We start from the raw sequence: 68,959 nt of genomic DNA, 5'->3' as shown, positions 1-68,959 counted from the left end.
CCGGGACGGTACCACCTCCTCTCCCAGCCCCACCCACCTGGCCCTGCCTCCAACACCTCAGAACTGACCTCCCACGGCCCTACTGCGGAGCCACTCATTCACTTACAAATATGCAGTGGGAGGGAGCCTGATTAGGTCTGCCGTGATGGAAACAAACTATGGCCCTGCCCCGGGAAAGACAGACAGCAAACAAGGAAACAGTAAGTATATTGTATGACATCAAGCAGTAACAGGTACAGAAAACAAAAGAAATCAGGGGAGGGGTCCTTCTGCCACCTTCTCGGGGCCCTCAGCTAAGTCCAGTCCAGGCCCCTCCAGGGATGGCCGCCTGGCTTCAGGAGGGCCTGGCTTCGGAGTCTCAGGGTCTCCTCCCGCAGGATGGGCTCAGGGTTACGGGAGAGAACACTGCTGGGATCAGTGGGGCCCAGAATCCCCTGGGGCTGGCCCAGGGAGGGAGAAGTGGCCGTCCTCCTGGCTCCCGAGCCCAAGACCCAGATCTATCTCACAGGTGTTTTCTAACACAAAGGTAAGAGGCCTGGCTTGTGCCCACTCTCTGTGGGCCAGGAGTACAGGTAACAGATGGTCCCTCTGTGGCCTCGGGGTCTGCCATGGGACGCTCGTTGCCAGGGGCCCAGTGCCAGGAGGGCTGGAGAAGGAGGGGCCGACTGCTCTGAGCTGGGTGCTGAAGGAAATGCGGCAGGAAAGCGGGAGATCGGGGGCGCCTGGGTGGCTCAGTGGGTTAAGCGTCTGCCTTGGGCTCAGGTCATGTTCTTGGGGTCCTGGGATGGAGCCATGCATCAGCCTCCCTGCTCAGTGGGGAGCCTGCTTCTCCCTCCGCCCTGCCCTACTGCCCGTGCACTTGCGCACACACGCTCACGCACACTCTCTCTCTCTCTCAAATAAATAAACAAAATCTGAAAGAAAGAAAGAAAGATAGAAGGAAAGAAAGAAAGTAGGCGATCTGAAGTTTAGGGCTCTCTCCATATGTGCCAGCGCCGGGTCCTCCAGACCTCCCCATGCCTCAGTTTCCATGTCTACGAAGTGGAGATGGTCCCTCCCAAGGTGGTAGGAGGAGCAGACCGTGGTGGGGAGCCTGTCCTCCACGAGAATGAGCTGTTTTTTCAGTTGGTGATAATCTCGGTGGCAGAGGCAAAGTGGACCCTGGAAAAACGGGATGTGGTTAGCTGGAGCCGTGTCATGTCCTCCCGTAAGCTCCAGAGAAGCCATTTCCTGTGAGCTGCCGTGAATATGATCAGGAAGCAGCCCTGGGGGCGGGGGAACACTGGATGGGATTCCAGGCTGGGCTCCATCTCTTTCTTGCTGTGTGGCGTGGCCAGGTCACTCCCCATCTCTGGGCCTCTGCTTCCTCTTTGGGGTCTGGTCATGATGATAGCTCAGGGCCCCGAGAGCACCCCCTAGGAGGCCAGCCCGAGGGACCCAGTTGCTTTGAACCCCCACCCCCTGGGGGGAGTGATATAATCCTCTTAGGCAGCCCTGGCACCCATCCAGGCTCCTTCCTGTGCAGAGATGACCAACAAGATAAAGCGAGGCCAGCATGTGGGGACAAGGCTGCCAGGAGGCAGCAAGCAGCAAGCAGTGTGTCCAGGCCAACAGGAAGGAGGGGTGGGGGGTGGGGAAGGGCAAAGCACACGCAGGTGGATATGGACCCCCCACTGGGGACAGACCATCTGTGGACGGCAGCAGTGGGGGCCCCTGGGTGGTCTTTGGGGGATCCTGGTAATCCTCCAGGCTCCATCAGCCCCAAATAGGCCTGCTGGCTACAGAGGGCAGTTTAAGAAATATCCCTTCCTTGGGCACTGGGCTGGTCCAGTTGGTAGAGCACAGGACTCTTGATCTCGGGGTCATGTGTTCAAGGCCCACGTGATAGATACGTAGAACTTACATGTAAAAGAAAAAGAAAACATCCCTTCCTTAAGATCACCCTGCCCTGCACAAGCCCTTCCTTTGTAGAAATTTGGTCCCATGGTCCCTGGGGGTGGACTGCATGCCTCACTTTCTGGCAGTTTCTCCAAGAGGAGGGCCAGAAATGGGCTGGTGGGAGAAGGCGGAGAGCCCAGCGAGAGGGTGAGAGCTGGGGCTTGGGGGGCGCTCTGTTCTGGGCTGGAGGCTCCCACCACCCTGAGTTCTGTGGACCTGCAGAGCCTGTCCACACCTTGCCTCCATGAGGGTAACCCCAGTGGGTGACCTCAGCGGGGGAACAGGGGTTTGGTGGCCCTGGCAGAGGTCCGGCAGCACTTGCCCTGCGCCCCTCCAGTTAGCCTCTCAGCCTCGGCTGGTGGCCACGGCTCACTCAGTCTGTATCAGATTGTCCCAGAAGAGGAAGGACCAAGACCTCTGGGCCAACCCGTGTTCCGTTCTCCACACTCACTTCCTCTGCCTCCTCACCCCATTCCCTGCATGTCTCCCCGGTTTTTTTGGGTGGGGGGAGCAAGTCCCAGAGAGGCGACGTTCCTTACCCAAGCCACCAGTGGAAGCACGACTTGAACTTGAACCTGCCACATTGTGGTGATCCTAAGAGTTCAGAAACAAGAGTTCAGGACTTAAGTGTATCAGTTAACTGTTGCTGAGTAACAAACAACCCCCAAGCCCTGGACCTCAGAGCAAACACCAGCATGGATTAGCTCACGACTCCGTAGTTCGGGAAGAGCTGGCAGGGACCCCTTCTCTTCTGCGTGCATTACTGTGTGGGGCGTCCGACCTGCCTCTCTCTGGGGTCTGGGGCTGCAGCAGGGGAGCTCGGCAGCCAGGGGTGGGCAGGGCCTCTCTCCTCCATGGTTTCTGGGGCTTCTTCCACGTGGCCTTTCTCTAGTGGGGTCCTCCTCTTTCCTTATGTGCCTCTGGCTTCGAAGCTGGAGGAAATGGACAGAGTAAAGCCTTTGAAAGCCTAGGCCTGAATTCTGTCACTCCCAAGTCCTTCTTTTGGTCAGTGCACACCCCACACAGGCTACCCAGATGCCAGGGGAGGCAAGATCGCAGACTGCGTGGCCGAGTGACGGGGATGGGAGGAATTGTGGGCAGTTCTTCTTCCACGCGAGGATCCTGCCCTTAGAGTGGGCCACTGCTTGCTGTCAGACTTCTGTGTGATGGGCTTGGGAGAGTGGATGGTGACCCCGGGATTGCAGAGGAGGGCAGGCCCAGGGAGCTCCAGGGCCTGGCTGCGGGAGGCCGAGAAGGCGAGGCTGGCCCTGGCCAGGCCTAGGGGGCCAAAGGCCTCAGAGCCTCTCTTCAAACCTCTGGGTCTTACCCTCCCTGGCCCCATCTGCTCAGCTGCCCAGTTCCCCCAGGATAAGGTGGCTGAGCCCTGGGCGCCTGGGTGGCTCAGTGGGTTAAGCCGCTGCCTTCTGCTCAGGTCATGATCTCAGGGTCCTGGGATCGAGTCCCACATCGGGCTCTCTGCTCAGCAGGGAGCCTGCTTCCTCCTCTCTCTCTCTGCCTGCCTCTCTGCCTACTTGTGATCTCTCTCTGTCAAATAAATAAATAAAATCTTTAAAAAAAAAAAAAAAAAGGTGGCTGAGCCCTAGTGGGGAATGAGGCCGGGCTTGCTCGTCTTGTTGGTGACAACTGTGCACAGGCCCTTGCCTGGGCTTTGCGGAGATGCTGAGCTGGCTGGGAACAATTCCGTAGCCCCGGCCCTGCCCTGCCCGGGGCCCCAGGGAGGGCGAGAAACTTCCTCTCTGCAGCCACCCCAGCCTCACAAGTTCTGAAAAAACGTTGGCTCGAGATTGTGACATTCACTGGTCAGCGGGGAGGAGGCCATGCAGATCCTTTGCCCACCTCCGCCCCCAGACATCCTCAGAGACCTGGCAGCGGCCACCTAGCGCGGGCTCTGGAGGTGGGTCCCCACCCTGCCGCTCATTAGCTCTGTGAGCTTGGGAAATTTCATTCCGTCTCTGTGCCTCAGCGTGCTCATCTGAGACATGGGAAGAGAAAAAGGCGGGCACGGCCACTCTGCATGGGCCGTGCTCTAAGTGCTTTCATCCAGCTGCTTATACAAGCCTCCTGACAACCGGGGGGTCAGGGTGTGCGCCCCTCTCTTACTCACTCAACAGCTAAGGAGTTGAAGGCACAGAGAGGTCAAGGGACTTGCCCGGGGTCACAGAGTAAATCACCATTCCAGAGCCCATGCTCTACCCACCCCCTTGCCTGCTGCCAACCTCCTGATTCCTTTTCCTAATCATTACAGTGAAATGCACATCACACGAACTTGACCCTGCCCAGGTCTGTGGCACGCTGTGCCTTCGTGCTGTTGGGCTGCCTTTGCCACCCATCCGTCTCCAGAGCTCTTCGTCCTCCCCAAATGAAACTATACCCTTTATTTTTTTCTCTTATGATTTTGTCTATTTATTTATTTATTTTAGAGAGAGAAACAGAGCGAGGGCATGAGGGGAGGGGCAGAGGGAGAGGGAGAGAGAAGCAGACTCCCTGCTGAGCACGGAGCCCCATGTGGGACTTGATTGCACATCTCGAGATCATGACTTGAGCTGAAATCAAGAGTTGGACACTCAACAGACGGAGCCACCCAGGCGCTCCTGAAATGACACCCTATTTAAACCGTAATTCCTGGGGCGCCTGGGTGGCTCAGTGGGTTAAAGCCTCTGCCTTCAGCTCAGGTCATGATCTCAGGGTCCTAGCATCGGGCCCAGCATTGCATCGGGCTCTCTGCACGGCGGGGAGCCTGCTTCCCTTCCTCTCTCTCTGCCTGCCTCTCTGCCTACTTGTGATCTCTGTCTGTCAAATAAACAAACAAAAAAATTGTTTTAATGTTTAAAAAAAAATAAACCGTAATTCCCCATTCTCCGGCCATCGTCACTCTTCCTGTCTCTGTGAACTTGACTCCTCTGGGTACCTTGTGTAAGAGAAGTCACGCAGCATTCGTCCTTTTGTGACTGGCTCCCTGCGCTTTGTATCGTGTCTTCCAAGTTCGCCCGTATGGCCCCACGCGCCAGCATTTCCTCCCTCGTGAAGGCTGAGTAATATTCCGATGTACACAGACCGTTCATCCGTCACTGGACCCTTGCGCTGCTTCCCCTTTTGGCTATTGTGGATAAAGATGCTATGAACATGTGTGCATCAGTGTTTGTTAATACTGCTTTCGGTTTCGGGGTGTATGTACCCAGGAGTGGAATTGCTGAATCGTATGAGAAGTCTGTGTCTTACTTCTTGAGGAACTGCTGTACTGTTTCCCACAGCGGCTGCACTGTTGTATTTTCCCTCTGGCAAAGCACAAGGGATCCTGATTGCTTCTTGTACCCCAGGAGAACTTCAAGTCCCAGGGAGTGCCAGCAGCCTTGGTGGGTGTCTGGCAGGCCTGGAGGTGGCCCGATAGCTCCTGGGGGCGGGGCATGCAGGTCAGGGCAGGGGTGCTGGGAATCCTGGTGGGCTCCAAGACAGCCTGGCCCCCGGCATTCCCTCCCATGGACACTGAGTCCTGGCCTCGGTCCCTGGGCTCTGGCCTTCCCCACCCCCGCTCTGCCAGGACAGGCCACCCTGGGGCAGAAGGGATGAAAGGGGCCAGTGTGGGGCACATGTCTTCACTGGCAGGCTTAAGGCCAAGGGACAGTCAGACCCTTGGTCCCCATCCTGACCTGCTGCATGCCCTCTGCCATCCCCCACCCGACAACTCCCCCCTTCCCTGGCCTGGGTTCACTTCTCCCCTGCCAGGAGTGGCATGCCTTGTGGGGACAAGTTCAGAGAATTGGCTTTGTGACCCGAGAGAGGTGCCCATCTACTTTGAGGAATTCCCAAGGCCAAGCCCCTCATTGTACAAGTGACTCATTGAGCCAAGGGGTGTGGACTGTTCTAGAACCCTGACCCCTGACTCCCACCCCAGCTGTCTCAACAGCCTGCCCATGTCACCAACAGCCCCCCAGAAGGTATAAAGCCAGCAGGCTCCACAAAGTCTGGATCACTGAAGATCCGGAGCTGAGGCCGGGTGGCTCTGCCCTCCAGAGAAGGTACCAGAAGCAGGGTGTCTCTTCTGCACAGACCCCAGCCCTGGAAGGACGTCTTCACATCATGGAGCCCCCTACCTCTGTGGCCCCAGTCCCGGCTAGAGGCAGGGGTCAAACATCCTGAAGGATGGCCCAGTGCCTTGGGCCACGTGCACTGACATGGTTGAAGGCCATGGTTGTGGGGTGTTGGGCAAAGCAGGTAGCTGCTTATGGCCCCGGGCAGGCCCCAGCCGCACTCTCATCCATTTTCTCACTGGTGCAATGGACTAGGCTGGAACTCCCTGGCCTTCAAAGACCCCTTCCACCTAGAAGGTTCCTGAAGGAAGTCCGGGAGGGGGGGCTGTGAGCAACTGGTTTCGGAGCACCGACCATTTATGAGGCGCAGCTGCCGTGGTGTGTGGTAACAATGGAGCTCACTATGTCCTAAGCGCTGGGCGGTCTGAACTTACTCATTCCTGACAAGAATCCCACATGGTAGACACGCTTTGCATTGCCCTGGTACAAAAGGAGAAATGGAGGCGCGGAGAGATGAAAATGACCCAAAGCAGCAATGGTAGTGGAACTCAAGCCCCACCGTCTTCCTCCATGTTCCAAGCCATGGTCTTATGGACCCCAACATGGCTGAGCTTCCTGTAGGCCAGATTTTCTGGAGGACCTGAGTCTCTCCAAGCAGCAAGCAGCAGCGGCCCAAAGTCCAGCCACAAAGCCGCTTGCAGAACCTGGAAGACAGGCCATCAGGGGCCCAGGAGAAGCCTTCTTCTTCTGTGTCTGTGCTAGTCAGGCCGCCGCGAGGGGCAGACGGGGGCAAAATGGAGTGCGGCTGGTGTGGAAAGTTCTGGAACATCTGTCACAGGAGGAGCTGCTAAAGAACCTGGGAGAAGGGGTGGAGTGGCTCACCCTAAACTTCTGCAGGCCCCGGGGGTGCCGATGAAGAGACTGGTTTGCTCTGCCCCGTTCCAGGTAGTGGGAGGCAGATCTCTGGCAGCGGAAGGTGTCACACGACCTGGGGCAGCAGCGGTGGTGGAGGGAGTGCCCCACCGCAGGCGTGAGCACCTCTGGCTGGGCGCAGCAGGCGATGCCCTTGGGGCCCCACCCAGGTCACAGGTGTGAGGCTCAATCAGGACTTTCCGAGCAAGTCCAACAGCCCCAGGCCTTGACAGTCCCTGTGTTTGGTGGCTGAATGCTCTCCCCCAGCAGCCCTGCTCAGCCGCGCAGCCTGGCCCCTGACCGAGGCACCCAGCAGCACCCTGTTATTTGGATTCCAGGGCGAGAGAACCTGCTCACCCCCCAGAACCCCTAGTGTGGGCAAGGACTTGGCTGGGGCTGGAACCTCGCTGAAGGGCCCCCGGAGCCAACGCAGCAGGACAATGGACAGGCCGGGACTCAGCCTCGCTCCGCTCCTGTCCCACCTCCGTTGACGGCCTTCCAAGGCCCCTTCGCCAAGGCAGGTGCTGTGGGGTGCTGTGTGAAGTGGGGGTGCTGGGAAGCAGGACGGGGGTTCTGGGGGCGCCGTGCTTTGCCCTGCCCTCCCTGCCGTAGCTCTGTGGAATGTCCTGTGAGTCTGGGGGGAGTGCCCAGCGGAGCTCGTGGGTTTAGGGGCGTGTTCTGCGTGTGCACACGGTGTCTGTGGGTCTGTGTACCAGGCTCCACGTGCATGTGTGGGACACAAGGGGAGGGGGTCTCCCAGTGGGTGCTTGTGTGACCACTGGTGCAACCCAGCCCCCCAGCCTCTCTCCAGCAGGCCACCCTTGGGGGCTGGCCAGAGGCGGCAGTGGGTATCACTGCCAATCCCTCCCTTGGCACCTGTGGTGTCCTTGGAGCTTGTGGGGGTCCTGAGGCTGAATTACTCTCTCCACACACACAGCCCCCCCATCGGCCTGTCCGTCCTTCCTAGCTAGGACTAGTCCCTCTCCCATCCATCCGTAGTCTGCATGCCCTTTCCCTTCTGCTCTGTTTCCAAATCTGCCCCAACCTCTGGGGTCCGGCTGAGGCAGCCTCCACCTTCCCAGCCCCGAAGTGGACCGTGGCGGCCCCCTTGCTGTCTCTCTGGCTCCTCCGGTGGTCTGGATTCCCCTGGGGGCCAGGGGGAGAGTCTGGTTCCTCTCCACTCCACCAAGCCTGGAGCCCAGAGCTTGGCACACAGGAGGCTCCCAGGCAGTGAGTGGCTGTAGCCCGCCCCACCATGATCCTGCCTTCCCCGCTCTCTTTCTCTCTCTTTCTCTCTTGGGTTGGCTGTTGGGAGAGAGAAGACCGGGAGGACATCTGGCACCTGATGCCCCAGTGCCAGCTCTGGGGTCCAGGTCCTGGCTCTGCCTCTCAGCCATCAGGCGGGCTCTGTCTGCTTCCTCACATGGGGATCCAGCACGTGGGGCTGGTGGGGGCTGCCCAGGGAAGGAGGGGGGTTCGCTGACAGAGCAGGCTCCCGAATTTCTAGGAGTGGTTGTCAAGGCCCAGCTGGGTATGCGGCTCAGGGGACCTAGGCAGCTTGGCGGCCTGGGTCACAACGGATTTGCAACCACCCCCGCCCTACCAGGACTGGTTCAGTCTCAAGGTCCCTCCTGCCTGGAAGGCCGGTGCTGCTTCCTCAAGTTCCCGCCACCTCTCACGCCTCCCTCCCGTAGTAGGCACCACGCAGGAGGGCCAGGGAAGGAGGCTGTCTGAGGCTTACGCAACAGCATTTACAGGCCGCCTAGTCTGTGCTGGGCTGACCGCAGCGGGGGCAGGGCGGACAGGATCCTGTCCTGGTTGGGGTTATGCTGGGGAGACAAGCAAAAGAGGAAGAAGCAGAGGAAGTTACCTGTAGGCTAGATGGTCAAAAGGGCTATGGAGAAGGAGCAGACAAAGGGATCAGGGAGCTGCACCCTAAGAGGTGCTGAGGCGGCGGGGGTGGGGGGGTGGGGGGGGTGGCGGCGCTGCATTTGCATTGAGACTCCAAAAAGGAGGAGCCGCTTGGATACCTGAGGGGGAAGAGAGGTCGGGATGGAGGAAACAGCCAGCGCATGGCAGTGACGAGCACGGGGACAGTGTGGAAGCACGGGGCGAGGGAAGAACCAACCTAGACCAGACAGGGACTTGAGACCCCCTGAAGCACTCTGACCTCATTTGGGCTGAGATGGGAGCCACAGCAGGATCTGAGCCAAGGAGGGAGGTGATCGGACTTGGGCCTTCCGGAGTCACACCAGCGGCTCTGTGGGAAGGGTCAGAAACAGGAACAGCGTGGGGAAGCTACTGCAGAGACAGAGGTCAGAGCCGTGGAGGGCTGACCGGAGTCCCCACTGAGGGAGAAACACCAAGGAATTGTGGGGGAGGGCCTGGCAGTCCTTTACCCGGGTCCCGAACCCTTTGAGAATCCAGTAACAAGCACAGACCCTCTCCCAGAGACCCATGCATGGGTGTGTGCATGTGCGCGCGCACACACACGTTCACACAAGCAAGTGCACGGTCACATCCAAGTGTGCCTGGACTAAACCCATGTTTATATGTGTGCATGTGTACGCCCACGTGCTTATGCATGCACATGCCATGCGACAGGGAATGTCAGGAGATTCCTGATTCCCTGTCTAATCCGTCCCTTCTACTTAACACGTGTGGAAACTGAGGCTTGTAGAGAGACTTGTCCAAGGTTAGCCAGGCAGCGGGACCCGAACTGGACAAACCTGGAGCCATTGGCGACCCCTGCCTTAGAGTCCTCTGTCTCCCAGCACTGTGCAGGGTGTCAGGGCAAACCCCATCGCATTCTTGAGTCCGAGAGGCTGGGCCGGGAGGCTGGGATCCTGAGCACTTCCTGTCTGGTATCCTGGCCTCCCTGTGGGGCCTTTCTGGAAGCACTTTGGCACAGGATGAGACGGGGTTTGCCCTGGAGGCTGGGATGGGTGGAATGAGCACTTAGAGATGGGCTGGCAGGCTGGGAAGGGCACTGTGGGTAGAGTCCCGGAGCAGCAAAGGCCTTGACATGGGAACTCTCCCAATGAGGCATGAGGAAGCCCTCTGGGAACCAGAAGTCACAGTGGTCTCTGGGGGAAGGGCACACCTGGGTTGGGTCTTGAAGAGTGAATAGACGATTTGCCAGAAAGACTAAGATGTGCCGGGGTGTGGGGCTGAGAAAGGTGGTTGAAGCAGCGTTTCCGTTTCCGAGGGCCGCCTCTGCTGTGCTCCTGGGAAAGGCTCATTCCTGAAGGAAGGGAGGGAGTGCAGGTGGGGGAGGGCAGGACGAGGCTGCCTGGTCTGGAGACTTCATCTGGCAGGGGAGAGAGAAGGGAACCCCGTTTATCGACTAGCCCTGCTGGGGCCCGTCTGCGCTCAGGCCATCCTCGAGCCCATTCTGCAGATGAAGATGCCAAAGGCTTGGAGCCAGTTCACAACGCCTGCGGCACCGCCGTGCTCCCCGCCTGCCAGGAGGAGCCTTGGCAGGGCTGGAGCTTGGCCCTGGGCAGGGGTCAGGGACTCCTCACCTCCCGGGACCCAGGTCCAGGAGGGAGGTGACCCAGGGAGGGAGGAATGTGGCTCCCAAGAGCCAGGCAGCTGCTGCAGGAAGGGATAACAGACCTAGCAATTGTTCACAGAGCCAAATCGGCTCCAGGTGAACGAGGGCTGCCCCAGCTGTAAGGTGACACCGCCTTGGGTTGGCTAATCTTGTATCTAGGCTGGGCTGCTTTCAGCTTCCTAGTTTGCTTAGCTTCCTGGTCAGGCCCAAGAGGAGGGGGTGGGGAAGGAAGGCCACCTACCAAGCCCCCTCACTCCCGCCCTCCCCAACATCCTCTCTGATGCTTAGAGATAGGACAAGAAGTGCATCAGGAGGGAGAGATTGGAAAGGTCTAGATTTCGGTAGTACCCGTGTGATGTTGGGCGGTGATGATTCCCATTTTACAGAGTAGGAAACCGAGGCCTAGGGCCTTGAAATGACCGGGACACCCAGAGGAGCTGGGGTAGTCAGTCACACCAGTGTTCAGCTTCTCCACCAGCCGAGCACCACTGTGTCCCAGACCTTTAAATGCGGGAGAAAAAACCGAGGCTTGTCTCCCCTCCTGGCCAGCTCTCTCAGATGTGGGCTCCCCGTGTTGGGAGGGTGAAGAGGTGGGGCCTGGTACACCGGCTCTGCCTGCAGCCGCTGTGTCTGATTGCACAAGTCGCTAGTTATCTCTGTGGAGCTGGGAGGGCAGGCTGGCCACACACAGCCCCCACCACTCTCTGAGACTGCCAGAGTGCGTCGGGCAGGCCAGGCGGAGACTTTGGTATGGCCCCACCAAGGCTGACTCCCTTGTGACCTCACCAGAAGCCTGGAATCTAGAAAGGTCAGGAGAACAAAGACGGAGCCGTGGGGGGAGGATGGAGCACAGTGCGTCAGAAGGAACAATCATTACCTTTTTTTTTTTTTTTAAAGATTTTATTTATTTGACAGAGATGACAAGTAGGCAGAGAGGCAGGCAGAGAGAGAGGAGGAAGCAGGCTCCCTGCTGAGCAGAGAGCCCGATGTGGGGCTGGATCCCAGGACCCTGGGATCATGACCTGAGCCGAAGGTAGAGTCTTGAACCCACTGAGCCACCCAGGAGCCCCAGTCATTACCTTTTTTAATGGCAGGTAATATGCACACTGATGGCATAAATCATTTTTTTTTCCCAGCAAATATTTATTGGGTGTCTCCTCTAGACCCAGTTAAGGGTGCTCAGGCGACCGTGGCTGGGCAGTGACTGTGCCAGCTAAGACAGTGGCAGGCCCTGAGGCAGGACTCTTACGTACAAGGACCCATTTCAGGCGCTTGAGGAGGGAGGCTTCCTTATCCCCACTTCATAGATGTCTAAACTGAGAGGCGAGCCACTTGCATGAAGACCCAGACCCAAGCCAGATCTCTCCAGTTCCTGAACCCTGTCCCCCAGCCCCACCTCCCGAACAGTGGGACCCTCCCCATGGATCCTTACCTTGCAGGGTCTGGAGGATCAAGGACAGAAGAAAACATTGGTCTCCTACCTTATTTTAAAAAAATTAAAAGGGGGGGACAAGCTATAAATGTAATGGATTGGTTTTTAGGTCACAACAAAATGGCTTCACATCAGATGAACTGCTTCCCCCTCCTCCCCACACACAAAAAAAAATATCATGAAGGAAAGTGGGTGGCTAGGGCCGGGGCTGGGAGCTTCCTTCCCACTGGACGTCTTTCAATAATTTTCAAATTTGTGCTGTGTGCAGCTATTATCTGTCCACCTAAATCAATTAAAAAATTTCAAGGGATGAAAAGGCGTATTTGTGGCTCAGGTCTTGGTCTGGACCTTCCTGGCTCCCAGCTTTGGGAGCCAGAGCTTGTCACGGGAAGAAAGAGTACACACTTGGTGAGAGACGAATGCTATCGGCTGCTCCCTGTGAGCACCCCAGCGTGGAGAGTGAATGAGCGTGTCCCGCAAAGCCGGGTTGGAGTCCAGGCTCTGGAGCCTCCCAGTCTTGTTACCTAGAGCACTCTTGGATGGGAGCTGTGAATGTGGAAGAATATGATACTTCATTCCCAGTGTGGCGCTAATGGGCCAGCTTGGAGGTTTCCAAGATGCCCAGAGCAAGCCAGACCTGAAATAGTACCTCTCTCATGGGCCAAAGGATGCCCAGGTATCCTGCAGGAGAGGCCAGGGGAGGAAGAGCTGATTCTCCCGGGGAAGTCAGGGGCAAGGAAGATGTCTCTTGTCTCTGAGATGGCCCTTTCCAGAGGACAGGAGTCCCCAGGCAGAGGCACAGGGAGAGGCAGGAGAGACGGAGGTAAGCCTGTGTGAACTGTAGTGAGGGTTCCCCTGGGAACCTTTTCTATAGTGGTTAGAGAAGGGCAGAGAGTCAGCTGGAGGAGCAGGTAAGGAAGAGCATGCTGACATTCCGGGGTAGAATAGGTGGGATTTGCAGGGAATGACAGGATACCTGAAGCAAGTGAGTCATAAGGATGTTACAGAGGGTTCAGGGATGTGCTTAGAGTGATGCCAGCTGGGAATGATTTTTACATTTTCAGATGATTAGGTAAAAAAAACAAAACGAAAGAAGAATAAGGTTCCACACACAGGAAAATTATATAAAATTCACACTTTAGTGTCCATAAATAAAGTTTTATCGGAACACAGCCATGCTCATTCCTTCGCATATTGTCTGTGGCTGATTTTATGCTATAGTGACAGAACTGAGTAGTTTGAGACGTAAACCCTACAGGCAGCAAAGCCTAAAATACCGACTAGCTGGCCTTCCGCAAAATAATTTGCCTACTCTTGGCTTAGAGGGAGTCTCCATGGATAGGAGCGGTGCGGATGAGGCTGGAGAAGAGACAGAGCCAAGCCACCAGGGCCTCCTGCTCTGCGTAGTCACTGAGCTTAAGCTGAGGGCAAGTGGGAGCTACTGAGGAGGAGTCAGGGGGGAGAGTGTCCAGCGCAGATCAGCGTTGGAGAAGGGTCACTAACTGTTTTTCAAAGATAGATGAAGGTGGGCAGGGGACATCTGGAGGCAGAAGCCCAGCCAGAGGCAGCTCCACAAAGGCCTAGCAAAAGCCAGTGGGACACCTCCCCCTCCCCCGTTTGAGGGCCTTTGCGGGAACCTAGCCTTGAGGGGTCTTCTGCCCTTCCCATGCACCTTCGTCTATAGTTTAGAGCCGTGCTCCCTGTATACCCAGAGTCCCCCGCGCACGGGGCGGAAGCGACTGCCTCACCCAGGAGTCCCGGAGCGGAAGTAACTGCCAGAAGGGCGGGAAGCACGTGAAGGCCACCTCGGAGCCCGAAGCAGGACCATGAGGAGCCAGGGTATAAAGTGGTGGGCACTCGGAGAGCCGCTGGTGGCCCGATGGCAAGAGAGGAGGCTCAAGAGGTAGGCAGGGAATGGACCTTGCGGCCTTGAGTACCTGCTTAATTGTGTGGGGGAGGGGAGGCCTACACCCAGGAGCCCCAGGAGTTGAGTCACGGAGCTGGGCCTGGGAGAGCGCTCCGTGGTCTGGCATACACATACAGGGACCAGTCCAGGAGTGGGTCGGAAGGATACAGGCAGACAAACGCCCGTGGACCCCTGGCCACCCAGGCAGACACACAGCTCTGTGTAGACTCGGTCTAAGGCCTAACACTGTGCATGCACCACAACGGAAGACCAGGCCTCTGCACCCCATCCGAGATGGGTAGAGAAATAAGCAGAGCTCCCCGGAGTCACGCCCGCACACGGGCTCTAGAGGCCCCTCCGCACGGTCACAGATCTGTGCACACAATCACGGCCCAGGTCCACGCAGGCACGGCCACCGATCCACGCACACACCGTAACGCAGATGTGCACGCAGGCACTCCCGGGAACTGTAGGTCACCCAGTCCCATATGCACACTGCAAAACACAGACGCACACATCCGCGCACGCACAGAACCGGACACGCAGACCCGTGCGCACACGAGACAGACACGCTCTCTGACCCGCCCCGCCTCCCATCGCACACACAACCGCCCAGGACGCACCGGGCCGTGGGCCGGCGCACGCACGGTCACAGGCAGGGGCGCGCACACAGACACAGACACACAGACACACACACTTGGTCTAACGCGCGGGAGGCGCGGAGCGGCGGCGGCGGGAGACTGCGGCCCGAGGCGCCCCGGCCCAGCGCGGCGCGGCGCGGCGAGCGGAGCGCGGCCGGCGGCGGAGGGGAGGGGGCTCCGGTGGGGGCGGGGCGGGGGCCGGAGCCGCCGAGCTGGGCGGGAGCCGGCACCTCTGCGCGCCGCTCTCTGGCCTCGCCTCCGCACCCCCTACCCGCGCGCCTCCCGGGGGGCCCTCCCCCGCGCCGGTCCGCTCGCCGGTCCCCAGCGGCGGCCCCGGGGTGCAGCCAGGCGGCCGCGCCGAGCCCGCGGGACGGGGTGGAGGTGGGGGCGGGGGGCGGGGATCGGGGCCGGGCCGGGGCCGCGCCGCCCGCGATGCCGGGCGCCCGCCGCAGCCGCCGCCGGAGCCCGGGATGGGGCGAGAGGCTGCGGCGGACGCCAGCATCTCCCCGCCGGGGGCCCCGGGGGCCGCGGAGCCGCCGCCGCCGCTGCTGCCGCCGCTGCTGAGACCCAGCGGGCGATGGGTGAGTTGACCCTGGCGTCCCGGGGACCCGCGCCGCAGCCCCGCCATCCCCGCACTCCCGGCCCTCCGCCTCCATCTCCGCGCCGCCGCCTCCGCACTCGCGGCGCCCCCCCCCGTCACGGCTCCCACGGCCCCCTCCCTGAGTGTGACCCGGGGGCGGGAGCAACGGGCCGGGGGGTTGGGGGGGCCCCCGAGATAGGGGGCGGGATGCCGGGCAGGCTACTCGGCTCCTGCTCCGGCGCCCCCTCCCCCAACCCGGCTGCTCCGCGGAGCTTTCCCCGGCCCGGGAGGGCAAAGCCTCATCTCTCTGATCCCCTCCCCCGGCCTGGGCGGGGGGCGTCCCCGAGGCGCGGGACTCGAGCAGCGCTTTGTGCGCGGTGCCCCCACCCCCCAAACCTCCGGCGCCGCACAGGGCTGGGGGCAGGAGGCCTCAGCGCCCACCTCCCCCACCCCCCGACCCCTGGCTGCTGCGGCGGAGGCCCAGGCGCGGTCCCGGAGCAGGGCGGGTGCGGGGGCTGGGACTGGGGCTGCTCGTGGCGACCAGGCGGAGTGGGGAGAGCACCCCCGGTTCTTTTGTCGTGGCGGGGGGGCTCCCGCTCTTTGCACGGCACTGCCCAGGGCGGGGGAGGGAACCTGGCTGGGGGAGGGCGCTATAAATATCTGCAAATAGTGAGTTCTGGAACCGGGGGTGGGGAGGGGAGCGCGCTTGGGTGTAAGTGGGAATGGCGGTGCCTGAGCCAGGGTGCCATGAGAAGCAGGGAAGCAGAGATGGGTCTCGGCCAGCCCTGGTGGCCTGAGGTCAGGTGACTCTCCCAGCTCTGGAAGACTCCCTAGAAGGGATGTGGGCAGGAATACTACTCTAGAGAGACCCCTCCATGGCCCCCCAGCACTGGCACTGCCCCCATCCCGATGGTACTCCTCCTCGCTCCTGGGACCCCCATCCAGAGCTGCGGATGGGAAGTTGTGGGATCCCGGTGCCCCATCTCCCAGAGCAGTTACTAAATACCCAGGCAGGGGGGGTCTCTGAGGGCTAAGGAGAGAGGCACAGGGTCCTCTGAAAGTTTGAAAGAGGTGCTGTGAGCCCAAGGAGGAGAGAGAACTTGCTGGAAGAGTTGGCTTGCTCAGGAGAGGAGGGAAGGGCACTTGAGGTAGAGGGAATGGCAGAAGGAGGCTCTGAGCTGTGAGTGCCTGGTATCTGTGGAGAGTTGGAAGGGGCTGGAGGGGGCTTCGGGTCAAGCAGGGCCAGGAAGGAGACCCAGATGCGGGGTGAGACTTGGGGCCCTCCCAGGGAGCTGGCGCTAGCTCCTGAGGACGGTGGGGACCGGCTAGGGCTGGGAGTGCTGCCATCTATCTGGCTGGGCACCCCCTCCGGAGTCTGCCCAATGCTCCTGTTGTGGTCAGGGCTGCCTGACCCACATCTGGGATCCCTCTTACTGTGGTGGCTGTGCCACCACGAGCAAGTCTGCTTTCTGAGGCTCAGTTTCCATATCTGTCAAATGGGGAGAGTCTACCACACGGTCGCGGAGAGGTCTGGATGAGATGATGGGTTTAGGGTGCCCGGCACCTGAGAAATAGTCGGGAAATTTCTGTCTGCTGTGTCAGGATGATTACCTGGGACACTGATGTGGTGGCCCACTAGTGGGCCAGGCTCCCTTCCCTGGCTCACCTCGTCCCAAGTGGTCTGAAGCTCATGTGGGGCTGGAGGTGACGGGGAAAGCCAAGGGCTGGGGGAGTCACATGTCCCCGTCCTCACGTTATTCTGGGAGAAGAGAGGAGCAGTGGGCAGTGGTTGGAGCCGGGTGGTCTGCATTGACAGCCTGTTTATCCTCACGGGCACCTTAGCCAAGGCATCCAGCAGACCCTGCTGTGTTCCCCAAGGCCAAAGCCTCTTTGTTCTCTGTGCTGCAGTCCTTCTGCTAGCCAGCTCTAGCCCTGCACGGGGGACCAGGTCCCTTCTAGAAGGTTCTCCAGACATTAAGACCAGCAAACACAGTGATCTCCTGTGAGGGGCACTGTCGTGGTCAGCCAGGTGGAGACCTTAGCCCCAGGAGAATGGATTCTAGTTGAGCAGCAAATCTTCTTGGGCGTCCATGATCTTGCCTAGCCCCGTGCTGGCTGCTTAGGGACAGAGAGAGGGTGACAGTGGGAGGGTCAGGTGCAGCATTTAAAAGCATGGATTTCAGATCCAGTGGTCCAGGTTCAAATCCCAACTCTGTTGCTTCTTCCTGGGCAGCTGGGGACTAGTGAACTTGGCCTCTCTGGGCCTCAGTTTCCTTGCCTCTAAAATGGGAATGATGCGTAGTATTGCTATTTGAACTGCTTGGTTCTGTTTCTAGTGAGCATTCACGCCCCCTCTTTCAGAATAAATCTCCTGGTTCACCCCTGCCTCCTTGGAGACGACGCAGCCTGCCTCACTAGATCAGGGGTTTACATCGCTGTTGTCTTCCTTTGCTGTCTGTGAGTCTGTGTAGGCAGAGGCCTGCCTTTCCATGTCCATTGCTGGGGCCAGGGACAGTGGTGTGCTGGCAGCGAGTCTCTGGGAGAAGGTCCTTGATGAACACCGATGGCAGGTTTCTGTGGTGTCAGTCTTCCAGCAAGGCCACTTTGAAGCTGTACCAACAGCTTACTCATGTCACAGTGGGCCCTGGTACATGTCAGCTTCAGCACCCAGGCATTCAGTGGGTGCTTAATAAATGGCAGTTGAATGAGGAGACTATTGGTCAGGTAGACTTGGGGAGCTGCTGGGCCATAATTTAGCTGGGAGGAAGGGAGGGGAGGAGGTTGGATAGGATGAGGGCATATCAGAGGGCAGGAGCAGAGATCCCTCTGAGCCAAATAAGTTCAAATAAGTGAGATGCAGGGCAGCGGGAAGGAAGGCTGGTGCCCTTCCTGGGAGCCTCCACTCCTCTGACCCTGTCTCACTCCTTCTCTAGCCTTCCCTTGATCTTGGCCTGGTTTGGGCTGTCTGCACAGAATGACCCAGCTAGATCCCAAGTTTCAGCCTGGCCGAGCTCTGAGATGTGGTCCAGATGGGCCACAAATGTCCAGTTCTGTTCCCTTGCTTATGCTGTTTCCTCTGCCTGAATGTCTGTTCCCCCCCACCTCTTCCAGTGTCCTCTGAAACACTGTCACCCTTCAAAAGCCGCCTCCGTGGTGTCAGCCCTCCCCAGATCAGTCCCTTCTTCTCCTTCTGCCGTCACACCCAGCCTTACAGCCCCTCTCAGGCACGCTGCCTGCCCATCAGAACACTGACACCTCTCATTTATTGCATCTTCACTACAGCCCATGACGGAGGTACCGTGATCATCCCCTTGGCTGATGGGGAAACTGAGGCACAGGGTCTTGTTAGGGATGATCCATCCTCTCCGCCCGAGCTGAGCGTCTGTTGTGCAGGGAAACCCCTTGCTGCGGGCTGGCAGAGAACCACATCTGTCTTGTTCATGTGTGTGCTATTTCGTGTGGGGCTAGGCTGTGAATTCCGTGTCGTATAGGAACTCGAATGAATGAATGATTAAGTGAATTAGTGAGAGTCAGCTCCAGGGAGTGCCTCTGTTCTTCTCCCCATCTTTCCCCCTTTTCGTTCCCATTAGGGGAGACTAGCCCTCAGGAGGGTGGCCTCAGACCACAGAGGGATGGTCCCAGGGACCTCCTTATCCACTCCGTGTGGAAGGGGAAGTGAGGCCCCGGGTGGGGCCGGAAGTAGGTGCGGTGGAAGGCTTGCGGACCATCCTGCTGTGGTCTAGAACAGGGGCACATGGGGGCCCCATGGCCCTGCCGGGAATCCAGGAAGTGAACAGGGTCCCAAAATACTTTTTCTTACACCGCCTCAAGTGGAAAGTACCCTGTGGGCTCACTTGATTTTCATCTTTTCTGTACAAATAAAATGGGAACAATGGGAATCATTCACGGACCTCATCACTCCGTTGTTTTACGAATTTAGAACTTACTTGGCTCAAGACTGTGGTTCCCACTGAAGTAGGAATCCCCAGGGAGGGTCAGCGTGAGGGCCAGGACAGGAGGCCAGAGCCCTGCTGCCACCCGGGCCTCCTCCGAGTCTGCCTTCCATCTGCCCTCTCTGGGCAGGCTGGGAACTTCCCAGAAGGAGCAGCACAGATGGGGGTCTGAGCAAGGGAGGGCCGCCAGAGACAGGCTCCAGGATTCTGGTTGACAGAGACCTGTGATGGATGACTTCCCAGGCTGTTCCCACCCCACCTTGACCTCTGAGTCATGATCATTTGCTGCTATTTCTCGAGCACTTACTATGTGCTGGGCATGGGGCCAAGCCCTTTGCATGATCCCAGCGACGCCTCCTAACTTCCCTCGAAGTAGGTACTATTATTATCCCCATTTGGCAGTTTGAGGGTGCCTGGGGCCCGGGGCTCAGGGCCAGGCCAGGCCAGGGCAGGGCTGGGATCGTATCCAGGACCCCAGCCCCTGATGGGGCTCTGAGTCTAGGCCCCTAAGTCACTTCTCTGAGAATGGCTTCTGCAGTGACTTCTAGCCTAGACCCCCTTGCCCTCAACCTGGAGCCTGGGACCCTGCCCCTGCCCCCCCGACCTGTGTTCTCTACCTCTGCTCCCTTCCACCCTGACCCAACTCTGCACCCACCACACTGACCCCCACCACACCCTTTTTTCCAGACACCTGCTGCTGCTGTTTCCTTCTGGAAACGGGTCCCAGCTGGCCTGTGGACCCCACGTAGCTTGCTTAACACCCTCGACAAATCACTCCTGGCCCCACTCTGGCTACACCAGGCCTGGCACACAGCCTGGGTGGAATCATGGTGGGTGAGTGATGGTGGCCAGGGGAGGCGGAACAGGGAGGGCTGCCGATGGCTGGGCAGAGCTGGGCTTCCAGGCTGGGCTACACAGGCAGCTGTGTAGCTGGGGGCTGGCCCCTTGCCTGACATGGAAAAGGCATTTGATACATATTTCTTAAGTATTTGTTGAATGGTGATAGTGAGAGAGGCGGGTGCAGGCCCCTTCCGGAAGCTGCACAGATTGGTGGGTTTGGGAGAAAGACTGAGGGCGGGGGCGCCTTCCCAGCCATCTCCTTGGGCTGTGATCGTGAGTGGTTGGGGTTTGGGGCTCATTGACGGCTCGAACGGGAGCGAGATGCTGGTGCTTTCTTGCGTGATTTCATTGCCGTTATCACAGGAACCGTGGGCTGTGGGGCTCAAGTAATCCTCATTGCATTCTAGGGAAACTGAGGCCTAGACAAGGCGGGCAGCTTGCTGGGCTCACGGCCAGGAGGTGGTTCTGCCGTCCGGAGCCTTGCCCCTTGGCCGGAAGAAGCAGCAACTGTGCCGCTCTCTGTAGTGTCCAAACCACCCTTCATGTCACCCCAGTCGGTTCCAGCAGGGTCGGATGGAGGCTTAGCGCTGGGTTTTCAACTGTGCCCATATCAGGGAGTCAGAAGACCTGCCCCCGAGGGGCTTTCTGCATCTCTAAGGGGTAGTGGTGGGAAGAGAGCCCTCCTCTGGGCCAGAGGCAGAGAGAAACAAAGAGGCGAGCTGGGGGCTCTGGCACAGAGTAGGTGCTCAGGAGCCCTTTTGGTCAGAGGAGGCGGAGCCAAGCCTTTGGTCCCATCTGGTCCTTGGAACAGCCCCCAATGGGCTTCATTCTTTGAACCGAGACCCACAGAGCGTGGTTGACTGGCTCAAGGTCACACCTGCCACACCCAAGGTGAAGAGCAGAATGTTGAGGCTCCACCAGGGGTGGGAGGTCTGGGCGCTGGGCAGGCAGAGTCTGGCTGTGCAGGAGGAACTGGCCCCAAAGGGCCGGCGGGCAAACCCCTCACAGGGGTGTCGAGGGCAGCCACTGGGGCCCTGGCATGTCATCAGAAATGTTTGGAGCCACACCTGGGTATGGGCAGTGGCCTTGTACCTGCCGCTGGGGGGCAGGTAATGGAATCTGTAGTGCCTCCGCCTCCAGGCACTGGCCCACGCACAGAGACTGGAAGTCCAGGTGCTGGCTTTCATGGCCTTTGCAGACTCTTTCCCTCCGGAAGGGCCCTACCCCCCTCTCCTGGCAGGTGCTGGCTCATCCTTGAGAGACTAACCCCCTGCCACACCAGGAAGCCCTGCTTGACCCCCAACCTCAAGGCCGAGGCTGATCCTCCCTGCCAGGATTTCCCTCTGTCTGCTCCAGGGGATGCCGAGAACCCCGAGGGCTGGGCAGGTTTGCCAAGGGCCTGGTTCCAGTGTAGGGCCTTGTCGGAGACGCCGGTGGAGTAGACAGAAAGAAGGTGCAGCCCAGCTCAGGAGACTGTCAGTTCAGTCGAGAGAGGGGACCAGGCTGGGGAACCTTGAGGCCCTGTAGCCAGCCAAACACGCCAATTTCACAAAGGGAACATTGGAGGCCCTGAGGTGCTTGGAATGACCTGAGTACCACGCAAGAGCGGCTGAGAGTCGCTTTGTGGCTTGGAGGAGAGCCCGCAGCTGTACGGCCGCACCCCTCCCCCTCTCCTTTCCCAAGCTGGAGCGCCTCTCTACAGGTTCCAGGTCAGGTCTTGCAGGGGGACTGCTGGGAAGAAGCCCAGGAGAGCACAGTCCCCAGGGCTCAGGTCTGCACTTGGCCCTCCCATGTGGAGGGCAAAGCTTCTTAGAGGAAATGCTTGGTGTCTAAAAGCTGGCAGGAAATCCACATGGATGGTTCATTCCAGCAAAAAGATGTGCAGGAAAAAAAAGTCTGGGAGGGACACCTGGGTGGCTCAGTTGGTTGAGCAGCTGCCTTCGGCTCGGGTCATGATCCCAGCGTCCTGGGGTCGAGTCCCACATCGGGCTCCTTGCTCTGCAGGGAGCCTGCTTCTCCCTCTGACTCTGCCTGCCACTCTGCCTGTGCTCGCTCTTGCTCTCTCTCTCTCTCTGACAAATAAATAAATAAAATCTTTAAAAAAAAAAAAAGTCTGGGAGAACTTATGCCAAGGGGCTAGCGCAGGGGATGGTAGGACAGTGGCTCATAGGGTCCTGTTGCTTTCGCTGTGATTTTTCAATTCTCTAGGACATGTGCGACAGCTTTATCATCAGAAAGAAACGCAGCTATAATCTAAAGAAGAGCGGTCTAAGAAAAGGTGCCCTGAGAACAGCCCCAGTTCCCCATTTGTTTGATGGTGGGGTCACTACCCGTGGGTGGCTTCCAGGGGGACCAGTGGGAGCTGCCTGGTCCCAGGCCCATCCCCGGAACAGGTGCATCTGTGACTGACAGCTTGTGTTTCTCTCATCCTTGCAAATGGGGTCAGTGAGAGTCCTGGCGTGGGGCTGCTGGCATGTGGCACCCCGAAAATCCCGTTCAGACCTCTGACCTTCCTGCGTTGCCTCAGGGCCCTGGCCTTCCCACCTCCATCGGGAGAGCCTGCCCACCGCACCCCCCCAGGTGCTGCCATCCACCTCTCCCAGCCAGAGATGGCCCCGGGGCTGTTTGTGTCACCACAGTCCCAGGTGCCCAGTGGGGGTGTTGATAACCGTTGACCCGCGTCCTTACTGTCTCCTGCCCCGAAGCGCCTTTCCAGGGGTCCTCCTGCAACACGGTCAAGTTCTGCCTGGTGGAAATGGTATTTGTCCTCACAGCCAAGCCCCGATCCTGGGTGAGGATGCAGTCTCGGTCTCCCCCAGGCCCCCCTGCCCCTGTGCTCGGTACAGAGCTCTCATTCATTCGTTCGGCCGCTGTCCAGCAAGTGCCCGGGGCCCAGGCTAGGTGCCGGGGGCACGGATCAGCAGACTTCGGGGTGTGACCGTGTGTGTGTGTCTTTGTGCGTGGGTTTTGTGCACGTCCCTTGCCCCTCCCCACAGTAAGAGCAGCTCCGTCCTTTACGACCTCTGTTCCGGGTCGCCCTGCTAATTTATTCAGCAATGAATTAGACCCGCTAAAAGGAGGTTCCAGGCCCTGACCCCAAAGAAACGTAACCCAAGGTTTCTGTCCTTGGGAAGTGCCGTCTTGGGGGCCGTTGCAGTGCAGACTGGTGAGGGCCCAGGCCAGCACTAGGGGTGGTCAGAAGCATCATCCTGGAGAGACGGGAAGGCACAGTGGGGAAGGGCATCCCGCCCGGCTGCGGGTGTGCACTCTGATCCCCCGCAGCCCTGGGGTCCTGGGCCTGGGAACACCGTGCTGGCCCTCCTTGCTGCTCTCATGGCTCTAAAGCAGGCCTAAGGGGCAACAGAGCTGGAGCACGTGCTCCGGGGCTGTGAGTCCTCCTGCAGGGCGGCTGGGAGGGAATACAGGGCCCTGGAAAGGAAGCACGTTGACTAGAAGATACAAGACAGAGCCCGCTGGCAGGCAGGAGGACCTGGGCTGCAGAACTTTCTGAAGGAGAACCTGGGGACCAGACCCTAGAACATAGCACCCCTCGATTCAGCCCAGAGAAGCCGGGTCATGGAACTCAGACCGAGCAGCAGACCTAGAATGCGGCCCTACCCACTGATGGCAGCTGGCAGCTGGAGGATCCACTCCCGCAGTGGTCAGTGGGGAAACTGAGGTGGTCCAGGGATCAGGAGGTTCTGGAGCCTGGGGGAGCGTCGGTGCACATGCTGATGGTCTCTGCTGAGCTGGGTCCTCCCCAGGGTTTGCTGCTGCCTGACCTTGGGCAAGTCCTGTCTCTTCTCCAAGCCTCAGTTTCCCCATCTGTGAGATGGCTGTGTGACAGTGAGATGAGATGGGACAGGTCACTTGGGAAGGGGGTGCTGCTCTTGGTGCACAGGCTCCCCTGCGCGGTTTGTGGCATGGTGTGGCTGAAGCCAGGACCCTGGCCACCCGCCTCCTGGAGTCACCTGTCCCTTATGGCGATGGTCTGCTCACGGCCATTGCTCCTTCTCCTTCCCCACACTCAGTGGGACCTTTGGGAACTTGCTGCCTTTCTTGGGATGGTCTCTGGATCTAGCAGATGGGAAGGACCGAGTGATTAAAGGAGCAAGAACAGATTGGTGGCTCCGTATTAAGGAGCAGACGCCTGGTGCCTGCAGCCCTGCATGGTGTCCCCTACCATTTGGTGGGGGCCTCCTGAGTGTCCCTGGTCAGGCCCTGACCCGAGGCAGCTATGGCCCCTCCTAGGCAGGGATGGGCTAAGATTAATTGGGGAGGAAAAAGAAAAAGAAAAGGCTTATTGTTCCAGTTTCACAGGGGCTCCCCAGGTGTCCAGTATGGCAGAGTGAACCAGCTGTGCACCTGCTCCTAGCCTGCCACTAACACAGGAGGGGGCTTGGGCTGCTTGGGTTCCTGAGCGCTGGAGCTGTGGGCCCTGGGCCAGGAGCAGCTGCATCACCTCCCCTGATCCCTGCAAGGACCCTGCAGGCGGGTGTGACCAGCCTCCCCTTTCATGCCTCTGCGCCAGTAGGGTCCCAGAGCTGTTGGGGGCAGAGCTGGGGTTTCGACCCGTTCTTCCACTCCGCAGCAGCTCTTCGAGCCCCTGCTGCATGCGAGGCAGGGCGCTAGGCGCTAAGCACCGAGGGTGAACTGCAGTCACTTCGTTTTTCACCTTCTTCCTTCCTGTGTCTCCTCTGGCCTGTCAGCCATGGTGTTGCTTTGGGGTCCGTGCCCGTGTCCCCCTTTCCCTCCACCGCCCTCCTGTGGCGGGGGACCCTGTCCCATTCATGTAGATGAGCCACATCCGGGTATGCCGTGCCCAGGCTGATGTGGACTTTTCCAAGCCCAACCCAGGGCGCAGAGCCCAGTAGCACCGACTGCAGGTGCGGTGTGTGGGTTTGGGGGGAGGGTCATGTATTCATCTAGCAAGCCAAGGTCAGCACCTCCTTTGCATCAGGCGGGGAGCTGGGGCCCCAGGGGAGCCCGGCTGCCTTGCTCAGTGTGGGGTGAGGAACCCTCAGGGGCAGGCCAGGGGCCTTTGAGGGAAGTGCGGCTCCATAGAGCCCACCTGGAGACAGAAAGTGAAAGATTACCCAGGAACTTGGAGCCTCCTACAGGACCTGGACTTTATCCCGAGGGCGGGAGTTCCCAGCTAGGAGGGGGCGCAGCATTGGATGTGGCTTTTGCTTGCTTCATGGGGACCAGGCGGGGGCCCCCCCGGGAAGGCCGCTGCTCTCGTACAGGTGAGTGCTGGCCGCGGTGCAGCCAGCGTGGGACAGTGGCACCAGGGGACAGGTGGGATGGAGAATGTTGGGGCATAGATGTGCCTGGTGATGAGGACTTGTGGAGTCCACAAGGGGGAAGATGGCTCCTGGGCTCCCGGGCTGGGCAGCTGGGTGGACGGTCCCATCGTGTCGAGACCCAGGAGGAGGAATGTTGGGAATGCCGTAGGTCGTCCCGGTGTCCCTGCGTGCCATGCTCAGGTCACAGGTGATCAGCTCCAGTTGTTGAGACAATTGTTTGAGTGAGTTCTTTGTGCCTGGTTTTGCAGCCAGGGGTCCCAGGCAGGATGGGAGCGAGCTCTAAGCCCAGGCTGCTGTCCCCTGCCCTTGGCCGGGTCCTGATTCCACGGGGTCTCCTTCTCTCTGTCCTTTAACCCCACGGCACCGTAGCTTTGCATCCCTCACCTGTGCCCTGTACCCAGGGGGAGGCCCCCCTGGGAGCACCTCCACTCCTGCCTGGGTACACGGACTAACCTCCACGTGGGCACCCCTCCCCCGCTGTGCAGGAGCATCCTCCCCCCACCCCCACGGTGCAGCTCATGGAACAGAGCCTGTCCACACTGTGGCTTGAATCTGTGGCCCTCCTGGCCCGTGCAGAGACGGCCCGATGAAGACAGGCAAGGCATAGGGCTCCCCTCCCTTCCCCCACCCGCAGGCCTTGGGGCTGGAGACGAAGCTGAAGCTGGGCACTGAAGTGGCCCTTTGTACATTGTCCCCCTGGAGGCTGGGGGAGCCTGGTGGGCGGGGCTGGCACTGCCCGCGCTGATCTCAGCAGGGCTGAGGAGCGAGGTGGGGCATGAAGAGGGGGGTGCTTTCTCGGCCTGGGAGCAGGATGGAGCACCCCGCTAGGTCTGGGTACGCACTGGCCGGGCCTGCTGCCCCAGGCCTCCCAAACTAGCTCAGAGTCTGTCATCACTTGCCTTGAGAGTTCGGTCGTCACGCACAGCGGTTTCTGGAGCGCCTGCTCTGGGCCAGGCTTTGTCCTGGCGGGTGGGGAGCCGCGGAGACGGGTGACCTGTGACTGAGGCTCAGTGTGACCCTGCTGTCCTGTGCTGACGTTCTGAGTGCTGCGGTGTGGGCGGGGGAGACAGACCACTAACGTGTAAACAAGGAGACAGCTAGCTTCCGCCGTGGTTGTGGGGGAGCAGATGACCCCGGGAGGGGACAGCTGCTCTATCCTGGCGGGGCAGGAAGGCCCCTCTGAGCAGGCAGCCGCATTCCAGACAGACAGGCAGGGGGAGGACCCTGAGGATGAAAGGTGGGGACTGTGGCCAGAGCCCAGTGGATGAGGGAGGTGAGGGCAGCAAAGATCCAGGGACCAGAGTGGCAGGGCCTTTGGGCCCAGAGATGATTTGGGTTTCATTCTGAGCCAGACTTGGGGGGTGGATTGGGTGCGTGTAGGGTCTTGAGGGAGGCTGTTGAGCTGGGGGTGGGGGGTCGGGGGTCATGTGGCCTGATGGGGACTTTGTAGTGACAGAATTTGCGGGGCCTAATGCCAAAGGAAAGGGTAGCACCCCTAGTTCAAAAAGGAAGAATGTCAAGACAGAAAGAGAAAAAAAAGCAGGAAGGAGGCCAGCGAGGAGGAGGAAGAGGCTTGGGGTTGGGTCCTGGGAGCGATTTGGAAGGAGGCACCGACAGGCCCTGCGCTGCCCCCGCCAGGCACATGGCGAGGCCTTCTGGAGCAGCAGGGGATGAACTTTTTAGCTCAGGACTGGTCTGTGTCGAGGCTTCTTGGATGCGACCCTGTTTAGTCCTCACGGGGTGAGGGGCTGGGATGGTCCTGCAGCGCAGATGGCCACTCTGAAGCCCAGGGATAGGAAGTGACCCAGAAAGCACTCAGCCCAGCCTCTGGGGCCTTGCTTTCCTCAAGGTGCTCCCTTCCCCAGCTGTGACAGCTGCCGCTGGGCGGGGCTACTCTGTGCCCCGCCCCCTGGGCTTGTCTCCTCTCACTTCCTCCTCTGCCCCGACTGATGGCTTATTTGGGTTTGGACTTGCAGAAATCTCTGGGGAGCCGCACAGGGCTCCAGAGGGGGTGGTGTGTGAGCGATAAGCCTGCATGGGGTCTGGGTCAGTTAACTTTGTGGAAGGACTGGTGGCATATTTTATGAGTTAGAAGAAGCTAGGTTTTTCTCTTTCCTCTCCATTGGCTGCGCTGTTAAGATTAATAATCTGCCCGATTGATGGTCACGGGCTCCTGCTGCCCCTCCTGCTTCCTCGGCCACACCCTGGCTGGACCCTGCCCTCCTCTTTCTCCTTCCTTCTCCCTCCTGGCACCCCAGACCCAGCCCTGTCCCCCTCTCCGTCATAGACCCCAGCGTGCACCCCCTCAGAGATGATGGGGGGGATTCCCCCATGGGCCTAGGAAGTCCTCTGATCCCTGCTCCCTTGGGCCTTCCGCAGCCCTACTGGCTGGGGCCCATCCCATCTGACCGATGCAGACACTCAGGCATTCGCGCTGTCACTGCACTGACGTTCGCTGTCCTGTACCAAGAATAGGGCTCAGCGGCTCACAGCCTGTAGGGCAGGCTGACTGGCCACTGGGACGTTTCTGTCCAGGCTGGGGTGGAAGGCAGCTCCCCAGAGGAGGCAAGGGCTAAGCTGAGTATGAGAGAGGAGTCCCCCAGAGACCCCACATGCATCCCCCAACCCAGCAGTATGGATGCTGGAAGCTCTGCCCCCCATCGCCCTTCTCTGCCAGGGTCTGATTTACGTCTCCACCCTCTAAAGAAGATGCTCGGAAAGGGTAATCCCCACCACAAGGAATGAATGTGTTCATTGCTTGTGGTGAACTGGGGCATGGAGCCAGGCAGTGCAGTGGCTGCTTGGTGGGGTGGTCTCTTCTGGGCCCCCAATTTCTCATCTGTGGCCAGCCACCCAGACTGCAGCCTCTGCTCCCACCACGGCAGAAAACCCTTCCTCCCCAACTTCCCCCGCTTCCGGGGCTGTTGAGTATGGAGCCCACTTGCATTGAACAGCGCAGGGTCTCTGAGGGGCAGTCAGGATTCAGGCTCCTCTCGCAGCCCGCCAAGCCCCCAGTGTGTGAGAGGCACCGGGTCCGGTTCCGGCCCACCTTTTTCCGCCGGTACCGCGCTCCGTTTCCCATCCGCAACCCACCAAAATGCCCCACTGCCCCTTTGGGAGTCCAGGAACAGTTCAGGGTGACCTCCCACCCAGTGAGGGAAGAGGTGAGGCTCCAAGAGAAGGGCACATGGTTTACCGAGCACCAGGCACAGACAGGTCCCTGAGGCAGAAACTGTGCGGACACACACACCCACATCCCCAGCACCTGCCACCGGGTCCCTCACCTGGAGACTGCAGGTGTGCACACCCACATCACCAGCACCTGCCACCGGGACCCTCACCTGGAAACTGCACATGCGCACACACCCACATTCCCAGCACCAGGCCTCGGGGAGCAGCTTCTGCAGGATGGGGCTGCCCTCGCCGTGTTCCCTGTTTCTACCTGGGACAGATGAGGAGACCAAGGAGACCGCAGCCCCCGGGGGGTGAGGTGACTCCGCCAGGTAGAGGTGGGGCCCAGGAATCCAGCAGGGGAAAGGCCAGAGCTGGTGCCAGGCCAGGTAGCCACGTGACTGCCCCTGGTTTTCGGCCTGGGGGCGCATGAGACAGTCATCAAGTCCTGAAGGCCAGACACAGGGCTGCTGCAGCTGGGAGGGACACTGTGGGGTGCCACTGCAGGGACCCAGGGCAGGAACTAGGTCAGGTGAAGGGAAGGGGGGGCCTGCGGAGGTCCAGGCATGGAAGAGGCAGGGTGGAGGGGGAGGGAGCAGGAGGCCCTAGGATTGGGTCAGGCCCCACTTACAAGATGATCCAGGCGGGCTGCTCAGATCCCCTGAACCGTTTCCTTATCTGTAACAACGAAGGGGGCCAGCGTGGGGCTGGAATTAGAGAAGGGGGCTGAGGCAGTTAGCGCCCTGCCAGAGGGCTGCTGTGGGTCCGGCCTCTGGCACGCCCTCCTCGTGCACCCATGTGGACAGGCTGACCAGGTCAGCTGTGGGTGGGGGCGTTTGGCATCTCCAGGCCATGCAGCTGCACCCACCGGGCTGGAGGCCAGGGCCAGGCTGACAGCAAGTACACAGAACCCCCTGGGCGGTGGGTGCCGTTGGCGTGGGACCCTGCCTTGCTCGGCTCAGAGTTTGGGGGCAGCGGGGCCGGGGAAGAGAGAATGCGCCCATGGAGGGCAACGCAGGCACTAGCCAGGTTCCCCGGTGGACTGCCCGCCCCCTGGAGCCTCCTGAAGTCCAGGCCTCGCCAGAGAGGGTTCCTGACTTCTTAGAGCACCAGACCCTGAACCTTCGGGGTTCTGAGATTCCACCACTGGCCTCTATCCAGGGTGATCTGTGCCCACTGGCATTGGGGGGGGAGGGAAGGGGCTCTGGGGTTCCTACGGCCTTTCAGGAACCCGGGGCTTTGTGAAACGCGGTTTCGCCTCACCTCCCTGTTGTCTGGCCTCAGAGAGCTGCCCTGGTGGTGGTGGGGGTGGCTTAACACTATTACAGGTGGAGGGGAGCCTCAGGTAGGGGGTCTGGGCCGTGCAGCCCTCCTGGGCACAGGGCTCTGGTGACTGGTCACTTGCTAGAACCAGGGAGGTGGTGACCCACAAATGGCAAGGCGGCGGGCTCCTGCTGGGGGCCAGGGTGACGGTGGGCCGGGCCCTTGCCCTGGGCAAGGCTGAAGGCAGCACCCCAGAGCTTGACCCCCAAAGGAGGACCCCTAGGAGCAGTGAGTGCATGTCAGTGCCAGGCAGACCCTTCAGCTCCCTCAGGCTGTCTCCACCACCCGAGTGGAGTTAGGCACACAGACCGCCTCTGGCAGCCGGGCCATTCAGTAAGTACCTGGTGCCGGGGAGAAGATGATGATGGAGGAACCGCTTTCTGGGAGGAATGTTCCAGACCCACGGCTCCCCAGACTGGTCCAACCCTGCCTGTCCAGTTAGAGTGTTTAGCTGCGTCCAGATTACTGCCTGGGGAGGGCAGCCACTGCGCAGGCCCTTCACAGACCCAGACGCTCTCCCCTTCCTGCCCCCCTCCCACTTGGCTGTCCCTGCCCTGGGGGCTTCCTCCTCTGGGAGGTGGTTCCTTCTCCGGTCTCAGCAGAAATGTCCTCTCTTCGGAAGACCCTGACACGTGGTGTCCTCTGTTGGCCCATTTTCTTGTTTGCCTCTGACCCTCCCCTGGACTGAGCTCTCGGGGGGGACCCATCTACGCCTCTTGTTCCCTGCTGCACCCCCAGCTCCAAACCAGGACTGATCTGCTCTCTCCACCCCAGGCAGAGCTGAAGCACCGCCGCCTGTGAGCCTCACATCCTTCCCCCCTCAAACCCAGGCCCATCCCCCAGCGGCAGCTCTGCCTCTTTATTCTTCCTTTGGCAAATCCGGGGCCCTGCTGATGGGGACACAGCCAGATCTTGGGTCTGAAATTCCACCTTAGTGCTCATCCCTTTGGCTTGTCGCAGATATTCACAGAATGTCTGAGCCCAGCCTCATGCTGGGTGCCGGGAACACAGGGTCAGCCTGACTTGGAGAATCACAGTGTGGGAATGGAATGATGGGGCCGGGGACAAGGCCAGTCGCTGCCGAGGTTTACTGTGACAGGGCAGAAGCAGGGGCTGGAGGAGATGCGATCTCTGGCTCAGTGGCTGCTGTCACGCTTGGGTGGTCGCCACCCACTCCTCCCACCTGTGCCCCGGTGGTCCGGCACCCCTGCTGGAATGCGTCCACATTCCCTCTCTGGACCACTGCAGAGAGGTCAGAGCCGTGGCCCGCTCCTGGCATGGCCATCCCCCCAAGCCCCGCTGTGTGTGTGAGGCCATCAGAGCTTTGGCGGCCCTTCTGAAATGCACGTCCACCTCCGACCCGCTGGGTTTTTAGATCTTTTTTCAGTATAGAAATTTTTCCACAAACAAAATCTTAGGAGAAACTCTACTGTATGAAATCGAAAAGCTGAGAGTGCCTCTTTTTGATTGTCTGTGGGGGGCTGACCCAGGCTTCACGACCTCTCCCCGTCGTCATCTGGTCCCAGGAGCGCCCTGGGGATTCCCCAGAACTTGGTTTGGGGACATCTGTTCTCAGTGCCCACAGTGCCCCTTCCGTGGTGCGTTGGTCTGTCTGCATCTTCCTCTCTTCCCCTCCCCAGAGCTGCCCACCAGAGCCCCCGCTTCCTCCGCAGATGCCTCAGTGTCTCTCCTGTGGCCGACATTCGTCCTGCCCTTCAGCAGACCCTGTTCGATTTCTGCCGGGTGGTTGGGTCCTTGCTCTCCCCGGCAGCGTGCCAAACCCTTTAAACACATGAGATCCTCGCTGCAGCTCTGGGATCTGAACACCTTCCTCCACCTTGCTTCCTCCTGCTGCCTCTGCACAGGGAGGCCCAGGTGCCTGCCCCCTCAGGTCGTGTCCAGCACCCCCCAGCACCGCCAGCCCCACCCCCATCCGCGGCTTGGGCTCAGCTCCTCTGTGGCTCTGCTCCTCCCCTTCCTCCTTCCCAGACTCTCCCCACTTCCCACCTCCAGCCCACCTCTAGCCCCTGAGGCTGGGTCCCTCCAGCCACTCCCTCCCTCTATCACCCATTGTTTAAGGAGCCTCTGTACCACAGCTCAACTGGAGCTCCCCACCCGGGGCCCCCCGTAGGTCCCAGGCTGGATGCCCCAGGCCGCAGCCTCGCCTCCCGCACCACTGCTGTCCAGATGAGCACCGAGCACCGACCCCTCTGCTCCCGCTGTCTCCTCCCGAACCCAGCCCCACCTTTCCTGCAGCTCCCTGCCCCCTCCTCCCCAGTCTTGTCTAAACCCGCGTGTTCCAGTTCAGTAGCAGCTAGTACATGTGCCTATTAAACTAAAATTCAAATCAAGTTAAATTATAAATTAGTTCCTTCGTCTCCTAGTCAATTTTAAGGGCTCAGTAACCGCATGGGGCTAGCGGCTGGTGTGCTGGACAGCGCGGCCTGGCTCTTCCGCCGTCACAGAGCCAGCTGCTGCGAGGGCTCTGGAAGCTGCTCCTGGCCACCCTCAGGCACGGGCTGATGGCGTTGTTGCACTCAGAGCCTGGAGGGGTCTGGGGCTCAAGCCAGTGGCACCTCCTCCCCCACCCCCCCAAGTGGAGTCTGCATGGGTGTGCACAGGTGAGCAGAGGAATGCTCTGAGCTTCGGTTTCCTCATCTGTAAAGTGAGGATAGTAAGTCCCCATCCAAAGACGGCTGGGAGGGTCAAGTGTATGTAAAACATACGCTGCCAGCTGGTGCATAGCTAAGCGTGTGGTGAGCAGCGGCTGTGACGTTAATGTGAATGAGGCAAGGTAGGGGCCCATCTCAGGAGGCAGGGGTCACAGTGGCAGTGAGCCTCAGTGCTGGACAGTGGGAGCCGCTGCAGGCTTCAGGGCACACCCGCCCCACTGGCTGATGTCTGAGCAGGACTAATCTGTTTAGCCTCCAGCACTGTCCACTAGGACATTCTGAGCTGGTGGCAATGTTCTGTGTCTTCAGTACCTTTGGGCCTCTGGGGACCAGACACTGATGTCCTCGGTGGGCCCATGACCAGTGGGGAAAGAGGAGGAGGCCCCAGCGAGCCGAGGGCAGGTCCCAGCCTTGGGAACCAACTTTCTCAGGCACATGCTAACGGCTCTGTGGGCAAGTTCTCAGGCGACTGGCAGGCGGCTGGCATCAGGCAGAGTGGGGAGGCGTTTGGAGGAAGGAGAGAGGGCCAGGGCACATGAGTTGGTTGGGGGGCGGGGTTCTCCATGGAAAGAGCTCCAGAGCATGGGCATTGGGCTGAAGCTTTAGCCAGCCCCCTGCCCTGCAGCTAAGCCAGCAGAAAGAGTAGGGCCCAGATCCTAGTGCCCAAGGGAATGGCGTGGGCACCCCATCTGGCTGGTCCAAGAGCTGGCTCCCAGTGTAGCTGTGCCTCTCCTTTGGGCCTTGGTTATCTGTGGATGGGAGCAGCAGCAGCTCCCATCTGCTCCACGGTGAACAGGGTTTGCCAGGATTTCGCAGTTCCTGGGCAGCTGGGGTTCTTGGCCAGGGCTGGCCCTTTGGGCGGACTTCTCTCTGGGAAGTGCTGGGGATTAGAAGTCCTGGGGACTGGGGGTCAGGGTACAGCAGATCTCCCTCAGCAAAGCTGTTCATGTTTAGCCTGGGGCAGAACCCCTAAATTCAGAGCCCCGCTGGGCCCCACATCTACCGGTTGCCAGGTATAGGGTGCTTGGGGAATCTCGGTTTGCATCTGCTTCATTACCACAAGCTCTGTGTGGCTGAGTGAGTAGCTTAACCTCGAAGCGTCCATGTCCTCATTTACAAAATGGAGACTCACATACCTTCCTCTGGGGAGGCCCCAGGAATGGGCCCCTGATTTCTCCAGCTGGTGCAGGGGCAGCACCTGGCACACTGCGTGTTCTTGGGGAATGTCTGCCAGGAGCCCAGACGATACACTGGCAGTGGGATGAGCCCCGCATATGGCTTGACCATTATGGAGCTCTGCCTGATGGACAGCAGCCGAGGGACATGATGAGAGCTAAAGAAATAAACACAACATCGCTGTTTATCTTGCATCTTGCCGGAACTCGGGAATTTGTTGGACTCCGTAGCTGCCGCCTCTGCCCGTCTCTCCGTTTGGGATCGTGGAACCTCACTTGAGAAGGGCTCTCACCTAGCCTCAGAATCTTCTGATTCCGCAGGCGCTGACTTGTTCTGCCTGATCCCAAGAGGGGACCCAGAAGCAATAGTGGAAGCTCCAGCGAGGCTGATGTAGGTCAACAGAAGGAAGAATTTCTACCAGCCCAGTGTGCTTGGAATGGGTAGCCCTAAGACTTGGTCAGCAGAGGCCAGATGGGCACTTGGCAGGGGCACCGGCCTGGGGTGAGGATTTGGACAATGCTCTTGCTTTGTGGCCTTTCAGACCCCAGGAGAGGAGTCTGGACCCTCTGTGGGGCTCCAGATTCCCTGGGATGAGTCCGATGAGTCACTGAGAATGCCCCATAGGGTGATGGGGGCCAGTCAGTAACAAGCAGCCTTCCAGTTGTCTCAGTCCTTTAACAAAACTGGCCAGGAGCAAGGCCTGGCATGTTCAGTCATGTCGTCTGCATTGGGTTGCCTGGCAGGAAGGGCAAATGGAAAGAAACAGGCATTTTTAGAGCATCTGCCAAGTGCTGGGCTCCATTCAGGATGCTTTGAAACCATGGCTCATCCATCTCTCCCACAGGACTGCAAGGGAGAGAGGGTATCTTCCTTTTGCATCTAAGACTGAGGCTCAGAGAGGCTAAGTAATTTGCCTGAGGGCACACAGTAAATTACAGGTCTGAGGTTCAAACCATATCTTCCTGATTTCCAGTGACAGTGAAGGCCAGTGTTCACTGAGCACCTACTGTGTGCATAGGCAGTTACTAGTCCTTTGTGTGGATTAATTAATTTGTTATATCTCCATTTTACAGAGAAGGAACTGAGGCTGAGAAAGGTAGGGTAACTCGCCAAGGTCAGAGGCGGTGTTCATAACTGACACTGCAGCTACTGTGCCTTCCCTTTGTGATGGGCAGAGTCACACAGGGTAAGACTAGAATGGGGTAGAGATGAGCACAGGGAGGCAGACTTCAGCTCAAAATCAAGATCCCCTTTCAAGCAGATGAGCTAGTTGGTGGAGAGAGAGGTGGAGGGGGGTGCATTCAGAGGTGCCCCCAGGCTGGGGTTTGTAGATGGACCATTTCCTGCCCAAGAGTGGAGATAAGGTGAGCTGTGCACCTCCAAGATTTCCCCCAAGGCATTTTCAGAGCATTCTGAGCACCTGCTAGGGGTCAGACCCCTTTGCTGCTGGACACAGACCGCAGCTGATCCCTTCTCTCTCTCAGTGGAGGAGTTGAGTGCTCCATGGCTGTTCAGGAACTGAGGACGCCAGGGATCAGGTGTCATGAGGCAGGCTGGGAAGGGGCCACAGTATGGTGGGCAGGGGAAGTGGCCATTAGGACATGAGCCCCTGAACCATGGAGGAGGCTGGCAGGGGGCAGTGAGAGGCTGGTGGAAGGCATTCCCGGGGCTGAGCTAGGACCCTGGTCAGCGCAGGATAGCTCAGGACCATGGAGAGCTCCCCAGGAGCCTGCCGTCTCTGATGACAGCTGTCAGGGTGTGTCTGAGGCTACTGCCATCCACGAGACTCTGCCAGCCTGGCCAGGCCCACAATCATAGCCTGTGATCTCCAGGGACCACCTGTCCTCTCTGGCCAAGAGCCCCACCCCTGGACTCCGCCTGTGCCCTGACCCTGAGATCATGGATGGGTTGTGGGGTTTGGGCTCATCTGCTTTCCTCCCTCATCCAATTAGCCTTCTAAGCAGCGCCCAAAGGAAGACTGCACAAGCAGGAGAAGGAAAAAGTAGGAAGAGGGAGGGAAGGAGGGGCACCTTCCAGGGCGTGGTGACAGCCACAAGTCAGCACAAGAAGAGGAGGCCCAGGGTGGGTTGATCCTGCCACCGTCCTGGGTCAGGTTCAGACATAGCCTCCCCCATCCCTGATTATCTGCTACCAGGAAGTAGCAAGCCCATCCCTCCCAAACTACACGTAGGAGACCCAGGTCCCTGGGATGGTTACAAATCATGGAGTATGTGTGAGGGGTTGGGGGAGGTTCCTAGAGGCCCTGAAATTTCTCCCTCCTTTCCCTGGCACCCCCAGAAGCAGGGTGCCCTGCCCCAGCCCCTCCACCATCAGGCTCAGGTTCTGCCTAGGCCTCACTTGCTGAGCCCCAGCTGCGCTCCTTGCTCCTCTAAGATAGGACAGCACCCACCAAGGCCCTGGCTTTGCCAGGAGCTCTCCTCCAAGCCTTTACTCCTGTCACACCCCGACCCGAAGGTTCTCTGCCAGGCTGGGATCTAGCAATAAGAGTAAGAAGAGTTAAAATTTATTTTGTAGTCACCTATGCACCAGGCACTTTACATGGATTTTATTAAACCCTCATTTTATAGATGAGGAAAAGGAGGAAAGTTGTGAACTTGCCCGAGGTTACACAGGTAGGAGATGGCAGAGCCAGGATTTGCGGTCTCATTCCAGAGTCTGTGTGCGCAGCAGTGATGATGAGCACACGGAGGAGGTCCACGGCAAAGCGGGGTGCTTTTGTGGAGCACCTGCTGCGTACAGCTCCCTGCGGTGGGGAGCTGGTAGTCCAGCTGGGAAGACAGAGGTCAGGGGACGTGAGCTCAGCATGGCAAGTGTTGGGAACAGGGCAGAGCTACGGATTGGTCTCTCTGATTTGGTGTCTCATTTGAAGCAGGCAGGACAGGAATGATTATATCCATTTTATAGACAGGGAAGTCGAAGCTCAGAGAGGCCAAGTATCTTGAGGTCCAGGTTGACAGTGGCGATATAAACCCAGAGGCTGATGGCGGTGGGCTTCAGGAAGGGTATTGGCAGAGCTCAGTACGGTTCTTCCAGGTCCTAATCCAGGGCAGAAGCCTCTTGGTTTCAAGAGAGGCCAGCCCTGACACAAAGCAGGCACTGGAGAAATAGTGAATTTTACTGAAATGAGTAAGGGCCTAAGTATGGCCTCTGAGCTGCCCAAGGTCATCCTCAGCAGCAGGAGGGACCTGGACAGGGATTTTGTCCTCAGGGAGCTAGCTGCCTGCTTACGCCTTGTAGGGCAGTGGGCGAGCCCATTAGAGACCCTAAGTCCTTCCTCAGCTAGACTTGCTTCTCCAGGCAGGTCCTGGCCGCCACACTGGACCTGGGGTCCTGAGTTTGGGCCGGTGGGGGGGGGGGCTAGCTAATGCATGCTAGCAAGCAGGAGTGGCGGGGGGAGAATGGTGAGCTGGAGAGTGCCCCCCCCCAAGCCAGCTCCTCCTCCCAGAGCCCACAGGGGATGCCTGATACAAAGCATTGCTCACCCCACCTCCATCCATCCTGTGACGCTTCTAGACCAAGCATACTATGGAAAGGACATGAGATTTGGATCCAGAGACCAAAGTCAACAGCCAGGCTCTGCCATTAGCGGCGAGATGACTGGCCACGCCCCTCACTCAGCCTCAGTGTTCCCATCTGCTGGGAGGGTTGCCGCCTGAGGGTGAGAGCGAGGACCTGCAGACACCACCTGACTCCAAGCCCAGCTCCCTCGTTCACCATTTCCGTGAAGGCTGCTGAGGGGTGTTTCCACCCCAGTCAGAGGCTTCTCCGTCCTTCTGGGTCCTGACTCCTTGCTCACACTTCACGTCCAGGTCTTCAGCAAATCCAACAGAACCTGGTCACTTTCCGCAGCCCCCCACCCCACACCGTGGTTCACGCCTCCCCCGGCACGCCTAGACAGTGCTGGGGCCTCGAAGCGCTCCCTGTTCAGCCCTGCAGGCAGCCGCGTACTCGCAACAGAGCAGCCCAAGTGAGTGTGTGCGGACCAAAGTCGGGTCATGTTCCTCCGCTGCCCAGAATCCTCCCGAAAGTCACATTTCCTGCCATGGCCCCAGCCTCTGCGTGATCTGGGCCCACCCTGCCTGTCTCCCTCCTGAGCACTGGCTGTCCCTTCTGCCCAACCTTCCTCCCCTGCCCCCTGGTCTTCATCACGTCCCTGTCTTCTCAGGGAGGCCTGCGCTGAGCACCCTGTTAGCCACTGACACCCCAATCTACCTCATAGCCCTTCCCCAGCTCTTTTTCTAGAGCACGACTCTTTCTCATGTGTGGTGTTTCTTGACTCCTTTATTTCTAGTTGATCTCAGGCTCTAGTCCTGCTCACTGCTGTGTATGCTGCGTGGAGGTGGGGGTCCTTGTCTGCCTTGTCTCCTGGGCTCCCCGGGCCTAGCACGGTGTCTGGCATACAGCGGGCTCTTGATAAGTAGTGCTGTGTGAGTGGATGATAAGGGTCAGCTGACACCCTCTGGGGATATTGTGTGGGTCAGGTGTGACGGTGGCTGTTCCATACACTGGTTTGTCTACACTGGTCACTGGTAGACCTTTTGTGGGTATTGGGTTGAGTGTGGCAGATGGAAGGGGCACAGGGCAGGTTTGTCACTGGACGGAAGCCCACTGGGGACCCCACAGAGTCCGACCCTTACTACTTACGTGACACTGGGCAAGTTATGTCACCTTTCTGGCCTCGGTGTCCCCAGCTGTGAGATGGGGATGACAGCGGTACCCGCTTCGTGTTGAGGATTCAGTGAGGTCTAGTGTGGAATGTGTTCGGGACAGTCTTTGGCTTGTAAGCATCAGTGACTGTCAGCTTTGTTGTTACACCTGATGTGTTCTCGAGGAAGATTTACAATGGAAGTAGAAAGTCTCCCATCTGGGCCTAATTGGGCTCCACGGATTTATTTAGCCAAAGCTGGGCCTCCTGGAGGGATACATCTCAGCTGTAAGCAGGGAGGGAGGAGCAGACACAGGAACAGAACTGTCCAGACGGCCTTTAAGAAAAAGGTTTGTCATCTTTCTGAGTCTCCATTTTCCCTATCTGTAAAATGGGTGGTTATGTAGCCTCTTGGGGTGGGGGGATGGGAGTTGCATGAGAGCTCAGGAACCAGTGCCTCACCTGTTCAGTTTCCTACTTAGATGCTGCTCAGTCCAAAAAAAAAAAAAAAAAAAGTATTTCAAGCACTTACTGAAATCTATGAAGATAAGGGATCGGGCCCAGAGGAGTGAGAGTGAAGCTGAAAGTGAAGGTGTCCCAGAAAATCTGGTCTGTGAGGCAGTGACGGGCTCCTGGCCGATCACCAGGTGCTTTGGCGTCTTCTAAACAGCCCGAGCAATGAGGGAGGCACGCATACTTCCGTGATTCTCTGCAGCAAGCCAGGCTGGGGCCTTACCCAAAGCCCCAGTGAAAGGGAGATCCCAGGCACGGTGAGTCTGTCCTCCGAAGGGCACATCCGGCCAGGTGTAACCAGATCCTGAAAGCCAGCCTGGCCGGGAAGCCAAGGGACAGCTGGGTCAGGGTGACCCACCCCACGGGGCTCTGGGGGCCCTTCCCGCACAGCAGGGCCACTGCTGCCGCGGCAGTGAGTGGGAGGGGCAGCCTGGCCCCACTCTCCATGGTCAGGGCCAGTTCAGCCCCACGGATTGGGGTGTGCTCCACAGAGCACAGGATTGGGGTGTGCTCTGTAGAGACAGGTTCCAGGTGGGAAGAAAGGGCCTGCCAGAAGAATCAGGGTTGCCTTTACTAGGTCCTGGGGGCCCTCTGGTGGGTCAGTCTGGACGCTTCTGCTGTGCTGACCTCCATCTGCAGTGTTGCCTGACGCGGCCTCTGCCACAGCAGGAAGCCCCGTCTGCCCATCTTTATCGGGCTTCTTGTCCCTCCACTCAACAGCACATCTGAGTGAAGTATAGACTTCAGTTAATAGTAACGTGGCCATTTCGGTTTTCGAGTTCTGACCAATGTACTATTGTGGTGTAAGATACTCACCGTGGGGGAGACGAGGAGTGTAGAAGAACCCTCTGTACCATCTCTGCCACTTCCCGATTCACTACGAATATTGTACAATAGAAAGTTTACTTAAACTGTAAAAAAACAATATACAAAGCTCTCCATTCCACAGCCATAAGCTAATTGATAAATCGAACTGCGGAAGTGAATAGAAAGAATGGTTATATTCATGAGTCACTCGTGAATAGAGAGTGAGTCATTCAAAAGAATCGTGGATTATGGTGTGGGATTTAAAAGGAAATGGTGGATTTATTACTACTGATACGGAAATCTCTTTAATCTGTCATTGATTGAGGAAAACAGCTTGATTGTACTTAGTGTCCAATATGATAATATTTATCAAAAATAGAAAATCAAGAACAGAAATACTGCATATAAAACCAGCAACACGCCTCAAAGAGATCAAACTGTTTATGCCTGGAGATCAGTCTAGAAAGGATAACCAAGGGGAACGTTTACTTATTCTTTTATTTATTTATTTATTTATTTTTAAAGATTTTATTTATTTATTTGACAGAGATCACAAGTAGGCAGAGAGGTAGGCAGAGGGAGAGAGGAGGAAGCAGGCTTCCGGCTAAGCAGAGAGCCCAATGCGGGGCTGGGATCCAGACTTGAGCCGAAGGCAGAGGCCTTAACACACTGAGCCACCCAGGCACCCCTACTTATTCTTTTAAATATATCCGAATTAAATGTGTTTCCTTGAGGCCTATGAACTTTTTCAGTGAAAAGGAATTAAAAAAGATTTGTTAAGAACTGAGCCTGGGTGGCTCAGTAGTTGGCTCATCTACCTTTGGTTCCAGTCAGGAACCCCGGGTCCTGGGGTTGAGCCCTGCATTGGGCTCCCTGCACAGCGGGGAATCTGCTTCTCCCTCTGCCCCTCCCCTGCTCATGATCTCTCGCTCACTCTCAAATAAATAAAATCTTAAAAAAAAAAAACAAAAACAAAAAAACGATTAGTCAACATTTGCACAAAAGAAAGAAAGAAAAGAGAAAAAGAAGAGAGGAAAGCACCCTGGGCAGGGCAGGGAGGGGAACCACACAGGGCGCCTGCAGCCCACTCTGCTCCTCCCTTCGGGCGGGTTCTGGGCTGCAGAGTTGGGCTTTTCCCAGGCTGCACTGTTCCTAGTGCAAAGTCTAGCCAGGAAGCTCGTCTGGTCAGGGTAAGCAGGCCGGGTGGGGAGGATCAGGCTGCAGATGGCTGGGTGGGTGTGGTGACCTGGTACTGAGGGGAAGGGCTGTGGAACAGGTGGTCCTGAGCCAGGAGGGGAATTTCCTTGATGCCTCACCACCGCTGGGTACTTGGTACAGCAAGTTGGACTCACAGGCTGGCCTCCTGGGGACCAGGAGGTGACTTCCTGAAGGGACACCAGGCACCGGCCTGGACATTCACAGACACGGTGGCAGCAAAGGCCTCCTCCGGTTCCCTCCCTTAGGAGAGGGGCCTCGGGCTCTCCTCACCCACGTCTGCAGACCCCTGACCCGTGTGCTCGATCTCTCTTCCTGCAGGATGAAGATGAGACGCTACAAGCTCTTTCTCATGTTCTGTATGGCCGGCCTGTGCCTCATCTCCTTCCTGCACTTCTTTAAGACCCTGTCCTATGTCACCTTCCCCCGAGAACTGGCCTCCCTCAGCCCAAACCTCGTGTCCAGCTTCTTCTGGAACAATGCCCCCGTCACGCCCCAGGCCAGCCCGGAGCCGGGCAGCCCCGATCTGCTGCGAACGCCGCTCTACTCCCACTCGCCCCTGCTCCAGCCGCTGTCCCCAAGCAAGGCCAGTGAGGAGCTCCACCGGATGGACTTCGTGCTGCCCGAGGACACCACCGAGTACTTCGTCCGCACCAAGGCGGGAGGCGTCTGCTTCAAACCAGGCACCAAGATGCTGGAGAAGCCCTCCTCGGGGCGGCCCGAGGAGAAGGCGGAGGGGGCCGATGGCTCCTCTGCCCGGGGCCCGGCCCGGCACCTGCTGAGCGCCCGTGAGCGCCCGGGCGCCCGCAGCCCGCGGCGCAAGTGGGTGGAGTGCGTGTGCCTCCCGGGCTGGCACGGGCCGAGCTGCGGCGTGCCCACCGTGGTGCAGTACTCCAACCTGCCCACCAAGGAGCGCCTGGTGCCCCGCGAGGTGCCGCGGCGGGTCATCAACGCCATCAACATCAACCACGAGTTCGACCTGCTGGACGTGCGCTTCCACGAGCTGGGCGACGTGGTGGACGCCTTTGTGGTGTGCGAGTCCAACTTCACGGCCTACGGGGAGCCGCGGCCGCTCAAGTTCCGCGAGATGCTCACCAACGGCACGTTCGAGTACATCCGGCACAAGGTGCTCTACGTCTTCCTGGACCACTTCCCGCTGGGCGGGCGGCAGGACGGCTGGATCGCCGACGACTACCTGCGCACCTTCCTGACCCAGGACGGCGTGTCGCGCCTGCGCAACCTGCGGCCCGACGACGTCTTCATCATCGACGACGCCGACGAGATCCCCGCGCGCGACGGCGTGCTCTTCCTCAAGCTGTACGACGGCTGGACAGAGCCGTTCGCCTTCCACATGCGCAAGTCGCTGTACGGCTTCTTCTGGAAGCAGCCGGGCACCCTGGAGGTGGTGTCGGGCTGCACGGTGGACATGCTGCAGACGGTGTACGGGCTGGACGGCATCCGCCTGCGCCGCCGCCAGTACTACACCATGCCCAACTTCCGGCAGTACGAGAACCGCACGGGCCACATCCTGGTGCAGTGGTCGCTCGGCAGCCCCCTGCACTTCGCCGGCTGGCACTGCTCCTGGTGCTTCACGCCCGAGGGCATCTACTTCAAGCTCGTGTCGGCCCAGAACGGCGACTTCCCCCGCTGGGGCGACTACGAGGACAAGCGGGACCTTAATTACATCCGGGGCCTGATCCGCACCGGGGGCTGGTTCGATGGCACGCAGCAGGAGTACCCGCCGGCCGACCCCAGCGAGCACATGTACGCCCCGAAGTACCTGCTCAGCAACTACGCCCAGTTCCGCTACCTGCTGGACAACCCCTACCAGGAGCCCAGGAGCACGGTGGAAGGTGGGCGGCGGCCCAGGGCTCCCGAGGGAAGGCCCCCCGCCAGGGGCAAATCGGATGTGGTTGAAGGCTAAGGCTGCGTGATCTCAGAGGGCCAGGGGCAGGGTCGGGGCTGGCAGCTGCCCCTCCTGATGTTTTTCTGCCTCCCTCTGCCGTGTGGCTGGTCCTTGAGAAGACCAGGAGTGCATGGGTGAAGGAGTCTTCCCTACTCAGGCCCTCGTGAATTGGGGTTGGGCCTGTGAGCTCACAAAACGCCCTTCCCCATCAGGAGAGGGGAGTCCAGCCCTTCGCACTCCCAAGAGCCCTGTGACCGGGAGGTGCTGGTGGAGCATGCATGGTGGTTGCTGGGTAGTGAGGGAGGTTGGGCAGGGTGGGGAAGGGAACCTGTAGGAGCTCCCCAGGGCCAGCAGATGGGAGCTGCAGCCCCTGCCAGGAAGAAACCTACCATTTGGCCTCCTGGGGCTTTGGACCTGCAGCGGAGAAGTGGACGTGCCAGGAGGTCCTGGGGCTCTGTAAATAGATGCTTTTGGCTCCAGGAGGAAAAGGGGACACCAGGGCGGGAGGGGAAGAAAAACAGCAGCCAGCTGGGAAGAGCTGCAGTGTTCTCGGAAGAGCTGAGCCAGAAGGAGCCGAGAAATCTGCCCCATAGTCCGCCCCTCCCCCTGCCCAGTGCGGGACAGCACCTGTGGGGTAGGCGGGGGTCTGCAGAAGTCCAAGGAGTCTTTCTTTTGGTTCCAAATCTGGCATTGACATTCCTTCTTTCTTTTTATGTTGCTGTCTTGTGGCAAGGTGGAGAGTCCAGTTCTCAGGGTGGGGATGGCAGCCAGAGGCTGGACCATCAGCTCAGTAGGTTGGGCCTGCGAGGGGGCACGGGGAAGGAGGTGGTTCCCCATCACCCCTTTCCACTAAAACCCACAGCCCCGGCTCCCCACCATCCCCTTACACCCCTCCTTAGGGCTGGCTAGAGTCAGGAAGCCCCACAGGGCTGCCCTGACTGGGCCCAGGAGGGACTTGAAGGCCAGTTGTATGTCATCTCATTCCTCTTTGCCTCTTGAGGGCAGGGGATGTATTGGTTAGTTTCTAAGCTGCTCTAATTAAGAGACCCCAGAATACAGTAATTTAAGCAAGACAAGCTTGTTTCTAGCTTAACTGTCTAGAGAGCGATGGTCCACATCCAGTAAGGCAGCTCTGCTTTCCTTCATATGCACCTTCCACTTCTGGATAGAATGGTTGCTTCAGTTCCCACCATCACATGTGCATCCCAGCACAGGGGAAGCAGAGAACAGCAAGAGAAGCACATGCCCTTTCCCGTAAAGGGCATGATCCAGACATGACTCGGTCACTTCTGATCACATCTCACTGGCCAGGGCTTAGTGACATGGCCATAAATAGCTGCAAGGGAAGCTGGGAAAAGTAGTCTTCAGCCACATGCCCAGCCTCAACTGAAGAATTCTCTTAGTAAAGGAAGGAGGAGAGAATGGAGACAGGAGACAAGGAGCGTCTCTGGCACAGAGGGAGGGGGATGGGGAGAGAGTGTAGGAATGACTAACACAGCCCTAGGATCCTACTGTCTCATTCAGAGCTCCTAAGAGCCCCCGCTCCTGCCCCCACTCACTGCAGCCCAGGGTTGGGGGCCAGTTAGAGCCTGTGGTTGTAGGAGCGGTGATACTCCCCATGCCCAAGGCACCCGTAGATGTTCACCCAGCGATGCCAGGATGCAGAACCTGCCTGTGGAATGGTACATGTTTGTGCGTGTGTGTGTGTGTGTATTTATGGGCATGTGTGCATGCTTGGTGTGTATTTGTACGTGTCTGTATTGGGGTGTCCCTGTAAATATAGGCTTCTGTATGGATGTAGGGGCAGGGCCCAGGCCTCCCCTTCCCCAGGACCCGGAGCCTGTGGCCACACCTCCTTGCAGCTCCTCCAAAGTGACTTGGGCAGAAAGCCCCTGGGGAGCCGAGAAAGCGAGGCTGAAGGCGGTGTGGGGGTCTGTCTGTCTGTCTGTCTTTCAGTCCAAGGAATGAGAATCCTCCTGACCTGAGGGCTGAGCAGCTGAGAGCTCACTACCTCCCCAGCCCATCTTGGTCCCACCCAGCCTCTGGCCTGGACTTGCTCTGGATGTCTTATTGGGGCTTCCTGAGGGGCGAAGAGAGCGGTGTCTCCTTTGCCACAGCTCTGTCCCAGGAAATGTCTGGCGTGGGCGTGGTCTTCCAGGGAGCAGGCCACTGAGCAACCTCTGGTGGGCAGACAGGAAGCAGGTGGAGGGTGCTCTGTGGCCTCCACTCTCCCTCCGCAAGGGGGTCCGTGGTGTGCCCCGAGGGAACCCCTCCCTTGGAGTCTTAGCAGCCCCACTCCCAGTCCCTTTTGGAGCTGAACAAAGAGGCAGAAGTGGCAAAAGCGGTTAGAATGTCCACCAGGGCCTGCCTTCCCAGCCACCTTCGCTCATCTCCTGGACCGGCAGTCTCGGGGGGGCTCCTGAATCAGGCCGGAGCCCCAGCCCAGGGTGGGTTTCCTCATCCATGCCCCTGGCACCCTCAGCTGCCATGGAGATGCCCCCTCCCCAGGCTGGCAGGGGTCCCTGGCTTCCAGTTCACCAGCTCCAGGGCAAGGGAAGGAGAAGGTGGGGAGCTCAGACCTGCCAGGCCTCACCTTCCCTCTCAGACCCAGAACATGTTCATGGTCACTGCCAAGGGGAGACCTGGTCATTGGGTGGAGAGGGCAGTCGTGGCGGGGGGGGGGGGCAAGATGTGGGGTTGAAGAGTTTCACTTATACTCACAACATACACTGGGAATTTCGGGGGACAGGGGAGCCCCTGGGCTACTCCCCCAGTATGAAAGGAAACCAAACTGTGAATGGGAATGTGGGCATACTGCTCCCCCTGTCGCTGTCAGCAAGTGTCTCTCCCTGGAAACCGCTGGCCCTGTGACCTCTAGACTCAGGAGGCTCCGCCCACCCACAGGTCATGTCCTCTTGCAGAAGCAGGTTCTTAGGGGTGGACTTGGGAGATCTTTGGGGCCAAAGGTGGCAGGCGGGGAGGGGAGACGGGACTTCTCCAAGCAGAAGGCAGGGCCCTGGGAAATGTATAATTTAAGGACGCCAATGATAATAGTATTATTTTTTTTGTAAGGGAAAATCAATATGTACATTCTGAAATCATTTTCTCTGTAAATGGTTGGATTTCATTTCACCCTTAAAGGGATGCTTAAAGGAAAAGAGAATATTAATAATAAAAGCAGTTACAAAGTCTTAAAGGTGCGCATGTGGGGCAAATTTGGGGGTACTCTGGGTCAGGGAGGGGTGCAAGGGACTGGTTCTGGTTTTTAAAGACCACCTCGCCGCCAGGGCTGGGCCAGCGGGGTGCGGGGACATGCGGAGTCCCTTCACTGAGGGATACGCCACACATGCGCGTGCACGCTACCCCAGGAGCATCTCCTACTCCACCCACACCTGGTGGAAACGCTGGACAGCAGAAAGTGCTGGAAGGAGGGCTGCAGAAAGAAGTGGGCCCAGGAATGGCGACACCCACCCTCCCAGGTGGGCTAGTACCCCTTTAGAGCTCTCTGCTGTCTCTACGCAGAGGGGAGCCATCCCCCTAGTTCTGCTCAGGGGATCCAGACAAACACTCCCAACTCCATGCTCTTCCCCCTCTATGCCTGTCACAGGTTCCTTTTTTTCCCTCTTAAGATTTTTTTTTTTTTAAGTAATTTCTACAGCCAGTAAGGGGCTCGAACCTACAACCCCAAGAGCAAGAGTCACATGCTCCACCTACTGAACAAGCTGCATTCCCCTATCAGACATTTGAAGGTCGCACAGCCACTTGCAGGTAGAAGAGGGACCGCACCTGGATCCCCAGCACTGGTCCTGTCGCCAGTCCCTTGGGGCAGGCGAGGGTAGCAGTGTCTTTCCTGTAGACCTGTGCTCCGATGGTGCCTGGGACCGTGGAAAGTGGGGGCTTCCTGGAGGCTTCCTCTGGACCCGTGGGTAATGGTATTGTCCTGGGGAAGGAACCCTCTGGGTATTTTCTAAGGAAAGCCTCAGAGGTGGTGGGAGTGAGCACACTTTTAAACTCTGCCTCGGTCCCTGTGGGGTGGCTGGGCAGCCACCCTGTTAGAAGGGGACACCAAGGCTGGAGATAGGGAAGAGAGCCAGTGTCGGTGGCCATAGCAGGGGCTAATGTCCCCTGAGCACCCACATGACTGACTCAGACGCCTGGACTCCAGCCACACTCCCAAAGCCCAGGAAGGTGCCTGCCGCAGGTGCTCGGGGTAGGTGGCGTGAGGATTGCGGGGTTTGCAGGGATTGCAGGATCTTGGGAGAGTGGAGGAGATGCAGACAATCCACAGAGCCAGAAGAGGGTGATGGTGACTCCCCACCGTTTGAGATCAAGTTTATAACCTCAAATCATGTCCCAGAGTGAATCATCCTCATAGACATTTCCTGACATTAAGTGCCTATTTGGTGCCAAACTCTAGGCTAAAAGATACCCCTCCCCATTTTTCCCACTGCACAGCTGTGGAGAGAGGCTTGGACACATTAAATAAGGCGGTGAACGCCACGCTGCCCTTCCTGCATTGGCATCCACGGGGGAGGAGAGGGAGGAGGCCGGAAGGGGTGTGGACATGCAGAAGCAGGAGAGGATGGTGGATCATGATGCCCGTCCTCACGTTCAAACACCATCTGAGCTCCTAACCAAGCCAGGCACTGTGCCAGCTCTGGGCACATGGAGCCAGTCCCTGCAATCGGGGGAGGTGGGGGAGCACAGTCCATAGGGAGCAGCGGCAGGTCAGCGCCCCTCAGGGCAGTCAGGTGAGGGCTGGTGTGCAGTCGTCAGAGCCTAGGAAGCTGGCCTTGTGCTGTCTGGGAGCGTCGGGCACAAGTGTCTCCCTCACCCGGCCATCCAGAGGGCATGGGAGTAGTGGCAGCCTCTGTGGCCTTGGAGGGGATGCATATTCCCTCCAGCTTGAACCTCCTGTCCATAAAATTGGTCCATAGGAAGCTCTAGTGCATCTGGAGGAAAACCTAAAATATAGTGAAATGCTTTTGCAGCCCGTAAATCTATGGCGTTTATGAGACAAGAGCAACAGTGGCTACTATGGGCAGCAGCGATCACCAACGCACTCCTGTGGCTTCTTTCCAGGTTGGGGCTTGAGCTTTAGGCAGTTAAACCCCCCAAATTCTGAAGGCCCGTCATCCTGGAGCTCACTGGGAGTCCCCACCCAGGCACCCCGAATCATGCAACGTCCACAAATCTGGTTACAGTTCAAAGCAGTGAAAGGCCTTGCCTGGGCCAACCCCCTGGGCTGCATCCTTGGCCCTTCCCATGCCCCATACTGTTCTAGTGAATTCCCAGACGCTCAGTTACAGCAAAAAAAGCACTCCTTTATTTTTTTAATTTTATTATTATTTTTTAAAGATTTTATTTATTTATTTGACAGACAGAGATCACAGGTAGGCAGAGAGGCAGGCAGAGAGAGAGGAGGGAGCAGGCTCCCTGCTGAGCAGAGAACCCAATGCGGGGCCCGATCCCAGGACCCCGGGATCATGACCTGAGCTGAAGGCAGAGGCTTTAACCCACTGAGCCGCCCAGGTGCTCCAGAAAGTGCACTCCTTTAAATTGCATAATTGTTTAAGTTTTAAGTCTTCGTTTACTCTCCCAAATATTTATTGCTTCTACACAAACCATCCTGAAATTTAACAGATAAAATAGCCATTTATTTGCTGACAGTTCCATAGTTTGATTCTGGCTCCACTGAATGGCTGGGTTCTCCTGCCCAGTGGCACGTGGCTGTCCACTGCAAGGACCCACCCACCCGCTGGCGTCTGACCTGGATATCCGGATGACAAAGGAAAGGATACAGCACAAAAAGAACGAGGCTGTCAGCCAGGCAGCGATTGCACAGGAGAGGAGAGGGACAGGAACACAGAAAGGCAGGTGAGACTCTAGAAAGGACCTCCCGTCACCTCTGAGGTCTCCCGCCAAAAAAACATGGCTTGAACCTAATCTCAAGGAAGAATCACATAAACTCAAGTTGAGGGACAATTCACCCCCAACCTGACTTCTCCCGTGCTCTTGATTTCCCGTAACCCTGTCCTTCTGCAGAAAAAGTCCAACCCTACGTCAGTACCACAAATCACCTTTCAAACACCTATCCTAGACTGCTGACAGCTTCTAGAGACAAATCATCAACAGGGGCACAAGTCATTGCCACCATGGCCTCGGCATGTGGCCTGGTTGTTCCTATCATCCCAGCCCACCATCACGTTGTGTGAGCCCAGCCAAGACCAGGAGAGCTTCCCCGCCAAGTTCAGCCTGAACATTAATGAAGTCTCATGAGCTCAATTGCTTTGGCTGTTGGGATGGTGTGTTACACAGCCTAATTGTGACCACAAGATAACTGATAGTTTGCTTTCAATTAATGACAGGAAAGCCAACCCAAATGAATAGAGCAGAAAAGAAATTGATTGACTTACTAACAGGTTAGTTTAGTAACAGTAAAGGCTTCAGGTCCAGCTTGAGGTGGAGCTCAGTGTCGCATCGTCATCCGGCTCTCTGCTCAGCTCAGCTCAGCTCTACTTCCGGTCTCATGTTGTTCCTGTCACAAGACAGCCATAATCCTCATGCCTACAAGATGGCTGCAGCAGCTCCAGACCTCACAGCATCTCATCTTGTGTACTTAGCACAGAAGAAACAGAGCTCCTCGGGGCACCTGGGTGGTTTAGTGGGTTAAAGCCTCTGCCTTCGACTCAGGTCATGATCCCAGATCAAGCCCCGCATCGGGCTCTTTGCTCAGCAGGGAGCCTGCTTCCCCCTCTCTCTGCCTGCCTCTCTGCCTACTTGTGATCTCTGTCTGTCAAATAAATAAATAAAATCTTTAACAAATAAAAATTTAAAAAGAATAAAAGAAAAGAAACTTTTTCTTTTCTTTTCTCCCGAAAATCCTGGGCCTGCATCTCAGTGACTTAGATAGTCATGCAATCATCTCTGGACCAATTGGTGAGACTGTGGGGGGGGTGGGTGGGTAGAATACACTGATTAGCTTAGATCTTCCAGAGGAAGGAGGATACCCCAAGGAAACGCGGGGTGCCGAGGTCATCATCGATACCTCAAGTGCCCCCATCAGGTCTTTCCCCAGCCCTTGCTCAAGTCCTTCCCCGGAATGCTCATCTGCGAGATGAAGATCATGGGACAGGCCTCCCTAGTGGTTGTGAGTGTGCTCAGAACTTGGAGCAGAGCCCAGAGCTTCAGGAGAGCCTCAGAAGTGTGAGCCATCATCGTCATGACCAAGGCCTCACCCTCCATTCGCTCACGTGGTACGTCTGACGCAGGGACAGGCATCCCTTCTCTGCACTCCCTCAGCCTCTCTGGCTTCCTCTTCCCCCTTTCTGATGTTCCTTCCTGGGATCCTTTAGCCCTCTGTACCCCTTTAATAAGGGGGCTCCCCAGTTCTTAATCCTGGGCCCACTGCTCTGCTCTTCATGATTCTTGCCCAGGTGCCATTGGCTCAGTCTCTCCAGGGACTCCTCCCCCCTGGGCATCCAGCCCATGGATTCAAAAGCTTGTTGGATTAGTCCTCAAGGTGTCAAGGTCACCTGAAACACCATGCACCCAAATGAGTTCAGCTTTCCCCCCACCCCCACCAAGGCTGTTCTCCCTGTTCTCCATCCCGCTGATGGTGTCTCATCTCTCCATGCGCCAGCCAGAAATCTGGGTGTCATCCTTGCAATTCTCCCTAATAGTAGCTACCATTTATTTAGTGCCTACGGTGTGCCAGAGACCCTGTTGGGACCCTGTTAGGTCCAAATCCCAGATCCCCACTTGCTAATCACCTGACCCTGGATGTGTTCCTTAGACTTAAGCCCTCCTTTCAGCATCTGTAAAGCAGAGATGATGACTCCTACCTCCAAGCATCGAGTGGGTTAAACGGTGCATGTAGATCAAAGCACAGAGCTGGGCATGCAGTGGGCACTCAATGCTGGCTGCCGTGGACATTTGCAGGCGCTCTTCTTGGCATTTCTTCCTACCAGAATTTCTTTTCTTTCTTTCTTTTTTTTTTTTTTTTTAAGATTTTATTTATTTATTTGAGAGAGAGACAGGGAGAGAGAGCATGAGCGAGGAGAAGGTCAGAGGAAGAAGCAGACTCCCCATGGAGCTGGGAGCCCGATGCGGGACTCGATCCCAGGACTCTGGGATCATGACCTGAGCCGAAGGCAGTCATCCAATCAACTGAGCCACCCAGGCGTCCCCTACCAGAATTTCTTAATCATGCATTTTGGTGGGACTGACGCACGTACACAAATGTGCACACTCACAGATGCACGCATCCAGCTCCTGAGGGAGCCCTGAATGGCTACGCCTGTTGGTACAGCCACTGCCTGGTCAGGGCGATTACTTTAGGGATGGATAAGTGACCTGATCTGGGTTAGTGATACAGAAGTAAAAATGGCTGGAAGCTGCTGGGAAAGGAGTTCTTTTCTTCCAAGAATGATGGGAAAAGAGCACCCACTACCGGAAACAAGAGGGAGGAGCCTATAGCTTACAGCATTGGCTACTGGGTAGAGCCTCACCCAAAACCCACAGTTGGGACTTCTCAATTACATGAGCCCATAAATTCCCTTTGTGAGAGACACTTTGAGCTGGGTTTTCTGCTACTTAAACCAAAAGCCTTCTAACTCCTCTAAAGAAAACATTCCTGAGTTAATGCGCACTATTTTCTTGGCCCAGAACCTTCTGCCGCCATTTTGTACCTAATCCTTACCAGGAAGGCCCCCACCTCTGCTTCCCCATGCCCAGGTTAGGTGCTGACCCTCTGGGCTCTCATGATGCCTCCAATGTCTGCAGCGCTGCCCTTACCACACAGTTTCAGGATCGTCTGTCTTTGTCTCCCACACTTGGGAGCCAACAGTTCCCAGCCCAACTCAAAAGCTATGCAATGAATGCTGCCAGTTAAGGAGAGGCACTGGGATTTGAACCCAGGACCGTCTCCTATGCTGTCTAATGGCCCCCACTTCCCAAATACCCTGCTCCCTGAATGTCCCACTCTGCCTGGCCAAACACTGGGCTGCTGTCGCATATAATCTCCCTGCCCACCTAGGGCAGTAGGGATTCTACTACCCAAACTTCGTCCTCTGTAAGGCCTTGCCCACAGGATTAGCTGCCCCCCACCCCTGCCCCCAGCTCAGTTACTGGCCCAGCCGGGCCAAGACTTGCCCCTCCTGTTGAGTCTCACACTGCTGCAGTCCCCATGGCATAATGAGAACCTTTGGTGTGTCCTGCTGGGCAGCCTTTCTGAGGACCCAGCATGCCTCACACCAGGCCCGTTTGGATGCTCTGCCTTCTAGAGATTCACATGGGACAAGGCCAGGTCCTCGTCCATGTGACTGCCCATCACATAGTCAAAAATAACTGTCTCCATCCCCTGATTTGCTCTGCCAGTTGGTCCACAGCTGTCCAGGAAGAGGACTTCTAGACGGTTTCACCATTTGGTTCTACCAAGAGTGGCCAGGGTCTAGGGAGCAGGTTGGTGGTGGAAAGAAAACACAACATTCTTGAGATTTGTAGGAGGCAGAGAATTTCCTGACTCAGCCAGTCCAGCCTATTGTGACGTCCTGAGGCAGAGGCTCCGAAGGGGGGCACTCATTCTATAAAGCTCTCAAAGGGTCCCCTTGAGCACCAGCATTTAAGATAATCTGATGAAGATGCTTAGAAGCGATTTTGGTTTTGCAAATTAAATTCATCTCTCGGGAAGCTCCCAGGCTAATGTGGTTAGGCGCGTGACCCCACTCTAGGACAATTAGTCTTTTTGGTCTGACACCCTCAGTTCCCCATCTCTCCCCCTCCATTCCTCTTGCCACTACCTACCTTTCAACTTAACCCTGTGCTCACTCACTCACTGTGCACCATGACGGGCCCTAGGGAAGATACAGAAATGAAGACACATTTTCTGCCCTTTTGGAGCTCAAAATCAATTGTGAGTAATTGATTGTGGGTTTCTTGACCTCAGCACTAGCGACAATGTGGCCAGATCATTCTGTGCTGAGGGGCTGTCCTGCGCATCGCAGGGGGTTAGAAGCGTCCTTGCCCCTACTCGCTAGATGAATCCACTCCCCCAAGTGTGACAACCAAACATGTCCCCAGATATTGTTACATGTCCCCAGGAGGATAAAAGCATTCCTGTGGTTAAGGACAACTACAGGAGGCGTATACAACCATTGAGCACCTACTGTATACATGCCAGGCACTTTACATACATTACTTCATGTAGTCTAAATGTAAATCTAAATCGAAATAACGGGTCTTCCCCCTTACCAGCCTGCAAAATTGTGGGGGTGGTGAGGCTAGGAATGGGGGAGATTAAGGGTGTAAGTAAATGGCTCAAGGGCAGACAGCTCCCAGTATTAGCTTGGACCAGGGCCTCTGCCACTCTTCTCACGGTGCCGTGCTGCCTCCTAGTGGGGGAGTTAGGAATGGCCAAAACCAGCACTGCGGATTTTAGGCAGTGTGGACAAGTACATGACCCAAAATGGAAAGATGGACATATCTAATTAGAATCACAGAAAATCGGGGTGCTGGGTGGCTCAGTGGGTTAAAGCCTCTGCCTTCGGCTCAGGTCATGATCTCACGGTCCTGGGATCGAGCCCCACATCGAGCTCTCTGCTCAGCAGGGAGTCTGCTCCCCCCCACCTCTCTCTGCCTGCCTCTCTGCCTACTTGTGACCTCTGTCTGTCAAATAAATAAATAAAATCTTTAAAAAAAAAAAAATCACAGAAAATCACAAAGAAAAAAGAAAACCCAAACTAGGAAAAATACACAAGGGCGAAGGCAATGCTAGGGGCATGTGCAAGTGTTGAAGGCCTGCAGAGCAAACGGGTTCCTGCTCTTCTCCCCTTTTGCGGCCAAGGAGATGAAGATTCCAGAGCTCGCACAGGAGGGGGCGGAGACTGGAGGACAAATACCTCTGGAGCATCTGCTGCCAACACTGCGTCTTCCTCACCAGTGTGTCCCCCAGCACTCTGCCCTCCGGGCAGGGCTCACCAAATCCCACTGAACTGTCCTGATGCAGTGCACCCATAACATCTCACCCCTCCTCTGGCGGCTGTCTCCCAGACCCCACTTGTGTTAATAGTAGATGCTAACACATCCCCAGTTGGGCCCCAAAGACCCCTGCACTCTAGCAGACCGGAGTCGGGGTTCCTCTGTCCCCCTCTGAGTCCCCAAGCACAGAGGCCCACCGTTCTGCATCAATGGGAGGCTTTGCCAGCCGGTGTCATCAACACCCTTGGAAGTTACTAAGCACAGACCAGGATGGTTCTGTGCTATGCCTCCCTGATCTGTTAAGAGGGGCCTCAGGCCTGCTTGTTGCTGCACGTTCTTCCAGCGGATAGACGTTACCTCCTCTGCCCATCTGATATGAGAAGGTTGTGAGAATGTCCTTCCCATTAGGGAGCCTTCTTTAGAGAGGGTCCCTCCCCTACTCAAGCCTGTCCTGGGTTGTGGGACTGCAGAGACCCCTGGGGGAGTAAAGGCTCTTTTGCCGAGCAGGAGGACATTGGGGGGTCAAGTTCTAAAACTCAAAGGACCAAGAGCATGTACAAACATTACAACTCATCTTCCAAACTGCGATCAGGGGCATCCAACGCTCTGTGCGTCATCTGGGATATATCTTAATTACTATGTTGCCATACACCCCAGACTCTAAACTGGAAATGTACATTGCTCTCCTTCTTCTCCCTCTCCCTGGCAAATCCATCCTCAAGGCAGGGCCACTGCTAGCCCATGCAGGCTTCTGTGCAAATTGGGAAAGGCATCCCTTCCCCAAGACATCTTATTTCCACCTGTTGTTAAACTGCCGTCATGTACTGATTTCATTAGAACAAGACAATTCACTGCCTTCTTCCCAATGTCATAGGAAACCTACAACTCCACAAGGTCTACGATGTGAAAGGCGCCCCTTGGATGTGGTGCCCTTGTGCAGTGTGTAACATGAACCACCACACCCCGCAGCCTTGCCTGCACCTTGTAGATCTGACCCACTCCCAACTTTAAAATAATCTATGGCTCCCCATCACCTACAATGCCAGGTCAAAGTTCTTGATGTAGCTCCAGGGAGTCTTGCTATCTTTTTACGCTTCCTTGTCCCACCTCCTTGGACTGGGGTAGAAGCCTTACTCAAAGGTCGCCCAAGCTACCTATAGGCTCAGCAGCACTATTCATGACCTGGCTTGGTTTGAAGAGGTGAGCTTGGCCAATCAGAGGAAGCAGGTGCAGAGAGAAGCAGCCATGAGATCAACCTCCAGTAACTGGCTCTGGTCATACTTAGGACAACCCAACCAAGTTGGTCTCAGCAGAGCTCTGACCCACAACTCACAGAAGCCCCATCAGAGCTGTGACTTGGAGGAGGTCACACTGACCCAGGAGTCAGCAGATTTGAAGTGGTCATGAAAATGGGGTCCTCAAATACACACAGGGATTTAGCATACGATATAGATGACACTGGAGGAAAGAAAAATTATTTCGTGAATATCTGACAGCCATTGAGAAGGCAGACTACAATCCGTACCTCACTCCTTATCCTAGAGTCAATTCCAGGTGCATACACCAAAGATAGAAAAAAAATTTTAGAAATACAATTCGGCCAGTCTCTTCTCCCTCTAGGTGTCTGTGCAGGGGTGAGTGTGTGTATGCACCCTGGGGCCAGCAGGGAGGGGCTGAACTGGAAAAACTCTCAAGCGTCTAACAGCTGTGACCTTCATGAGGTCTAAGGCCTCTGCAGACTCAGCAGACCACAGGAGCCCAAGGAGCAACGTTATGTAAACGATAGAGCACCCGTGGATGAGACAATAGGGTTTGGTGGGGATTGGGATGAACTGGGGAGTTCAAACCCTGTCCAAAGGTGGCGGCTGCTCCTTCGCATAAGTAGGGAACCCGGTGCTGCCAGATCATCAAGTATTTGAGCAAACCTGGAAAGCTGTCTTTTCTACTTATCTGGGTCTTGCAAAGTTCTTTGTGGAGCGAGAGCAATTCTTGGTCCAGTCCAGCATGTCGGCCTCCAGTTTGCCCCTGGAGGTGGCAGAGGCTGTCATCAGCCTGAGTGCTGCCGACTCATCTGTGAAGTGGGTACACTGCTCTCCGGCCCTCTCGGGACCGTGGTAGGGCTCAGTGGGTATAAATAAAGGACGGAAAGGGACACTGACATTCACTAAGCGACTGCTCCGGGCAGGGCACTGGCTCAGCCTCGCCACCCTTCTCCTGGGTTCTCAAACTCACAGAGGGGGCACCCTGGGCAGAGGAGGAGCTGGGATCTGGGCTCCAAGCCTGTGCATCTACCAGCCCAGGCCCCCCCTCCTGCACCTGCCAGAGCGGGGGTATTTGGTGAATGAGCTTCTATTCCCCATGCCCTGTTCAGCACCCTCTGGCACAGCATGGGCAGCAAAGCTTTCACAGGCTAATGGGGGAACCTCATGCTTGTCCAGGGATATCAGATTTTAGTCTGGTGAAGACAGGATCAATGGCCTCTGATGAGAGCAAACCCCATGAGGAGGGAGTTGGCAGTCTCTGAGAGTGATTTCTAGGTCCCCAACCAGCTCACATCCTGGAGCTTCGCTGATCCGGCTACAGCCAACTCTTACACTACTCCAACCACCCAGGTGAAAGAGTCTCAGTTTTATAAGGCATCTTCCTGGGCAGAGTAAAGGGGATGAGACTGGTAAGACCCTGGTCACAGGGACTCATACTCTCTGCCTTCTGTCGGGAAGCCTGGGACTCCCCTGTGTGCCCCTTCCTTTCCCTCCCCCTGCTCCCTGGGTGAGGAGTGTAGGTGATTATACTCCCTTGAGGGCTCACTCTCTGGGCCTCCCTGCCCTCCTGCAGCTGGAATGCTGGAGCACCCGCTCCCACCCCACCCCACCCCACCCGCTTTTCCTCCCTCCAGCTGGCCTCACCTTTCACCCTTTCCTCTCCCAGCAATGTCACTGTCTTCCTTCCTACCTTCCCATTTACTCCTTGCCCCCTGTGCTCTCACTTAAGGAATATACTCTGGGACCAGCCCCTAACCGGGCAAGGCTGGTCTCAGACTGGCTGGAGTACTGGCCTCCGTGGCTGCGGCAGCATCCTCCTCTCCCCAAGCTTCTAGGACACCCCGTCCTTCTGCCGTGTTCTCTCTGCTTCCTCGGACTTAGACATCAGCATTCCCAGGTCTCCCCCTCTGCCCCCGTCATGTCCTCCTCTTCCTCCACACCTGGCCCCAGTGACTTCCTCTATCCCAGGAATTGTTCAACCCCCGGAGCAGAGCTCAGATCCTAGTCCTGCCATTTATGGCTCTTGGAGGTCCTGGCTCCTTGGACGTACCTGGGGAAGTGACAGTCTTATCCCCACACAGCTGAGCTGAGGGTCAGGCAAGAGCTGGTACACAAGCAGCTGTGCTCATTCCTACTATCTGCTGATGGCGCTCTCAAGGGGCACTGCGGTGGTCTGGGGACAGATCTCCTGCAGGTCTCAGCCCATCAATCTACTCCCTGTAAAGAGACCAGTCAGCTCTCCCCCAGACGAAGTCTGAGCCTAGCACGAACTTCCCCCTTGCTGTTGGCTCAGGCTTCCTGCCTGTGGCCTGCTGGGCCCTGCCCTCCTCCAGTCTCATCTTGGACTATCCTTCCTGTGTTCTCTGGCTCTCGTTCTTTGAACTCTGCAATCGGCAGAGACCCCCGCACCTTGGGACCACTCCTGCCCCCATACCATCACCTGAACTCCCTAAGGCCTCAGCCGTAGTTTTATTTCTCATTACAGATACATCCTTACTACATACCCAGATATACTCGGCTTCACTCTCCCTCCATCTTAGCATGAGTTGATTTCAAGGTCAGATTGCTTAGGTACCTTAATTAATCCCCATTTAAACCAAGACACAGAGCAGTTGAGAACCTTGCTGAAAGTTTCCCAGCTGTCAGGTAGCAGAGTGGGGATTCAAACCCACGACTGACCTCAGACTAAGGGTGCCGGCATAACAGCCTGAAGCACACCTGGCTGGCTATTACATTCTCCCCGGGGAAACCTCAGCATGCTCGCTGTCCAGCATTTTTTTTTTTTTAAGATTTTATTTATTTATTTGTCAGATAGAAATCACAAATAGGCAGAGAGGCAGGCAGAGAGAAAGGGAAGCAGGCTCCCTGCTGAGCAGAGATTTCCCAATGTGGGGCTCCATCCCAGGACCCTGAGATCATGACCTGAGCCGAAGGCAGAGGCTTTAACCCACTGAGCCACCCAGGCGCCCCTCGCTGTCCAGCTTTGGGTCTCATCCCTTTACCTCCCTTCCCAGTTGGTGCCCACCCAGCCCTGCTTCTGCACTGGGTCACAGGATCTTCTGGTTCCCACAGCATCTGCGAAGGCTCCTCTCTGAGCACCTGTCTGTGCACCTGTCAGCCTCCCCTCTTGACCCTGGCCCTCTTGAGGACAGGAACTGCCTGTCCTGCTTTCACCCTCTGGGGCCCAGACCCTTGACCACAGAGGCTTTCTAGGACCAGAGGGCCACAGCTTGAGACTTGCCCGAGTTTCTGACCTGGAACTGATATCCTATTTTTCCAAAATCTGTTTGTGGGCCAATATTCCCTTGTCCCTATCCATGCACAAGACAGAGACAGACAGACAGACACACCTCATAATACAAGCCTCCACTTACTGTGTGCTCACCCAGTGTCAGGCTCCCGATGACCCCTTGCACACCTTCTCACATTTAATCCTCAACAGCCCAAGGAGACAGTCCTTTTATCTCCATCTCCAGGTCACAGATGAGGAAACCAAGGCACAAGAAGCTTAAATCACTTGCCCCATGCCCACCACCACCCCACTGCCTTGTTCAAATTCAACTGGAATGGACTGGCCTGAGTCAGGAAAATGGTCCCTCTCCCCTAGGCCCTGTCTTTCTGGAAAACATTCATTCATTCATTCGTTCGTTCATTCATTCCATAATGAAAAATCTGCCACTGGTGTGAGTCACTGCTCTGGTGAACGAGGACTTCCCACTCACCCTCCATCCATGACCCCGTAAGACACCACAGCCAACATCCACATGTACGACTGGGTTATGTCAAAGCTGCAGTATTCGAGAGATCCCAGAGGGCCCCTTGTCCCATCAACCTGGTGGGGCCCTGACATTTGGATCAGTGCTCCTTGCAAGCGTCTCGGGCCTACAAAGTCACCATGGATTCGTGGGGGTGCCAGATGCCTGCCTCACTGCCCTCCCCCATTGTCATGGGAGCGCTGGGAGCAGGAGTGAGTGTTGTGAGTCTGGAAGTAAAGTTTAGGGAGAGCTGACCTGAAAGGCAAGCCCCTGGGGAGCGTCTCCCCTTCCCTCCTAAAAATAATATTCTATAGAGCGGGAGGGTCAGAAGGTCACCGGGTCTTCCAGCTGGAACTGTCACCAATTAGAATTATTTGGGTCACAAACTCATTTTTTTATTGAGCAAAGTAGGGCAGCCGGAAGGGTAGAAGGAACACATGTTTTGGGGTAAGACAGACATGAGTTCTACTGTGAGCTTCTCAGTTGCCTAGCTCAGTGTCAGAGAAATGAGCAAACCCCTCTGAGTCCTGGATTTCCCATCTATAAAATGGGGATAAAGATGCCTACCAAGCAGGACCGCTGGGATTAGATATAATACAATGTTTGTAAAGCATTCATTCCCAATGTCTGGCACATAACAGGTGTTTCACAAAGGCACTATAAGTGCCGGGGACTGCCACACTGTGAGTGTGAGGGGAGAGAATTGTTGAATTTCATCCTGGTCTCCCTATGCCAAGCTGGCTCCGGGGGATCTAGACCCTAGCCTAAGAGCCTCAACTCCACACCACCATTGCTCCTAAGTCTTAAGCCTCCCTCCTTGAGGCCCACAACTGGATCCTTCCTTTCCCAGAAAGGAGGGGTTCACCACCTCTCCAGTGCTGCCGGGTTCTCTATAACACAAGGTAGTCTCCCCTCATCTGAGTGGAGGACCTGAGGTCCCTGGAAAACAGCCATCTGCTAGCAATTTGGAATGCTTGGAATATGCTCCTAACTAAGCTGGCAGAGGGAGGCAGCCGGGTAGCTGCTCACGCGGAACCCCAAAGCCACAGTGACCCTTCTCTCTCATACACCACATGAGCAGTGGCTCTCCCTCCAAAGACTTCCCGGATCTGACCACCTCTTCCCTCCACTGCGGCCTCCCTGGTTTGAACCCCTGTCCTGTCCCCGCGGGGGGCTTCTGTCACAGCTTTCTGACCAATCTCTCTGCTTTAGCCCTTGATGCCTTTAGTCCTCCTCCAGCCAGTCTGATCCTGTGGCAATGGCACTCAGGGACTCTGCCCGAAGATGGACTTGAAAGTGAAGAAAGCGCCTGCTTCTCCTGAAGCAGAAGCCATAGCAAAGGCTGTGAAGGCCAAAAAGGCAGCACTGAATGGTGTTCACAGCCACAGGGAAATGGGAAGTTCCACATGTCACCCGTCCATGTAAGACAGCCGCCCCTGCCTGCTGGCCCACCACACTCCCTTCACCCCAGCCTCTCACACAGCGGCGGTCCTCCCAGCTGGTCTCACCTCCGGGGTCAGCCCTGGCTAGAAGGCAGGACTTCATCTTTCCTTCCTGCAACACCTGTGGCAGTGCCTGGCCCATTAGAGACGCCTGACAAGGATTTGTTGCAGAAATCAATGGAAGTGGCCAGGAAACTGCTCCCTAAGTACCCACCAGCTCCTCTAGATACTTTTCAATTCTCCTGAGTCCCAGGCTGAGGTTAGGGAACTTGGCAAATGGCAGTCCTTAAGTGGTGGGGCTGGAACTGGGAGTCCCCCGGGCTGTACTCCAAACCTTCCTTGCCTGGCCGCACTGGGCACCATGGAGATGCCGTGGGGAGGGACGTAAGGATTCCGTAAGACACGGGTCCTGCCCTCGAATCTAGTGAAGAGAAGCAAATGGATAAATTAAATAACAGCCCTCGGCACAAAACTGGTGCCAATAAATACATTTTGCCCTTGTTGAAGGGTTTCGGAACCTCCGCCCCGAACGGCCCCCGCGAGCCTGTCCTTGGTGACGTCACGCACGGAGGCGGGACGGAACCCGCCTGAGGGGGCGTGGCCCGGTGAGGCTCTAGGCCCCGCCCCGAGAGAGGTCCCGGCCGGGAAGAACGGAAGTCCTCCCGCCTCCGCCCGCCCCCACGCTCTCTTCAGTCCCTCCCCTCAACTCCGTGCGCAAGGTCGTGTCCCGGAAGTGAAGGGGCCATGTTGGTGGGTGACCCCGGGAGAGGTACCGGGCGAGAGGCGAATTCCGAGGAGTGGTAGAGCGCGCAGTCCGCGGGTGAGTGAGGGGAGGAGCGGGGCCAGGGGCCCGGGGCTCGGCGAGCCTCCGCTCGGGACCGCGGCCGGCGCCCCCCAACCTGGCCACCGGGTGTCTCGCCTCAGACCGCTCAGGTTTTCCCCTGGGAGGCCGCTCTGTGGCCCCGCCCCAGCCTCCGCAGGCCTCCCGGGGCTCGCGAGCCGGCCTGCCCTAGCCGGGGGTCTCCCCATCCCGCCTCGGCCTGGCCCCCCAGGGTAGGGGCAGGAACTGGGAACCGGCCAGGGCACAGTCGCCCAATTGCCGAGCGACCTTGTAGTAACAGCCTTCGCGTGACAGTCGCCTCAAACCTCATAAAGCACTTTTCCTAAGGATTTTCTGGATTCATGTCTCCCACTCCGGGGGGCCCTTGGGGCTGAGGGGAGCTCTTCTACAGTTGAGGAAAAAAGGACGGGGACGGTGGCTTGCTCAGGCTCGCGCAGGAAGTTAGTGAGGCCAGACACTGATGGCTGACCGACTTTGGGCCCAAAGTTCAGATCAGATACCTCCTCATTCAGTCTCATTTCTTTATATCTGAAATAGAGGTGATCATTTTTTCCACATAGGGACGTTAATTCTTTCATCCAGAGTATTTTGGGGGGGGGCCTTATATGTGCTGGGAGAGTTTGTAGAGCACCTGTGCTTTACATGGTATTGCCCGAGCAAATGGTAACTATCCTTACAGCGGCAGGCAGAGTTGGGGTCAGGAGTGCACCCTCCTTTCCAGTTGTGTGCCTGTGGGCAAGTTACTTCCCTCTGGGAGCTTCAATTTCCTCCACTTAAAATGGGGATAATGACACTGGGTTTGTTGATAGAACAAGGGTGTGACATTCTGTGGGATGTGCCTGGAACTCGGGTGGTATGTAGTGATCAGTAAGTGTTCGTTGTCATTGTTGGGAGCCCTGACCACCTCATAGGTTCCTTAATTTAAACGTGGTGATGAATGACAAGGCATTTTATAAATGACACTGTACCTGTGTGAAGATTCATTACTGAAAGGAGATGGTGGCGGTTTTTGTGTAACTAAATGTAATATTTATTGAGTACTTACAAACCAGGCTAGGCCCCACTAGAAATAAATAACACTGATCCAGTATGTGCCAAACACTATTCTAAAGATTTTTTATTTATTATTTGACACAGAGAGAGAGATCACAAGTAGGCAGAGAGAGAGAGGAAAGCAGGCTCTCTGCTGAGCAGACAGCCCGATGCGGGGCTCGATCCCAGGACCTTGAGATCATGACCTGAGCCGAAGGCAGAGGCTTAACCCACTGAGCCACCCAGGCACTCCATGCCAAGCACTATTCTAAACACATTTACAAACATAACTCACTTAATTCTCATAACAACCATCTGGGCAGAATACAGTCGTAATCCTCATTTTGCAAATGTAGAACTGAGGTGAGCACAGAGAGGTTAAGAAACTTGCCCAAGGTAATCCTTTCACGAGTGGTGGTGCCAGAATTCAAGTTTGGCTGAGATCCCTTGCCTTCAGCCACTCTGGACCACCCCTTGTGGTGAAGTTCTATTATAGAGGCTTTCCGTGCATTATCTCATGCTGTTCTCAAAATAACCCAGAGTGGAAGGTACATACTCTTTAACATAGTACCATTTCCATTTTACAACTGAGGAAGCTGGTGCTCAAAAGGGTTAAGTACTTTGTCCAAAGTCCTATGGCCGGTAAATGGCAGAACCAAAATTGAAGCCCTAGCCCTTCAGCATAACCTGTACTTTCCCAGAAGAGGGGATTGAGAGGCTGGGGTTTACTCCTCGACCTGTCACTAAGTCATAGTGTGACCTTGGCCCAGATTAAGAAATCCTGAATTTTAGATAGTGTCTGTAACCCCTTCCATAATTAATTCTGATTCTAGGCTTCTATTTTTTCCCTTCTGCTTATAGCTTGACGCCCACCCCCTACCTGTCCCCCATGGCCCCATGGAGCCGAGAGGCGGTGCTCAGTCTCTACCGGGCCCTGCTGCGCCAGGGTCGAGAGCTTCGCTACACTGATCGAGACTTCTACCTTGCCTACATCCGCCGTGAGTTCCGGAAAAATCAGAAGCTAGAGGATCCTGAGGCCCGGGAGAGGCAGCTGGAAAAGGGCCTGGTCTTCCTCCACAGCAAATTGGGGGGGATTATTTAGGATCCCCTCCTTTTCCCTCTCATTCTAATTCTAAGGGAAAGAGGACAAAGGTGTCTTCCATAGACACTCCTGCTCTTTCCCATCCCTACCTCACAGATGCAGTAAGAAGCCTCAGGTAGGTAGACACTTACTCTTTTTTTTGTTTTGTTTAATATTTTATTTATTTGACAGAGATCACAAGTAGGCAGAGAGGCAGGCAGAGAGAGAGAAGGAAGCAGGCTCTCCACGGAGCAGAGAGCCTGATGTGGGGCTCAGTCCCAGGACTCTGGGATCATGACCTGAGCTGAAGGCAGAGGCTTTGACCCACTGAGACACCTGAGCACCTGACACTTACTCTTACAGGTTTCTTTCTTTCTTCCCCCCCCTTTTTTTTGGATGCAAAGGACCAGGAAAGTCACTTTTCAGTGACCATAGTCACTAGAAATCAGTAGAGGAAATACAGATGTTAACAGAAGTAGGTTTCTTAATTGAGAAAAAATAGGCTGTGAGTTTCAGGCCCCACCAGAACAGAATTATTACTGCCATTTTATTTCATGGAATATTTGACATATGAAAATTTTAGAAAAGATACTAGTTAAAACTATTGGAGCTCAGTTCTAGGCTGGCTCATTCTCCAGTGGGTTCAGTTACCTCGTGGGTCAGATCATACTCCCCAGACATAACTGGGTTCTGTTACAGTCTAGAAAGTAAGTATAGTGTGTCGACTTCGAAGGACCGTGTCTGGGTTTAAAACCTAGCACAGCTGCTAATAGCTGGGATTTCGGGCAAATCACTAGACTTTTCTAGGCCTCCATTCCTCATTTGTAAAATGGAGAGAATGGTACCTTTATCCAGTTATTTTGAGAATTAAATGAGACCATGCACACAGCACTTGGAATGGTGCATAGTAGGAGGTTTGTGAGCCCTGTTTACTCCTGATAGCATGTTACCAAGAAGTCCCCCTCTAACCTAATGAGTATATTTAATTCAACAGCTTTTCCAGAGGGCCTTCTGTGGTCCTGGCATTCTGGCAGGCTCTGGGATAAAGAGAAATGATATGGTCCATCCAAGGACTCGGTCTAAGGTGGAGATCCACAGGAAGTAATCGCAGTGGGAGCAGCTGTGTACTAGAGGGTCATCTAAAGAGTTTGGAGGTGGGATGAGGACAGGATTCTGCCTGAAGTAGGGTGGTAGGAGGACCATAGGTGGCCATAGCGAAGGGGATGTTTGAGGACTGCCTCAGATGAGAAAGAAAAGCTTGCCAGGCAGATGGGCAGGAATAAGCAGATATGCCAGTGGAAATGGCATTTGGTAGTCCTGAAACCTGAGTCTGCTGTGGCTCGAAGGGCAGACCTGTACGGCAAGTGGCCAGAGTGGAGGCTGGGCCAAGTCAGCGAGGATGCTGATTCCCCTGTTGAAGAGATGGCGACATCTGAGGAGAGGGGGACCGTCACAGCTTTGGGAAGCAGGGGACGGGCACGGAAGAGGGATTGTGGCCATGAAGACATTGGTGAGAGGTGCTAGAGGCAGTAGATCTGTCCAGATGACATGGAGTGAAGGGAGGGGGTGGGGTGGCTGCCCGTAAGTATGTGTGCACAGCAGTGGGGCTTGGTGACCAGTTGGCTGAGACTAGAGGAGACAGGAAAAGGAAGACTAGCTGAGGTGGCAGGCGTGCCAGCTGGGGGAGGGTGCTGTGTTTGATCGAGAGGGAAAGTGGGCGGGCGGGGGGAGCGGGGAGCCTTACGTAAGGGCTTTTGGTTCGCCTCAGCCACTTGGGTTGCCAGGCAGACTGGCCTTCAGCGGTGGGGGCCGGGGGAGGGCTGATGCCCATGGGAGCCTTCCTGCACAGGGAGGGGTAGCAGATCCGGCAGGGAACTCATGAGTTACTGAATCTTTGTGTTCTTAATCTAGTTTGACTGTGAGTTGGGTTACAAATCGCCATCACCATCTCCTCAAAAAAACCAAAAATAACCCCATAGGGTTAATAGCTCAGTGGTCCAATGAACACGTACTGTGTATCAAACACTGTTGGCCCTGGGCATGTGGCAGTGAGTGTGCCAGAATGTGCCTCCAAGAAGTGTGTTGTCTCCTGGTTAGTAGAGAGGAGATGTGAGCGGGTGGGGCTACAGGCCACTTGGGACTCCTTAAACTACTTCTCCCCAAGCAGCAGGAGCTCCAGGTTCCAATCTTGGCTGCACAGCTTACTGATCCCATAAACTTGGGCCAGTTACTTCCTCTCTGCCTCGGTTTTGTCATCCATAAGTTGGCAAGAACGCTGTGACTGACCTGCTGGTATGAGGAGATGTGTAAAATGCCCGGCCTGGGGTGCATGCACACTTGGTGCATGTTCGCTGGCCTCGCGTGTACTCCTGCCGGGCAGGTTTAAGTCCTGTGACTTTCTCAAGTAAAATAAGTTGAGATTTTCATAGTTCTGGGAACGGCTGGGCCACCGTGACTCGTCCTCCCCACTACATGGGGGTGATGACTATTGCTATTCCCATTTTTGTATCTGGGTAGACAGGTTCAAAACTTGCCTGAACTGGTGGCAGTGCTGAGACTCTCCGTCCCCAGCCCTGCCTGCCATGTTGGTGTTCCTTCTCCTCTGTCATTATCCTTTTTAAAAAAATACTTTGACCCTGTTTTAGTGTACAGCTCAGCAATGTTAAGACTGTTCATAGTGTTGTGTCACAGAGCTCCGGAATTTTCCGTCTTGTAGAACTGAAACTCTGTACCCATGAAACAACAGTGCTCCTTCTTAATCGCACTGAGGAGCCGGGCTCCCCCTCCTTGCCAGGTGGATTTCTGTGTCCTAATCAGCAAGCTAGCGCAGCAGAACCTGAGTGGACGAGGTACAGTGGATAAGCAGTTGGAGCTGGAACAGGCTAGTCTTATTTATTTATTTATTCTAAAGATTTTATTTATTTATTTGACAGAGCTCACAAGCAGGCAGAGAGGCAGGCAGAGAGAGAGGGGGATGCAGGCTCCCTGTTGAGCAGAGAGCCTGACACGGGGCTTGATGCCAGGAACCTGAGGTCATGACCTGAGCTGAAGGCAGAGGCTTAACCCACGGAGCCACCCAGGCACCCCACAAGTTAGTTTTAGAACAAGAACTTCTAGGGATATCTGGGTGGGTCAGTTGGTTAAGTCTTCATCTTCAGCTCAGGTCATGATCCCAGGGTCCTGGGATTGAATCCCACATCAGGCTCCTTGCTCAGTGGGGAGTCTGCTTCTCCCTCCTCTTCTGCCAGCACCCACTTGTGCTTGTGTGCGTGTGCACGTGCTCTCTCTCTCTCTCTGACAAATAAATAAAATCTATTAAAAAAAAACCAAAAAGAACCAGAACTTTTATCTTCCTGTTGAAGCTCATGGAAGCACTCTCCTCTCCTGGGTCATGAAGTGTTGACATCACCTGGGCCTTGGATGGTGGGAGCACATTGCCCTAGAGGAGAAAAAGCCTTCTCTCAAGCCTACACAACTTCATATTTTTGGTCTCAAGCCCAGCTTAGCATCAGTGCGTTTTAGAGGTCATCTTTAGCTCCATCTCTAAAGAAAAAGTGTAACTCAGATGGTCTGGATTGCTGCCTGGCTTCTGGAAGTTGACCTTTTGTCCTGTTCATAGAAATCATAAAAGACTTAATGATAGTCAGTATCTGTGGAGTACTTTTACAGTTTATAAAGTGCTCGCATATAGTATTTTTGTAGATGTTTTTTCCTCACTACAACCTTGTGATTCAGGCCATGCAGGCATAATTATCCCCTTTTCATTTTTGAGAGAGGAAGTAACTTATGGAAGTCACCAGCTAATAAGTCAGGGCTCAAAGACAAATACTTATCCACCAGATTTCCGGCTCAAAAACTCAGGCTCTTTTCTGTTAAGCCACATCACTGCCTTGTTCTTACTGGTCATCACATGGGCCCAGGACTGCATGGCCCAGGGAGGCTGCTTCTGGCTTTTGCTTGCTGGGAGGATGTCTCCTGGTCCTGCTGCCTCACATTCAAGGAGGTGCCTGCATCCGGGGGTTCTCTCTCTGACAGATACATCAGTGAAGGTTCTTTTGTTGTTTTAAAAAAATAAAACAGTGGTCGTTTGTTACATGTGGGGAGCTGTGTAAAGTTCTACTTTGTCCTGTGGCCCCTTACTCAATGGCCACTAGGGAGGATGAGTAGCATTCTCGCCTGACCTCACCTGTAACATAGTTGAACTCTTGTCCCTGGCCTTTCTTGCTCTTTGTATATTATGAAATGGGAACCTCTTTGAGCAGGCCAAGTAGTCTCCCATTATGTCCCTAAATCAGAAACTTCTACTGACTGTAAGAGGTAGAGAACAGTGCCACCGAGGTTGTGAACTCTAGTTAGGGAAAAATATTTTTGGATTTGACAGTGACTCTCCCTTGATAACTTAATTGCTGGAATAAGGAGAGTCAGAAATCTTTCTTTCTTGGGGAGGGGAAGGATAGAGGCAAAGGGCAGGACATGTGAAGCCGGCAGTGCGCGGTTGCAGCTGTGTGGAAGGTTACTTACACTGGAAAATGCCCCCCGGTATCCTGTCTGTCTCTCCTTCCATTCTGGGTGTGCTGGGACCCAGGCTGGTGTACAGCTGGTTTTCTCTGCGTAACCCCTGGTGAGCTGGCCTTGGGAGGCAGGGGAGAGCAGCAGTGGTGGGAGCAGTACTCAGATCTGAACCACATGGCCATCCTTTATCTGCGTGCGGCCCAGGGTTCTAACTTGCTGGGAATCGGGCTTATTTGGGGGCGTGGGGAACTTCGTCAGGATGACTCCATTGTTGCTGGGGAGCATGTGCGTGCGCCCCTTGCTTGAGCGCTGGATGAGAGGCCAGCCTCTTCGGTATGGAGCCCATGAACTCCCTTTTAGGGGAATCACATCTTTAGTTCATTTTCCAAGTGCATTTGGGCAGATGGGTTTTTTTTCCCCTGAGTTAACGGCCAGGTTAACGGCATTTATTCTCAGTGTCACAGTGCCGGCCTCACATGAGCTGCTTGTAGCCCCCTGAACACTTTCCCCAAGAAGTGGATAAATGTAATATGATGTGGTAGAAAAAGCATCGTACTGGGAGCTGGGAGGCCTGAGTTGTGGAGGTGGCTCTGCCATTCCCTGTCACTGGGACCTCTGGCACATCACCTCCCTATGTGTGGAGTGACAGCATGGGACTGGACGAGCATCTTCTGTCTTAATCTAGTAGATGAGGCCTTCTCACACCTCACCTTATAGGAGGTAGTAGCCAAAGGATCAAAACACGGTCTACATTATACTGATGGGACGGGAGAGGGTTGAATTGCATGTCGGGTACTTCACGCTAATATAAGGAAGGATTAAGGTGCCTCATTAGCGCAGTAGGTAGCACGTCAGTCTCATAATATAAGGAAGGATTAACAGTGAGCTAAGGCTTTCTAGCTCTATCCTCTCCGTAGATTGGTGGAAAGGTTTTTTGGCACAATTAGCGTGATGCTTTCTTCCCCCTTGCATGCAGCTACCTCCTGGGACATGGTATCTCTGTCTTGACCTTAGAGCCTGCAGTGCTATAGGCAGAAGGATTTGGGTTGCTGGAATTCACAGAACACGCTGTACTTGTTGGGAGCTGGCCTCATGGTGGAGACGGGGAGGGATGGCTCTCGAGGTCCCAGGCACTGATGGCTGTGTTCTGCCTTTGTCCTCAGGTGCGCGATGGCAGGCTCTGGTGAGCGCAAAGGCAAGAAGGATGACAATGGCATTGGCACGGCCATTGATTTTGTGCTTTCCAATGCCCGGCTGGTGCTGGGGGTGGGCGGAGCGGCCATGCTGGGCATTGCCACGCTGGCAGTTAAGCGGGTAAGTGCGTGCGGCCGGGGCTGGGGCAGGAGAGGGGGTGAGGCTGTCTCTGCGGACTGGAGCTGACCTGGAATGAGACTCCAGTCCTGCCCCTGGGAGTGTGAGCTGGTCAGGTGGCATTATAAGGTGAGCCTTTAGGAGAGTTCACTAGGTCCGCTTCTGGGACTCTGCCCTAGAGAAA

At 56.5% G+C, this 68,959-nt stretch overlaps 3 protein-coding genes across 7 annotated transcripts in view; all 3 read left to right on the top strand.

Moving 5' to 3' along the window:
• Positions 1-14,864: 14,864 nt before the first annotated feature.
• MGAT3 (beta-1,4-mannosyl-glycoprotein 4-beta-N-acetylglucosaminyltransferase) lies at positions 14,865-45,758 on the top strand. Of its 3 annotated transcripts, none has more exons than XM_059401974.1 (2): positions 14,865-15,015; positions 40,978-45,758. In XM_059401974.1, the coding sequence occupies exon 2, from the start codon at positions 40,979-40,981 to the stop codon at positions 42,578-42,580; it is 1,602 nt and encodes a 533-aa protein (XP_059257957.1). In that variant the 5' UTR covers positions 14,865-15,015; position 40,978; the 3' UTR covers positions 42,581-45,758. The 3 variants fall into 3 exon arrangements, with proteins under 3 accessions (XP_059257957.1, XP_059257959.1, XP_059257958.1); XM_059401976.1 differs by lacking the exon at positions 14,865-15,015 and adding an exon at positions 19,694-19,801; XM_059401975.1 differs by lacking the exon at positions 14,865-15,015 and adding an exon at positions 24,799-25,053.
• Positions 45,759-60,725: 14,967 nt separating this feature from the next.
• LOC132019207 (mitochondrial ribosome and complex I assembly factor AltMIEF1) lies at positions 60,726-63,076 on the top strand. Its single transcript, XM_059401973.1, has 2 exons — positions 60,726-60,818; positions 62,733-63,076. The coding sequence occupies exon 2, from the start codon at positions 62,761-62,763 to the stop codon at positions 62,971-62,973; it is 213 nt and encodes a 70-aa protein (XP_059257956.1). The 5' UTR covers positions 60,726-60,818; positions 62,733-62,760; the 3' UTR covers positions 62,974-63,076.
• MIEF1 (mitochondrial elongation factor 1) overlaps positions 60,732-68,959 on the top strand; it is a 13,915-nt gene continuing 5,687 nt past the window's right edge. The window contains exons 1-2 of one of the 3 annotated variants that reach the window (XM_059401968.1): positions 60,732-60,818; positions 68,628-68,778. In XM_059401968.1, coding sequence (XP_059257951.1) covers positions 68,635-68,778 — 144 coding nt within the window. In that variant the 5' untranslated portion in view covers positions 60,732-60,818; positions 68,628-68,634. Of the gene's footprint in view, positions 60,819-62,779; positions 62,870-62,998; positions 63,089-68,627; positions 68,779-68,959 lie in introns of those variants that run through there. The other 2 variants (XM_059401969.1, XM_059401967.1) reach the window with 2 other exon arrangements.

The sequence above is a fragment of the Mustela nigripes genome, chromosome 6, assembly GCF_022355385.1.
Source record: "Mustela nigripes isolate SB6536 chromosome 6, MUSNIG.SB6536, whole genome shotgun sequence".
Classification (NCBI taxonomy): domain Eukaryota; kingdom Metazoa; phylum Chordata; class Mammalia; order Carnivora; family Mustelidae; genus Mustela; species Mustela nigripes.
This window is presented reverse-complemented; position numbering and strand designations above follow the sequence as displayed.

Excerpts from the sequence above, each read along its gene's own strand:
- MGAT3 (XM_059401974.1), top strand. The coding sequence starts at position 40,979 with ATGAAGATGAGACGCTACAAGCTCTTTCTCATGTTCTGTATGGCCGGC.
- LOC132019207 (XM_059401973.1), top strand. The coding sequence starts at position 62,761 with ATGGCCCCATGGAGCCGAGAGGCGGTGCTCAGTCTCTACCGGGCCCTG.